The following is a 72,089-nucleotide window of genomic DNA, read 5'->3' on the forward strand; positions in this document are numbered from 1 at the left end:
CTCTTCACCCTCTTCCTACTCCCACCTGCAAGGCAAAAAACCTTGGGATCATCTTCGACTCCACACTCTCCTTCTCCCCTCACATCTCTGACGTCTCTAAGAAGTCACACTACCAGCTGCACCTCCTTAGAGGTATTCTTCCTTTCCTCTCCTTCCCCCAGAAGCTTGCTGTCTCCAGAACCCTGGTCCTCTCTAGGCTGGACTATTGTATCAGCCTCTATCTAAATCTGCCTGCCTCTACTCTCCGCCCTCTGCAACTTATCCAGAACAGGACTGCAAGACTTGTCCTTGGCCTCAAGCCCAGGATCGTATCTTTCCAGGACTGAAATCTCTGCACTGGCTCCCAGTGGCTGCGAGGATTAAGTTCAAAACCCTCTGCATTGTACACAAGGCCTTCTGGGGTCTGGGGCCGCAATACCTTCAACTCTCTCTTCCTAAATATCTTCCTTCTCGAGCTCTTCGCTCATCCTCCTCCAACTCCCTCAGGGTCAGTTGCTTTTCCAAGCAATGAGTTGGTGGCAGATCACTCTCTTCGGCAGGGGCCTCTCCCTGGAACAGCCTTCCTGCCTCCCTGAAACTCGAGGAGAACCATCTCCGGTTCCGGAAGCACCTCAAAACCTTCCTCTTTGCTTCTGCTTTCTCTCCCCCTCTCCCCTGCTGAATTCCTGACTGAAAATGCACTGGTTACCTAGCTACCCTTTCTGATCCCTGGCCCAGGCCCCATCAATTGCCCACCTGCACTGCCTCCCTGGCAACTCCTGCACCTGGGGACCGGTTGTCTGTATCCCTACAGTCCCCCTACCAGCACTTATGTCTGCACTTCCTTGCACTTGCCACCAGCTGGCAGTGTATTTATCTTATTTATTCCACTTTCCCATGTATTGCATTTTCCCCTCTCTCTTCCCGCGTGCACGTTTCCTTCCCCCCCCCTTCCCATGCACTTGCGCGATCTGAATGACACCTGGCCTGGTAGGATTGTTGTATGTCCTCCCTTTGTTCCCCCCCTTGCCTTGTCGCACCTTGAAACACTTGTGTATAGGCGTGTTATAAATGCCATTTCATATCATATCATATCGAGGCCTCTTCAAAGCATGGAATTCCTTCAGAAACGGGAGCAAAGGGTGTGCACAAGGATACAGGGTCTTAAACATTTTGCAGGTGGGACAGCAAAACGTAAATGGGATTAAATGGCTGGAGACTGAAGAAAAGATAGTGACTAGCCAAATGAGCACTACCTTGCTTGGTGGACACATACCCCAAACAGGTTGTCCAACTCCAGGCCTCGTGGGTCAGATCTTTGTCGGGTTCAAGAGAGCTCTCAATATTCATGAGATAAATTTGCACACAATGATTCTAAATGCTCATAATTATTAATGAGGGATATCCTGAAAACCAGTCAGGATCCCAGCCCTCGAGGTCCGGAGTTGAACAACCCTGGAAAGGTTTGGCATTGCAGAAGAGAATGTACCAGGTGCAAAGGAGACAATCAGGCAGTGGAGTCTGCATATAACAATATCCAGGGCATGACCTATGGCGAATTCAGGAGAAAGTCTTCATCATCATACCATCTACGCTGCTGTGGACAGATTCCATTACAGGCACAAGGAGAGTGGGACCCGTTTGTTGCAGTTGTCCAAGGGAGGCACACATCCAGTGGCAATAGGTTCATGTCAGAGCAATTAAGACAAACAGCAGCTGGACTTAAGTATCCTAAAGATTGTCCTTTAGGTAAGAATTTGTTGGACAAAGCAGAACACATGTGCAGAGACGTTTCAACATCCAGAGTCTAGTGTAGGAGGTCTGCACCATGTTCTTTGTGGGTCCAAAGTGGTCTAGACACCCAGAGTACATGGAGCCATCCTTGGACCGTCATATCCCAATGCTATGTCTTCACAAACTGCTGACCATTCAGGAAGGCAGGGTGCAGCATCACCCCCCGATTTGCTCAGTCTCAAAGTGTAGCTTCTGATGTCTATAAACCCTGTAGGCAATCTTGATTAAGACAGGCCGCAAATGTTGCTTATGCTTATGAAGAACTTGACCTGACTAATTGGACAGATTTCAAATCTTCCTTTCATGTCCTGGTTGCTTAAGCAAGTCATGGTGGAACTGCTGGAACATGGGCAATGCTTGAGTGCCACACAAGCCTGTTTCTGCCCTCTAGTCAGACACCTGGATAGCTAGGCCACCATTGCCCTCAGTCTTGTTCATCGTAAGTTTCATCAGACAGCTGCATTCTGTCAAATAGGGCATCTTCACATGAACCTCAGATCTAAAGGCAGCTAGCTTTCACCAAGTCTGCCACCATCAACACCACTCAAGTTCATACCACAGTAGCTCAAGTCCAGTGCTGCCTTCATGTTGAGGGGCCAGGTCACCCTTTCCACAGCTTTTCTTATGATGTAGATCATGTCAGCCTCACAACCAGCCCAAAAGAGATGATGACAGAAATGTTCCTGTCTCTATTCAAAGGTCTAGGGAAGCTGAAAGGGAAGCAAATTAAGCTGCATATCAATACTCTCGTCAAACCGATAGCGCATAATCACCAGGGAATACCCCTCAACATTCAGAAGCACGTGGAGAACGGAATACAGTCTCTATTAGACCAGGACATCATCAAACAGGCACCAGGACCCACACTCTGGGTGTCGCCCATAGTGCCTGTACCCAAAAAGGGAAATAATAAAAGCATTTGCATCTGCGTGGACATGAGAGCACCCAATGTTGCAATTGAAAGAGAGCGGCACATGGCACCCGGAATGACCAACATGATGCACCAGTTGCATGGGGCAAAAGTCTTTTCCAAATTGGATTTAATTAAAGGATATCACCAGCTCGAACTACATCCAGATCCTCGCTATATAACTCCTTTCTCCACGCACTTATGGCTTTTTAGATATAAACATGTCAGTGTTGGGGTATCCTCAGCTGCACAGATTTTCCAGAATGAGATACACCAGGTCATTAAACACATTCCCCATTGTCTGAACTACAGCGATGACATTCTGATCTTTGGAGCGACACAAGTGGCCAATGATGATACGCTGAGATGAGTGTGCATCGCACTCGAAGACGTAAACCTGACCCTAAATGCAGACACGTGCGAGCTAAGCAAATCAACACTCAAATTCTTTGGGCACACCTTTTCGCACAAGGTCTGCAACCCAATACGGACAAAGTGCAATTGCTGGTAGAAGCTCCCAGCACACCCCTCCATTTACTCACTGGCAAGGAACAAGAATTCACGTGGTCTGTTGACTGTGAAGAGACGCGTTTCAAGAAATTAAAAGACGTATCGCCTCCACCTCGTGCATGGCCTACTACGACCCAGAACTAGAAACTGAACTAACAGTTGACACCTTGAGGCAATTCTAGTGCAAATTAAACCAGCCGCATCACCCTCTTCTGCAAGACTTATAGTGGCCTGTGCAAGCCGCAGCCTAGCCCCAACCGAGTGTGCGTATTCGCAACCTGAGAAAGAGAGCTTTGCTGTTGTATGGGCTTGTGCGCACTATTATTTGTTCCTGTACGGTCGGCTGTTCACCATCATAACAGACCACCAAGCCTTCACGACCATATGTGGAAAGCCCACAGCCAAGATGCCACCTCGCATCGCGAGATGAGAACTCCGTTTACAGGAATATTCATTCACCATCATACATCGACTGAGAAAAGACAGCAACCTTGCTGATTTTCTGTCTAGGTATCCCCTATCCACCAAAGATGAGAGACAGTATACCAAGGCAATCAATATCTAAATTACATTGTGAGCAGTGCACTGCCAAAATCATTCACTTTACTGCAAATACTTGAGAGCATGAAGCAACAGTAAAAGACTGCGTAACGTCCAGAAAGTGGCCTCAGAGAAACAACCACAAAACAGAGGAAAGACAACTCTGGACATTCCATCTGATAAGGCACACTCCATCTGTCTGCCAGAAAGAACTACTATTCAGGGACGGCATTTGGGAGTCCCAGAGGTTGCAAATGTGACCTCTGGCGATTCCCTTGTGACCTCTGTGATCTTTTTGCGACCTCTGATTAAGGCCTTGCTGCATAATTATTTTTAAAATAATCAGGGGTCGCGAAAAGATTGCAGAGGTCATGGAGCTTGCATTGCGGGTTACCGTGCCAGTGCCTTCGACCTCTGATTATTTTAAAAAGAATTATGAGGCAAGTCACTGGGCTGAATCGTGCACGCAGCGACTTGCAAGGCAGGCTCCATGATGCCTGCCTGGGGGCTGGCGCGGCTCCACTAGTTGCTTTATGTCTTTTGTTCAAATTTATCTGTGGGACACACAGTCTGTACATCAGAAAATACAAAATAAAATGCCCATGGCAAGCCGCAAGCAGAACCCATTACCCGAGGCAATTTTGCATAAATGGAGCAAATTAAAATAGAAATGCAACTAGGCCAAACAATTCATATTTGCAACGACCAGTACAGAATATTTTTTTTAGCGCTGTGCATGTTAAAACTGTGTGCCCTGTCTGCGAGAGAAATATTTTTCCCAAAGCTTTCCTTAAAAATGCGCATGCATAACGCAACATGTGTTATTTATTTATTTCCGGGTTCCAGTCCCTACATGTCACTAAACATATTTCTAGAAGAGCCGGATTTTGTCCAGAACCGAATTCCTGTGTTGAAAATTGGCCGTGGGAGTTCAGCTCATTAAAGCCGTGGGAGACCTCTTCTCCATGGAGACAACTTTTGTTTCACTTTTATGGTGACGGGGCAGCATGTCAGCTGTCACGGCGAGAAGAGTTGCACTCCGGCACAAGGGGAGTTTATAGCCCTAGTAAAATATCAGCTGAGCTGCCACAAAGGGAACGACTGTGCAAATGGCGCAAATGGATGAACGGACCCTGATCGAGCTATACGAGAGCCGGGAGAGCTGGTGCATTGTCCAGGTGCACAGTAAGCAGTCCTGGCTCAGGGCGAGGAGGCATTTCCAGCAGAAGACTCCCACTGTCCTCGGTCAGCCTCCATCCTATGCCACGGACAGCCGGCTTTCCTGGGCTACATTGCACCCGCCCTCAAGGGAGAAGAGGCATTTTGCAAACTAGGGTAAGACTATTTATATTTGCAATTTCAACTTGTATTTCGAGTCATAGAAGCATATAGGCGTACAAGAGGGAGTTTCATAAAACAGCTTTAATGTCCATTTATCACATATTCATTCCTATAAGTAATACATGTGTAAATAATTCTACTTTTTAACATAATTGCATCGGAATAAGTTGAAAACATCAATATATGTTGACACATCATTATCATTTGGTCATGGACGTCTGCTTGCATTCACAGTAATTTGGTAATATGGGCCTATACACGCTCATCTTAATGATACATATGGCGATCCATTCTTGTATAAAGTGTATATCACATTATAGTGAGATCGTTACCATATTTTTCGTATTGTACAATGCCATGTGATGCCACTTCCTGTTTTGTCAATGGGTGAAAGGTCGTCTTCCATCGCTTCCCGTGATATCACTTCGGGGTGGGGTCAAATGACATCATTTCCTGTGATGTCACCTGGGGTCAAGGGTCGTGTGATGTCACTTCCGCTACCCCTGGCATTTTGGTTAAATTACATCCCTGCTACTATTAAAGAAGAACAGAATCATTATCCCTGTAAACCTACAGGATCAAGTAATCGACCTGGCACACACAGGACACTGACACTGTGGCATCTTATCTACAAAGAGGCAACTCAGGACAACGGTATGGTTCCCAGAGATGGATGCCAAAGTTGAACAGATGCTGGGGAAATGCATACCATGCAAATCGGTCACTCCACGCACTTTCCCCCGAACCACTCAAAATGACAACAATGCCCCAGCAAGTTTGGGAGGAGGTTGCCATAGACATGATTGGTCCACTCTCCAATGATAAATACGTCCTAGTAAGCATGGATGAGATGTCCAGGTTTCTGGAAATACACCTGATTCATTCCACGAGTACTTAGTCAGTCATTCCAGCGTTGGACAAAATGTTTGCAGACTATGGAATCCCCACCATTGTGAAGTTGGATAATTGACCCCCTTTCAGCTGGCATGATTTTGCAATGTTCGCTGAACATCTAGGATTCCAGCACTGCAAAATTACACCACTCTGGCGCCAAGCAAACGGAAGAGGAGACGTTCATGGCCAATCTGAAATGTGCTCTTCAAACCTGTTAGTCTGTAGACTACTCTGGGACTACAGGAATACACCACACAGCTCCATGGGTGTGTGCCCATCTGCTTTAATGTTTGGTTGAGTGGTGAGAATCACTCTCCCACACAACCCCAACCGCGAGATATCCGACAACAGTGAAGCCAGTGCCAAAGAAAAGGATCAGTAAAGCAAACACAAAAGGAAGGAATGTGCCGACCACAGAAGGAAGGCAAGGAACAGTGACTTTCAGATAGGAGATCAAGTATTAGTGTGCCAAGCACAAGGTCCCAAGGAAACACCAGCTTTCAACCCAGAGCCCATGATAGTGACCCATATCAATGTAACCATGGTAACAGCTGTGAGTCCCACAGGCACTGTCACAAGAAACTCCTAATTCTTCTGATCAATTGAAGGAGAGCTGACTCCTGGGAGAGAAGACTATCTTGGGAAAGAAGATTCAACTAACTTTGAGGACTCTTCTGATGAATACTCTGGGCCTCATTATAAGTTTGGCGGTAGCCTTGCCGGTAGAACCGGCAGGCTGCCGCCAAACTTGCGAAAAATTCTGGCACCGGTGAATGGGCAATTACTGGGTAATTATGGCCCTGCCGGACCTGGCAATTGCCCACTGCCCATTCGCGGACACCGGAATGGAATGCTCCCCATTCCCATTTCAGCCCTATAGGGCTCAATGGGAATGGAATGCTCCCCATTCCCATTTGATCCCTATAGGGCTCAAATGGGAATGGGGAGGTTGGATGCACCGGCGCCATTCAGAATGGTGCCGGTGCATCCGACATGCTCTGCTCGCGGGTGCCGGTAATGGCACCCGCGAGCAGAACTCGTAGTTTGCCGGTCTGGGAACTACGGTACCGGCAAGCTTACTGGTACTGTAGTTCCTGGACCGGCAAACTTGTAATGACCGCCTCTGAGTTTATGGACGGCGATGTGGACACAGATGGCAGTGAGGGTGATTGACCCAATGGCAGCACTCCCCACCCCTCTACGAAGTCTGTCAAGAAGGGTGATTCGCAAACCGTCAAGATGGATTGAAGAGATGGGTTAGTGTCCCAAGTTGCTTGTTAAGCAAGGGGGAGATGTAATGTCCCATTTCTATGCCCATCTGTTTTAGCATGTAAGGACAGGCATTCACCTGTCCCCTTTTAACTCAGGTTGTGGGTTGCAGCCCGCCATGTAAAGATAGAGGCAGGGTTACTGCCTGACCGCCAGCTCTGGTTTGGAGATTAAAGAGGGTTGTACCAAATCCCCCGGCTCCTGCGTTTTATTAATATCGCTTGTTTCATACGACATTCGTCGCTTCTGCGGACCTAACCGCACCGGAAACATATTTCTTTCTTCTGAGATTTTAGCTGCGTCTGTTAAGTCACTTATCTTTTAAAGCAGGTAATATTTGTTCTGCTGCCTCTGTACTTTTGTGAAGGCCATTTAATTTTGCTTTTATTGTGAGCGCTTTTCCTTTCTGAGCAGCGAACCGTCAAGTGTAAAATCCTGCCCGGGCCTAATCTAATAATTTTATCCTGCAGAAATCATTCTTGCCCTCATGTGTGACAGGGGAATTAGGGGACAGTAAGACACGCTGCTTTTGCGGACCCTCAAGCATATATATTACATTTCCACTTTTGCAAGCCTCATGATTTGCGAGGAAGCACACGGGCAAATGGAAAATCACAAAATAAAAATGTGCGTCACAACTCTCTGTAAACCCCCAGCTGGGCGTACCAGGACTCTCATGCCAGCACCTTGATTTTGTGTTTGGGGATGGCAGCTTGGTTCCGCAAGGCTGACATCTTTAAGTACTTCAGTGACATCCATCCAAGGAGTGTTCGAAAAAACAGCATAGGTAAAACACCCCCTGCTGGCAGGAGACCATTCGGACGCCTTGCCAACGCCAACCCCTCTGGTGGGACAGGCTGTGCCAGTCACTGCCACGAGAATTAGCCTTACATTTTTTATTCTGCAAGGCTGAAGTGCAGGTGCTGTGGTGGGCAATTATAAAAAGGAAGTTAGTATGTTTCATCCATGTATTACTTTTGTGTGTGTATTTTGGTAGGAAGTAACTATTCGCAAAGACTAAGGATAAATGCACTTTCTGCACCATTTACAAGGACAAGAGGGTCCGTTTAAATTGTGCAGAATGTATGCTATTTACACTTTGTCCTTGCGAATAGCATACATTCTGCACAATTTACACGACAAAGAGTGTACGTGTAAATTGTGCAGAAAGTATGTTTATTTCTCCTCCAAGTCACGAGATGAGGAGGCAGAGCGTTGCGTCCCTGTCACGTGACTTTTCAGCATATTACGTCCTAGGTCATCTCCTCATCTCAAGGGAAGGGAACTGTCAGGAGGAGAGTCATGCATTCTGTAAGCTGCTAATGTGAGGACAGAGGGCAAGAAAAAAACAGTGGCTGGGTCATATGGGCTAATTTAGAAGGGAATCTAATGATTCATGAAGGGGCAGTGGAATGGTAATGTAATGAAGAGGGGGGACTGCGGGCTAACAGGTGCCTAGAATGGGGACCCTAAAGGGGTTTGGTGGGGGACAACTGGGTGTGGATCTGGAGGGATGCATGAGGCACCCAGGTGTAGATCTGGTGGGAGGGATGGGGGATCTGGAGGTAGGGATGGGGCTTCTGGGTGTGGATCAGAATTAATATTGATATTGATATTTTATTTCTATTGCGCTCGTACACAAGTGTTTCAGAGCGCGACAAGGCAAGGGAGGAAAACAGGGGAGAACAAAACAGGGATCTTACTAGGCCCAGTGACATTGAGAACGCGCAAGTGCATGGGAGAGGGGTAGCGGAAAAGTGCATGGAAGGGGGAGAAGTGGAAAGTGCGAAGCAGAGGAGAAACAGATAAATAACAATAAATACATAATAAAGGCAACAAACAGTGGTAGTGCAGCCAGCAATTTGCAAGTGCTCGGTTTAAGGCAGCAGACAGGGTAGGTCCAATAAGTGCAGGAAGAAAAAGGGGGGGCTGTATGGGTACAGATACAGACCCCAGTGCAAGGGGTGGCCTGGAGGCAGTGCGGGAGGTTGGCGGGGTGAGCAGGTACCTGGGCCCGGAGGACAAAGGGTGGCAAGGTGCACGGTGTCAAGAGAGAACAGATCAGCAGGGGAGAGGGTGAGCGAAGGCAGGAGAAAAGAGGAAGGTCTTGAGGTGCTTCCGGAACCAGAGATGGTTCTCCTCAAGTTTTAGAGTGGCAGGGAGGCTGTTCCAGCGGGAGGTCCCAGCCGAAGACAGAGATCTAACCCCAGCTCGCTTCTTTGAAAAACTGGAGGAATGGGCCAATTGGGTGTGAATCGGAAGGGAGGGATAGGGCATCTGGGTGTATCTCTTGAAAGAGGGATGGGACACTTGCGTTTGGATTTGGAGTAAGGGATGGAGTATCTGGGTGTGGATCAGGAGGGAGGGATGGGGCATCTGGTTGTGGATCTGGAGGGTTGGTTGGGGCATCTGGGTGTCTATCTGGAGGTAGGGATGGGGCTACTGGGTGTGTATCAGACGGGAGGGATGGGGTATCTGAATGTGGATCTGGAAGGAGGCATTGGGCACCGGGGTGTGAATATTGAAGGGAGGGGTGGGGGCACCTTGGTATGGATTTGGAGGGTGGGATGTGGCACTTGGGTGTGGATCTGGAGGGAAGGATGGGGCACTGGGTGCTGATCTAGTGGGAGGGGTGGGGCATCTGGCTGTGGATTTGGAGGTAGGGATGGAACATCTGGGTGTGGATCTGGTGGAAGGGTTGGGGCATCTGGGTGTGGATCTGGTGGGAGGGATGGGGCATCTCAGTGTGGATCTGGAGGTAGGGATGGGACATTGGGTGTGGATCTGGTGGGAGGAATGGGGCATCTGGGTGGGGATCTGGAGCTAGGGATGGGACATCTTGGTGTGGATCTGGAGGGAGGGATGGGGCATCTGAGTGTTGTAATGCAGGCATGGTATCAACAGTAGACAAAGACACAATAGATTCAAGTTTCAAAAACCTTTATTTTGTAGTTTACTGGGGTTGGTGAAATTCCTAACTGGCCCTAACTCTAAAATGGGAGTAATCTCACCCATAGAATGATCAACAAAAGAGTCCAGGTCAGTCTAGTCAAAATAAAAAGGCCTATACTAAGAAAACCAAACATTGCCCTCCTTCTTAAATGACAAATGTTTAAAGGGAATACAAAAAGGGAAAAATAGTGTCTTAAAAGAAATGTCAGAATGGTTTAGGTAACAACTCCTTTCCCCATGTTCAGAAGCACAGGGTCTCGAGAGTTTCTTAAAAAGGATTGGTGAATGGCACAGTTCTATCAGACTTGCACACTCTGGCTTACTGGTACAATTCAACAATTCAGGCTTGTGCTTCAAGCTTTTGTCAGTCAAATCACTTATTTAGGCGTTGTCCGCCTTACCACAAGTACACAGTTCTTCTCTTGGCTTTCACTTTGCCACAATTCAACACAGGCTTCCCTCTGCCAGGCTCAAGCCTGCCTCTCTTTTCACATTCAACTCTTCACTTCATCACAGTTCAGCACAGGCCTCCCTCCACTGGGCTCAAGCTTGTCTTTCTCTTTGTGGGAGTTCCCTTCCCCATGTTCTGTCCTTCACACTTAACTTTCACTCTACCACAGTTCAGCACAGTCTTCCCTCCACCGGGCTTGAGCCTATCTTTCTCTTTTACTGTCGAAGACTTTAGAAACTGTAAGGATTTTACATAGATCTCTGCATGACCATTTCAACCTCCTTTCAAACAATTTGAAAATCAACAATCTTCACAACACCAATGCTCCTTAGTACTTGTAGTTTTACTCTGGCCCTCTTGGCATCTTTTAAAGTTGATGTCCTCTTTACTTTTGCACTCTTGGCAGTTTGAAAAGTTCATATAGATTGCTTTTCACTCAATCAACTCTCGTTCCGGGTCGCAGTTACTTTCTTGCCTTCGTTTCCTGCTTTCCATTATTCAGAACATTTCACAGAGTCTTTTAATTGTGCAATTCAACTTCGCAGGACCACTCTCTTACTTTGTATATTTTTCTCAGATTTCAATCATTGTGCGTATTATCGGCACACACGCAACCTTCAACTCGTATTGCATGCCTCTTTTGCTCTTAACACAAACCAGGCTTTTGTTTGCCTTTGATAATTCACTGGTCATGTTAATTGGGCTTCTATCTTCAATGCTTTACCTGGAGCAGTCGAGGCCGTCACCAACGCCTCCTCTGCTCCTCCCCAACTTTGTCGTTCACCAGCGAGGGTAGAAGGCAGCCAGGAAGCACTTTGCAGGTTTCTCTTTTCTGCTCACTTGTTTTCGGTCATGGCACGCTTATGGCTTCTCGAAAGGATGGAATTCTCGCCTGGCTCTCACTCGTTCTCCGCCGCAGCCGATCAGCCCCTTGGCCTTCCAACTTCCATAGCCTGGTTTACATTAGCCCCAAAAGAGCTGTTCCTTCTTGCACCCAGCCTCACTCAGAGTGTTCCTGTGCACCACCTTTTATCCTGACAGGGAGTGTTAACAAGAGGCAGGTGTATGTAATTCGTATTACGTGCCTGACTCTGCCTGATCTCATTAGAGGGACAGAGCCATTGCAAGTCAGTCTAGGTAATCCTCCTGGCCTTATTACTCATCTTCCTCGGCTCAGTATTGTTGTCAATGTGAAGTGGGGAGGAATTATGAGAGCTGTAGTTTCCCATAAAATAAGCAGGGATAGGGGTTTGATGGGTTAAGGAAAAAGGGGATCTCATGTCTCACCATCAGGTGCTTCACCCCCACTCACTAAGGACCCTCTACCCAGGTGATCCTCTCTCACTTGTCCACCCCCAATGGTCGGGATCCAGAAGCGATGGCCTTTCCCTGGCCACCTGAGTACGGGATCCCTGGGGACTAGGCTGTGAAACACCCTCTGGTTTTTCACAGTGTGAATCAGAAGGGAGGGATGGGCATCTGGGTATGGTTCTGGAGGAAGGGATGGGGCATCTGGGTGCAGATCTGCAGGGTGGAATGGGGCATCTGGGTGTGGATTAGAAGAGAGGGGTGGGACAACTGGGTGTGGATCTGGAGGGAGGGATGGGGCATCTGGGTGTGTATCTGGAGGTAGGGATGGAACTTCTGGGAGTGTATCAGAAGGGATCATGTGGCATCTGGGTGTAGATCTGGAGGGAGGGATGGGGCACCTGGTTGTGGATCTAGAGGGAGGGATGGGGCTCTGGGTGTGGATCTGGAGGGAGGGATGGGACATCAGGGTGTAGCTCTTGAGGGAATGAAGAAGGCACCTGGTTGTGGATCTAGAGGGAGGGATGGGGCTCTGGGTGTGGGTCAGGAGGGAGGGATGGGGATCTGAGTGTGTATCTGGTGGGAGGGGTGGGGACATCCAGGTGCCGATCTGGAACTGAGGGATGAGACATCCATGTGTGGATCAGAAGGGAGGGATGGTGCCGTTGGTGTGTGGCTCTGGAAGGACAGATGGGGCACTTGGGTTTGGAATTGGAGGGAGGGATGGGCACATGAGTGTGATCTGGAGGGAGGGAAGGGGCTCAGTGTGGGCCAGGAGGGAGGGATGGGGTATCTGGGTGTGGATCTGAAGGGAGGTGTGGGGGCATCCAGGTGTGAATCTGGAGGGAGGGAAGAGCGTACCTGGCTGTGGATCTAGAGGGAGGGATGGGGCACCTGGTTGTGGATCTAGAGGGAGGGATGGGGCTCTGGGTGTGGGTCAGGAGGGAGGGATGGGGGATCTGGGTGTGTATCTGATGGGAGAGGTGGGGGCATCCAGGTGGGGATCTGGAAGTGAGGGATGGGACATCCAGGTGTGGATCAGAAGGTGAGGGGGGGACCTTTGTGTGTGATCTGGAGGGAGGGATGGGGCTCAGTGTGGGCCAGGAGGGAGGGGTGGGGCATCTGGGTGTGTATCTGGAGGGAGGGATGGAGCATCTGTGTGTGGATCTGAAGGGAGGGGCTAGGGTATTTGGGTGTAGATCTAGAGGGAAGGATGTGGCATCTGGGTGTGGATCTAAAGGGACAGATGGGGGATTTGGGTGTTGGTCAGAAGGTAGGGATGGGTCATCTGGGTGTGTATCTGGAGGTAGGGATGGGGTATCTGGGTGTGGATCAGAAGGGAGGGATGGGGCATCTGGGTGTGGATCTGGTGGGAGGCATTGGGCACCTGGGTGTGACTATTGAAGAGAGGGATGGGGCACGTTGGTGTGGATCTGGAGGGAGAGATGGGGCATCTGGGTGTGGGTCTGCAGGGAGGGATGAGGCATCTGGGTTTGGCTCTGGAAGGAGCGATGGGGCACTTGAGTTTGGATTTGGTGTTAGGCATGGGACATCTGGGTGTGGATTTGGTGAGGGGATGGGACATCTGGGTGAGGATCTGGAGGTAGGGATGGGACATCTGGGTGCAGGTCTGGTGGGAGGGATGGGACATCTAGGTGCAGATATGGTGGAAGGGATGGGGCATCTGGGTGTGCTCTGGAGGTAGGGATGTAAGATCTGGGTGTGGATCTGGTGGGAGGGATGGGGCATCTGGGTGCGGATCAGGAGGGAAGGATTAAGCATCTTGGTGTGGATTTGGAGGGAGGAATGGGCATCTGGGTGTGGATCTGGAGGGAGTGATGAGGATATGGGTGTGGATCTGGAGGGAGGGATGGGCTTCTGGGTGTGGATCTGGAGGGAGTGATGGGTCTCTGGGTGTGGATCAGGAGGGGGTGAGGCATCTGGGTGTGGCTCTGGATGGATGGATGGGGATCTGAGTGTGTATCTGGTGGGAGGGGTGGGGACATCCAGGTGCCGATCTGGAACTGAGGGATGAGACATCCATGTGTGGATCAGAAGGGAGGGATGGTGCCGTTGGTGTGTGGCTCTGGAAGGACAGATGGGGCACTTGGGTTTGGAATTGGAGGGAGGGATGGGCACATGAGTTTGATCTGGAGGGAGGGATGGGGCTCAGTGTGGGCCAGGAGGGAGGGATGGGGTATCTGGGTGTGGATCTGAAGGGAGGTGTGGGGGCATCCAGGTGTGAATCTGGAGGGAGGGAAGAGCGTACCTGGCTGTGGATCTAGAGGGAGGGATGGGGCTCTGGGTGTGGGTCAGGAGGGAGGGATGGGGGATCTGGGTGTGTATCTGATGGGAGAGGTGGGGGCATCCAGGTGGGTATCTGGAAGTGAGGGATGGGACATCCAGGTGTGGATCAGAAGGGGGTGGGGACCTTTGTGTGTGATCTGGAGGGAGGGATGGGGCTCAGTGTGGGCCAGGAGGGAGGGGTGGGGCATCTGGGTGTGTATCTGGAGGGAGGGATGGAGCATCTGTGTGTGGATCTGAAGGGAGGGGCTAGGGTATTTGGGTGTAGATCTAGAGGGAAGGATGTGGCATCTGGGTGTGGATCTAAAGGGACAGATGGGGGATTTGGGTGTTGGTCAGAAGGTAGGGATGGGGCATCTGGGTGTGTATCTGGAGGTAGGGATGGGGTATCTGGGTGTGGATCAGAAGGGAGGGATGGGACATCTGGGTGTGGATCTGGTGGGAGGCATTGGGCACCTGGGTGTGACTATTGAGAGGGATGGGGCACCTTGGTGTGGATCTGGAGGGAGAGATGGGGCATCTGGGTGTGGGTCTGCAGGGAGGGATGAGGCATCTGGGTTTGGCTCTGGAAGGAGCGATGGGGCACTTGAGTTTGGATTTGGTGTTAGGCATGGGACATCTGGGTGTGGATTTGGTGAGGGGATGGGACATCTGGGTGCGGATCTGGAGGTAGGGATGGGACATCTGGGTGCAGGTCTGGTGGGAGGGATGGGACATCTAGGTGCAGATATGGTGGAAGGGATGGGGCATCTGGGTGTGCTCTGGAGGTAGGGATGTAAGATCTGGGTGTGGATCTGGTGGGAGGGATGGGGCATCTGGGTGCGGATCAGGAGGGAAGGATTAAGCATCTTGGTGTGGATTTGGAGGGAGGAATGGGCATCTGGGTGTGGATCTGGAGGGAGTGATGAGGCTATGGGTGTGGATCTGGAGGGAGGGATGGGCTTCTGGGTGTGGATCTGGAGGGAGTGATGGGTCTCTGGGTGTGGATCAGGAGGGGGTGGGGCATCTGGGTGTGGCTCTGGATGGATGGATGGGGCACTTGGGCTTGGATTTGGAGGGAGGGATGGGGCATATGAGTAATCTAGAGGGAGGGATGGGCACCTGGTTGTGGATCTGGAGGGAGGGATGGGGCATCTGGGTGTGGACCAGGACGGAGGGATGGGACATCTGGGTATGGTTCTGGAGGAAGGGATGGAGCATCTGGGTGCAGATCTGCAGAGTGGAATGGGGCATCTGGGTGTGGATTAAAAGGGAGGGTGGGACAACTGGGTGTGGATCTGGAGGGAGGGATGGGGGATCTGGGTGTGTATCTGGAGGTAGGGATGGGACATTTGGGAGTGTATCAGAAAGGATCATGGGGCATCGGGTGTAGATCTGGAGGGAGGGATGGGGCACTTGGTTGTGATCTAGAGGGAGGGATGCTGCTCTGGGTGTGGATCTGGAGGGAGGGATGGGACATCAGGGTGTAGCTCTGGAGCGAATGAAGAAGGCACCTGGTTGTGGATCTAGAGGGAGGGATGGGGCTCTGGGTGTGGGTCAGGAGAGAGGGATGGGGATCTGAGTGTGTATCTGGTGGGAGGGGTGGGGGCCTCCAGGTGCCAATCTGGAACTGAGGGATGAGACATCCATGTGTGGATCAGAAGGGAGGGATGGTGCCGTTTGTGTGTGGCTCTGGAAGGACAGATGGGGCACTTGGGTTTGGATTTGGAGGGAGGGATGGGCACATGAGTGTGATCTGGAGGGAGGGATGGGTCTCAGTGTGGGTCAGGAGGGAGGGATGGGGTATCTGGGTGTGGATCTGAAGGGAGGTGTGGGGGCATCCAGGTGTGAATCTGGAGGGAGGGAAGAGGGTACCTGGCTGTGGATCTAGAGGGAGGGATGGGGCACCTGGTTGTGGATCTAGAGGGAGGGATGGGGCTCTGGGTGTGGGTCAGGAGGGAGGGATGGGGGATCTGGGTGTGTATCTGATGGGAGAGGTGGGGGCATCCAGGTGGGGATCTGGAAGTGAGGGATGGGACATCCAGGTGTGGATCAGAAGGGGAGGGGGGGACCTTTGTGTGTGATCTGGAGGGAGGGATGGGGCTCAGTGTGGGCCAGGAGGGAGGGGTGGGGCATCTGGGTGTGTATCTCGAGGGAGGGATGGAGCATCTGTGTGTGGATCTGAAGGGAGGGGCTAGGGTATTTGGGTGTAGATCTAGAGGGAAGGATGTGGCATCTGGGTGTGGATCTAAAGGGACAGATGGGGGATTTGGGTGTTGGTCAGAAGGTAGGGATGGGGCATCTGGGTGTGTATCTGGAAGTAGGGATGGGGTATCTGGGTGTGGATCAGAAGGGAGGGATGGGGCATCTGGGTGTGGATCTGGTGGGAGGCATTGGGCACCTGGGTGTGACTATTGAAGAGAGGGATGGGGCACCTTGGTGTGGATCTGGAGGGAGAGATGGGGCATCTGGGTGTGGGTCTGCAGGGAGGGATGAGGCATCTGGGTTTGGCTCTGGAAGGAGCGATGGGGCACTTGAGTTTGGATTTGGTGTTAGGCATGGGACATCTGGGTGTGGATTTGGTGAGGGGATGGGACATCTGGGTGCGGATCTGGAGGTAGGGATGGGACATCTGGGTGCAGGTCTGGTGGGAGGGATGGGACATCTAGGTGCAGATATGGTGGAAGGGATGGGGCATCTGGGTGTGCTCTGGAGGTAGGGATGTAAGATCTGGGTGTGGATCTGGTGGGAGGGATGGGGCATCTGGGTGCGGATCAGGAGGGAAGGATTAAGCATCTTGGTGTGGATTTGGAGGGAGGAATGGGCATCTGGGTGTGGATCTGGAGGGAGTGATGAGGCTATGGGTGTGGATCTGGAGGGAGGGATGGGCTGGGTGTGGATCTGGAGGGAGTGATGGGTCTCTGGGTGTGGATCAGGAGGGGGTGAGGCATCTGGGTGTGGCTCTGGATGGATGGATGGGGATCTGAGTGTGTATCTGGTGGGAGGGGTGGGGACATCCAGGTGCCGATCTGGAACTGAGGGATGAGACATCCATGTGTGGATCAGAAGGGAGGGATGGTGCCGTTGGTGTGTGGCTCTGGAAGGACAGATGGGGCACTTGGGTTTGGAATTGGAGGGAGGGATGGGCACATGAGTTTGATCTGGAGGGAGGGATGGGGCTCAGTGTGGGCCAGGAGGGAGGGATGGGGTATCTGGGTGTGGATCTGAAGGGAGGTGTGGGGGCATCCAGGTGTGAATCTGGAGGGAGGGAAGAGCGTACCTGGCTGTGGATCTAGAGGGAGGGATGGGGCTCTGGGTGTGGGTCAGGAGGGAGGGATGGGGGATCTGGGTGTGTATCTGATGGGAGAGGTGGGGGCATCCAGGTGGGGATCTGGAAGTGAGGGATGGGACATCCAGGTGTGGATCAGAAGGGGGGGTGGGGACCTTTGTGTGTGATCTGGAGGGAGGGATGGGGCTCAGTGTGGGCCAGGAGGGAGGGGTGGGGCATCTGGGTGTGTATCTGGAGGGAGGGATGGAGCATCTGTGTGTGGATCTGAAGGGAGGGGCTAGGGTATTTGGGTGTAGATCTAGAGGGAAGGATGTGGCATCTGGGTGTGGATCTAAAGGGACAGATGGGGGATTTGGGTGTTGGTCAGAAGGTAGGGATGGGGCATCTGGGTGTGTATCTGGAGGTAGGGATGGGGTATCTGGGTGTGGATCAGAAGAGAGGGATGGGGCATCTGGGTGTGGATCTGGTGGGAGGCATTGGGCACCTGGGTGTGACTATTGAAGAGAGGGATGGGGCACCTTGGTGTGGATCTGGAGGGAGAGATGGGGCATCTGGGTGTGGGTCTGCAGGGAGGGATGAGGCATCTGGGTTTGGCTCTGGAAGGAGCGATGGGGCACTTGAGTTTGGATTTGGTGTTAGGCATGGGACATCTGGGTGTGGATTTGGTGAGGGGATGGGACATCTGGGTGCGGATCTGGAGGTTGGGATGGGACATCTGGGTGCAGGTCTGGTGGGAGGGATGGGACATCTAGGTGCAGATATGGTGGAAGGGATGGGGCATCTGGGTGTGCTCTGGAGGTAGGGATGTAAGATCTGGGTGTGGATCTGGTGGGAGGGATGGGGCATCTGGGTGCGGATCAGGAGGGAAGGATTAAGCATCTTGGTGTGGATTTGGAGGGAGGAATGGGCATCTGGGTGTGGATCTGGAGGGAGTGATGAGGCTATGGGTGTGGATCTGGAGGGAGGGATGGGCTTCTGGGTGTGGATCTGGAGGGAGTGATGGGTCTCTGGGTGTGGATCAGGAGGGGGTGAGGCATCTGGGTGTGGCTCTGGATGGATGGATGGGGCACTTGGGCTTGGATTTGGAGGGAGGGATGGGGCATATGAGTGATCTAGAGGGAGGGATGGGCACCTGGTTGTGGATCTGGAGGGAGGGATGGGGCATCTGGGTGTGGACCAGGACGGAGGGATGGGACATCTGGGTATGGTCCTGGAGGAAGGGATGGAGCATCTGGGTGCAGATCTGCAGAGTGGAATGGGGCATCTGGGTGTGGATTAAAAGGGAGGGTGGGACAACTGGGTGTGGATCTGGAGGGAGGGATGGGGGATCTGGGTGTGTATCTGGAGGTAGGGATGGGACTTTTGGGAGTGTATCAGAAAGGATCATGGGGCATCGGGTGTAGATCTGGAGGGAGGGATGGGGCACTTGGTTGTGATCTAGAGGGAGGGATGCTGCTCTGGGTGTGGATCTGGAGGGAGGGATGGGACATCAGGGTGTAGCTCTGGAGGGAATGAAGAAGGCACCTGGTTGTGGATCTAGAGGGAGGGATGGGGCTCTGGGTGTGGGTCAGGAGAGAGGGATGGGGATCTGAGTGTGTATCTGGTGGGAGGGGTGGGGGCCTCCAGGTGCCAATCTGGAACTGAGGGATGAGACATCCATGTGTGGATCAGAAGGGAGGGATGGTGCCGTTTGTGTGTGGCTCTGGAAGGACAGATGGGGCACTTGGGTTTGGATTTGGAGGCAGGGATGGGCACATGAGTGTGATCTGGAGGGAGGGATGGGGCTCAGTGTGGGTCAGGAGGGAGGGATGGGGTATCTGGGTGTGGATCTGAAGGGAGGTGTGGGGGCATCCAGGTGTGAATCTGGAGGGAGGGAAGAGGGTACCTGGCTGTGGATCTAGAGGGAGGGATGGGGCACCTGGTTGTGGATCTAGAGGGAGGGATGGGGCTCTGGGTGTGGGTCAGGGGGGAGGGATGGGGGATCTTGGTGTGTATCTGATGGGAGAGGTGGGGGCATCCAGGTGGGGATCTGGAAGTGAGGGATGAGACATCCAGGTGTGGATCAGAAGGGGGTGTGGGGACCTTTGTGTGTGATCTGGAGGGAGGGATCGGGCTCAGTGTGGGCCAGGAGGGAGGGATGGGGCATTTGGGTGTGTATCTGAAGGGAGGGATGGAACATCTGGGTGTGGATCTGAAGGGAGGGGCTAGAGTATTTGGGTGTAGATCTAGAGGGAAGGATGTGGCATCTGGGTGTGGATCTAAAGGGACGGATGGGGAATTTGGGTGTTGGTCAGAAGGTAGGGATGGGGCATCTGGGTGTCTATCTGGAGGTAGGGATGGGGTATCTGGGTGTGGATCAGGAGGGAGGGATGGGGCAACTGGGTGTGGATCTGGTGGGAGGCATTGGGCACCTGGGTGTGACTATTGAAAGAGGGATGGGGCACCTTGGTATGGATCTGGAGGGAGAGATGGGGCATCTGGGTGTGGGTCTGCAGGGAGGGATGAGGCATCTGGGTTTGGCTCTGGAAGGAGCAATGGGGCACCTGAGTTTGGATTTGGTGTTAGGGATGGGACATCTGGGTGCGGATTTGGTGAGGGGATGGGACATCTGGGTGCGGATCTGGAGGTAGGGATGGGACATCTGGGTGCAGGTCTGGTGGGAGGGATGGGACATCTAGGTGCAGATCTGGTGGAAGGGATGGGGCATCTGGGTGTGCTATGGAGGTAGGGATGTAACATCTGGGTGTGGATCTGGTGGAAGGGATGGGGCATCTGGGTGCGGATCAGGAAGGAAGGATTGGGCATCTTGGTGTGGATTTGGAGGGAGGAATGGGCATCTGGGTGTGGATCTGGAGGGAGTGATGGGGCTCTGGGTGTGAATCTGGAGGGAGGGATGGCCTTCTGGGTGTGGATCTGGAGGTAGGTGGGACTTCTGGGAGTGTATCAGAAAGGATCATGGGGCATCTGGGTGTAGATCTGGAGGGAGGGATGGGGCACTTGGTTGTGGATCTAGAGGGAGGGATGGGGCTCTGGGCGTGGTTCTTGAGGGAGGGATGGGACATCAGGGTGTAGCTCTGGAGGGAATGAAGAAGGCACCTGGTTGTGGATCTAGAGGGAGGGATGGGGCTCTGGGTTTGGGTCAGGAGAGAGGGATGGGGATCTGAGTGTGTATCTGGTGGGAGGTGTGGGGGCATCCAGGTGCCGATCTGGAACTGAGGGATGAGACATCCATGTGTGGATTAGAAGGGAGGGATGGTGCTGTTTGTGTGTGGCTCTGGAAGGACAGATGGGGCACTTGGGTTTGGATTTGGAGGGAGGGATGGGCACATGAGTGTGATCTGGAGGGAGGGATGGGGCTCAGTGTGGGCCAGGAGGGAGGGATGGGGTATCTGGGTGTGGATCTGAAGGGAGGTGTGGGGGCATCCAGGTGTGAATCTGGAGGGAGGGAAGAGGGTACCTGGCTGTGGATCTAGAGGGAGGGATGGGGCACCTGGTTGTGGATCTAGAGGGAGGGATGGGGCTCTGGGTGTGGGTCAGGAGGGAGGGATGGGGGATCTGGGTGTGTATCTGATGGGAGAGGTGGGGGCATCCAGGTGAGATCCTGAAGTGAGGGATGAGACATCCAGGTGTGGATCAGAAGGGGGGGTGGGGACCTTTGTATGTGATCTGGAGGGAGGGATGGGGCTCAGTGTGGGCCAGGAGGGAGGGATGGGGTATCTGGGTGTGGATCTGAAGGGAGGTGTGGGGGCATCCAGGTGTGAATCTGGAGGGAGGGAAGAGGGTACCTGGCTTTGGATCTAGAGGGAGGGATGGGGCACCTGGTTGTGGATCTAGAGGGAGGGATGGGGCTCTGGGTGTGGGTCAGGAGGGAGGGATGGGGGATCTGGGTGTGTATCTGATGGGAGAGGTGGGGGCATCCAGGTGGGGATCTGGAAGTGAGGGATGAGACATCCAGGTGTGGATCAGAAGGGGGGGGTGGGGACCTTTGTGTGTGATCTGGAGGGAGGGATGGGGATCAGTGTGGGCCAGGAGGGAGGGATGGGGCATCTGGGTGTGTATCTGGAGGGAGGGATGGAGCATCTGGGTGTGGATCTGAAGGGAGGGGCTAGAGTATTTGGGTGTAGATCTAGAGGGAAGGATGTGGCATCTGGGTGTGGATCTAAAGGGATGGATGGGGAATTTGGTTGTTGGTCAGAAGGTAGGGATGGGGCATCTGGGTGTCTATCTGGAGGTAGGGATGGGGTATCTGGGTGTGGATCAGAAGGGAGGGATGGGGCATCTGGGTGTGGATCTGATGGGAGGCATTGGGCACCTGGGTGTGACTATTGAAAGGGGGATGGGGCACCTTGGTATGGATCTGGAGGGAGAGATGGGGCATCTGGGTGTGGGTCTGCAGGGATGAGGCATCTGGGTTTGGCTCTGGAAGGAGCAATGGGGCACCTGAGTTTGGATTTGGTGTTAGGGATGGGACATCTGGGTACGGATTTGGTGAGGGGATGGGACATCTGGGTGCGGATCTGGAGGTAGGGATGGGACATCTGGGTGCAGGTCTGGTGGGAGGGATGGGACATCTAGGTGCAGATCTGGTGGAAGGGATGGGGCATCTGGGTGTGCTATGGAGGTAGGGATGTAACATCTGGGTGTGGATCTGGTGGAAGGGATGGGGCATCTGAGTGCGGATCAGGGGGGAAGGATTGGGCATCTTGGTGTGGATTTGGAGGGAGGAATGGGCATCTGGGTGTGGATCTGGAGGGAGTGATGGGGCTCTGGGTGTGGATCTGGAGGGAGGGATGGCCTTCTGGGCGTGGATCTGGAGGGAGTGATGGGTCTCTGGGTGTGGATCAGGAGGGGGTGGGGCATCTGGGTGTGGCTCTGGAGGGATGGATGGGGCACTTGGGCTTGGATTTGGAGGGAGGGATGGGGCATATGAGTGATCAGGAGGGAGGGATGGGGCATCTGGTGTGGATCAAAACGGAGGGATGGGGCATCTGGGTGTTGAACAGAAGGGACGGATGGGGTACCGGGGTGTGGATCTGGAGGGAAGCATCTGGGTGTAGATCTGGAGGGAGGGATGGGGCACCTTGGTATGGATCTGGAGGGTGGGATGGGACATCTGGGTGGTGTTCTGGAGGGAAAGAGGAAAGTACCTTGTTGTAGATCTAGAGGGAGGGATCCGTCATCTGGGTGTGGATCTGGCGGGAAGGATGGGGCACCTGCAGGGGGGTTGCTAGGGGGGGGGCTAAGAGGGCTATAGCCCATGATATTTTGGTTATATCCCCGGATAGAATCTCAGGAGCTACAGCCAAAAGACTAGCTAGCCCCGAGTCCCAACAGTGCCAACATCAGCATAGCCCCAGGACTTTTCCAGACCTAGAAACTCCCCTGGGCATCTGGAGGGTGGGATGGAACATCTTGGGGTGGTTCTTGAGGGAAGGAAGACTGCATCTGGGTGTGGATCTAGAGGGAGGGATGGGGCACCTGGTTGTGGATCTAGAGGGAGGGATGGGACTCTGGGTGTGGGTCAGGAGGGAGGGTTGGGGGATATGGGTGTGTATCTGATGGGAGGGTTGGGGGTATCGAGGTGTGGATCTGGAACTGAGGGATGGGGCACCTGGTTGTGGATCTAGAGGGAAGGATGGGGCACCTGGTTGTGGATCTAGAGGGAGGGATGGGACTCTGGGTGTGGGTCAGGAGGGAGGGTTGGGGGATATGGGTGTGTATCTGATGGGATGGTTGGGGGTATCGAGGTGTGGATCTGGAACTGAGGGATGGGACATCTGGGTGTGGATCAGAATGGAGGGGTGGGGCCTTTTGTGTGTGGCTCTGGAAGGATGGATGGGCACTTGGGTTTGGATTTGGAGGGAGGGACAGGCATATGAGTGTGATCTGGAGGGAGGGATGGGGCTCAGTGTGGGCCAGGAGGGAGGGATGGGGTATCTGAGTGTGGATCTGAAGGAAAGTGTGGGGGCATGTGGGTGTGGATCTGGAGGGAGGGAAGAATGTACCTGGGTGTGGATCTGGAGTGAGGGATGGGGCATGTGGGTGTGGATCTGGAGGGAGAGGTGGGACTTCTGTGTGTGGATCTGAAGGGAGGGATTGGGGATCTGGGTGTGGGTTAGGAGGGAGAGATGGGGATTTGGGTGTGGATCTGAAGGGAGGGGGTGGGGCATCTGGATGTGGTTCTGGAGGGACGGATGGGGCACTTGGTTTTGGATCGAAGGGTGGACATATGAGTGTGATCTGGAGGGAGAAAAGAGGGCACCTGTGTGTGGATCTGAAGGGAGAGATGGGGTATCTGGGTGTGGATCTGGAGTTAGTGATGGGCACCTGGGTGTTGTTCTGTAGGAGTGATAAGGCACTTGGGTGTGGATCTGGATGTAGGATTGTGGGCACCTGTGTGTGGATAATGAAGAGAGGGATGGGACACCTTGGTATTTATTTTATTTTATTTATGTTTGCATGTATTTTAGTGCACAAGCCCTGAGGTATCTAAGCGCTAGTTACAGAAAGTGCAGCGTACAGATCATCAAGTGCAAGATCAAGCGTGTAGGTTACAGCATAATGGTGGTGAAAGGCAGCACACTTTGGGGAGCCTCACCCCATGGTGCAGGGGCTACTTCAGGTGTGCAAACAGTGACGAGTGGTGCAGGTGCTACTTCGGGTGTGCAAATAGGCATGAGAGCACAATGTTAAAAGTCGAGCAGGTAGGAAACAGTGAAGTTACAAGTTTAGCACAATGCTAACAAGTCTATCAGGTAGGCATGTATAGCACAAGGCTAAAGTAAATCCGGTAGGTTACAGTGGAATTACCTGTGTTCTCAAGTGAGAAAAGAATAGCCCAAATGCAACTGGGTACAATCAATGATACAGAGGTAGAGTGTTTATGCCCTGGCTACTGGGTCCATCCTGGTGGCGTAGCAGGGACACAGCGGACTTAAGCGGGAGCAGTGGCTGAGCCGGGAAAGCCGCACCCAGGAGGCTGTGGGTTACACCAGGCTGGTGGTTGCAAGATAGATGGATAAAGAAACCGGCCTGATGAGGATGGGAAAAGATGAAGTGATGCTGCCTCACCAGTAAGTGCATGGGCAAGATTGTCGAGAGTTGTCCCCATGAGCAAGGTAGACCTTGCAGCAGGGTAGATACAGGGAGGTGAGCTAGCTGCCAGATGGTTTGTGTGGTTGTGGCTAGAGCCACGCAGGGCGCTAGCCACCGTCCATCCGCTCAAGAGGTAATGAGCAGACGGTACGGCAAAGCGCTAGCAAGGGGTGCGCTGGGTAAGGAAAGTATTGGGTACCGGGGTAGGCAGGAATGAGGCCAGAATGGGGTTAACAACAATAGCGGGTCAAATGCGACAAGGAGTGGGCGTGAAACAAACCAATGCGTCCGTTGAAAGCGGTGTGCACAGCTTACCTTATCCGCGCCATTATCCCAGGTGGCGGGTAGAGAGGGGACTATGAACAGACACATATGGACTTGCCTTGTGATTTGAAGGCTGGACATGTGTGACGCGGAACGGAGCATTACAACTCAGTGCAAAGCTGAGTTTCAGGGTCACAGTTGGGCTTACCTTGCCAACGTCGTTCATGGACTGGTACTTATATTAGTCATGCACAGCTGAGCACGAGTCATGATCCGGCGTGACAGAGATTTTGCCACTCTAAATGCGCTGACAGGCGCGGAGAGGCAGGAAGATAGGCCTTTCTCCCGTGCCTTGACCCTGGGCTGGCTTCACTTGCTGGCTCATCAGGGTCAGGCCAGGAAGTACGGGCCTCCTCCAATAATGATTCTCTGTTGCGGTGGGCATCAGCCAGTCCTGCAGGGTGATGCGAGTCGTAGATAGAGGGGCACAGAGGGGGCCAAAGACAATTGTAGGGGGGCACAGACAAAAGTAGGGGGAGAACATGTTCACTGCCCGTCTTAGGTAGGGGGGGCACAAGGGGGGGCACAGGGTTTCACAAGGGGGGCCCCGGCCCCCTCATTACCCCCCCATTACCCTCCCTAGCGACGCCACTGAATTAAGGAGACAATGGTAGCAGGTGCCCTCTTGGAAGGGAGCAAGTGCTCATTGATGGTAATGGAAAGGGAACCCATCGTGGGCTCATTGCGGTGGAGGGGCTCAACCAGGCCAAGTTTGGGAGTACCAGCGGGAGCACTCCTTCCAAGCAACTGCAGGTGTGGACAGGCAGGAAGATGTTCTTACCTCCGTGCCTTGATCCCAAGCCGGCCTTGCCTGCGGGACAGGCCAGGAAGTACAGCCCTCCTCCAATAACGATTCTCTGTAGCGGTGGACATCAGCTAATCCTGCTGGGTGCATAGTCGTAGATAAAGAGATAATGGTAGCAGGCGCCATCTTGGAAGGGAGCAAGTTCTCCCTGGTGTTACTGGAAGGGGAACCCATTGTGGGCTCAGCGTGGTGGAGGGGCTTAACAAGGCCAGTTGTAGAGGGTAACAGGCAGCACTCCTTCCAAGCAACTGCAGGCACAGACAGGGTCTGGAGGGAGGGATGGGGCATCTGCGTGTGGGTCTGGACTCCAGACTCTGGAGGGAGGATAGGGCACTTGGGTTTGGATCTGCAGGGAGAAATGGGGCATCTGGGTGTGGATCTCGGGGGAAGATGGGGCCCTGAATGTGGATCAGGAGAGAAGGATGGGACTCTGGATGTGGATCAAGAGGGGAGGATGGGACCCTGGGTGTGGATCAGGAGGAAGGAATGGAGCATCCCGGTGTGGGTCTGGATGGAGTGGTGGGGCATCTGGGTGTGGAACTGGAGGGATAGGATGTCTAGGTGTAGCTCTGGAGGGTGGGATGGGGCACTTTCCTTTGGTTCTGGAGGGAGGGATGAGGCATCTGAGTGTGGATCTGGAGGAAGGCATGAGGCATCTGGGTGTGGAACTGGAGGGAGGGAAGAGGGCACCTTGGTTTGGATCTTGAGGGAGTGATGGAGCATCCTTGTGTGGATCTGGAGGGAGTGATCGGGTCACCTGGGTGTGGATCTGGAGGGAGGGATGGGGGCACCTTGGATTGGATCTGCAATCAGGAATGGGGCACATGGGTGTGGATCTGGAGGGAGGGATGGGGCATCATGTGTGGAGGTTGAAGGGAGGGATGGGGGAAACATGGGTGTGGAACTGAAGGGAGGGGCGTGGCATCTGGATATAGGTTGAAGAGAGGGGTGGGGCTCCTGCACGTGGATCTAGAGGGAGGGATGGGACATCTGGGTATGGATTTGGAGGGAGGAATGGGTCTCTAGGTGTGGATCAGGAGGGAGGGATGGGGGGGTCTGGGTGTGGAACTGGAGGGGGCGTGGAGGCACTTGTGTGTGGGTCTAGAGGGAGAGATGTGGCTTGTTGGTCTGGAGGGAGGGGTGGGGCATGTTGGTCTAAGTGAAGGTTTGGGGCACCTCAGTGTGAATAGAGGGATTGAGGAATGAAGGGCTGGGACATGTGCATGTGGAGGGTGGGCTGAGGGTATGTGGTTCTGGTGGGAGGGATGGAAGCATCTGGTTTGAATGGAGAGATGGGACATATAGGTCTGGAGGGAGGGATGGGGCATGCAGATCTGGTGGGAAGTAGGGGGCATGTCGATGTGGGTCTGGACCGAGGGATGGAGGCATGGAGGTTGTGGGGCATCTGCATGTGAATGGGGGACTGTGGCATGTGGGTCAAGAAGGAGGATTGTGGCATGTGGGTCTGGAGGGAGGATTGCAGCATGTGGGTCTGAACAGAGATCTTGAGCTGGATGTGAGTTGGGCGTGAGGGATGGGGCATCTGGCTGTGATTGGAGGGATGGGTGCATAGGGTTGTCTCGGGGCATCTGCACGTGAATGGGGGACTGTGGCATGTGGTTCTGAAAGGCGGACTGTGGCACGTGTGTCTGAATGGAGGGCTGTGGGCATGTGGCTCTGAAGGGTGGGCTGGAGCAACAGGATGTGAGTCAGGAGTGAGTGATGGGAATCTGGGTTTGAACGGATGTATGGGCATGTAGTTCTTGAGGGAGGGGTGGAGGCATCTGCTGTGAATGGAGAAATGGGGCATAGGGCTGCCTGGGGGCATCTGCCTGTTTATGGTGACCTGGAGGGCTGGGGCTTGTGGGTACGGAGGGAGGGATGAGGCGTGTGGGTCCGGAGGGACAGATGGTGGCATGTGGGTCTGGAGGGTGGGATGGGGCATCTCTGTATGAATGGAGGGATGGAGCATGTGAGGTCTGGAGGGAGGGGTTGGGGCATGTGGGTCTGGGGAAGGGCACTCACCCTTAGCCATTGCCTAGTGATTTTTCACTCCTGATGAGTAAGCAAATGTGTGCTGTGTGTATGCATAGACTTGAGGCAACAAGTGACTTATGTCTGGCTAGTAGCTTGCACCTTGAAATGTTGCCCTTGAATGGGGGCAGGTGGGTCTGGAGGGAAGTGTGGTGGCATGTTGGAATTGAGGGACGGGTGGGACATGCGTGTCAATGGAGGGATGAAGGAATGTGGGTCTGAAGGGAGGGTTGGGAGCATGTCTATAGGAGGGGGCGCAAAGGGATTCCAAGGGATGGGAGGGGGAATCTGAGTGTAGGTCTGGAACGAGGGATGGGGCAGCCATCTGGCTGTGGGCCTGGGCCTGGTGGCAGGGCGGATGGGTCATCACAATGTGGGCCTGGAGGCAGGGCAGATAAGGATATTGAGGCAGGGCGGATGTCGCCATCTGGGTGTGGGTCTGGAGGGAGGGATAGCATCCCCCCTCCAGTATGGGGTACTGTATGTGGCTCTAATGGGAGGGTTAGGGTGACTGGGTGTGGGTTGGTCAGGATGGCGGATGGGCCCATCTGGGTATGGTTCTTGAGAGAGGCCAACAGCCCTTGGCCGAAGGCCACTCAGAGCTCTCCACACAACACTGTCTTGGCGTCAAGAATAGCACCTTCAAAGACACGACAGGGTTTATTACATGCCATTGGGGTTGGAGCCAGTTTTAATAGCCAGCGCCTTGCACCAGTCCTCTCAGGGACGTCATTTAGGGGTCACCAGAGGTCGCAACTGCGACCTCTGAGGTCTCCCTTGCGACCTCTGTGGTCTCCCGTGCGACCTCTAAAAAAAAAAAAAGAGAAACATAAGAACAGGAGTGCCACAAGTCTAACACTTTCAGCACTGTCCCTAAATAAGAAAGAATAGGAATACCAAATAATGTGTCTTTCTGGAATTCTATACAATAATTGCTGGACTCATTAAATGTTAATTTCAGGCACACTTCAGGGGGTGAGTCACTGATTTAGTCTGTTCTTAAACGCCTCACTCAGCCTTTCATCCTTCTGAGGTCCATAAATGAGTACCAACACAGGTTGGGTGATATTGGGTGTATATTTTTTCTATATAAAGCACTTAAGCGCTGATGTGCTATATAATAATACATCATTATCATTTGGTCATGGACGTCTGCTTGCATACACAGTAATTTGGTAATATGGGCCTATACACACTGATCTTAATGATACATATGGCGATCCATTCTTGTATGAAATGTACATCACATAGTGATATCGTAACTATATTTCTGTAGTGTACAATGCTATGTGATGCCACTTCCTGTTTTGTCAACCAGTGAAATGTCATGTTCCATCGCTACCCGCGATATCACTTTGGGGCGGGGTCAAATTACATCACTTCCTGTGATGTCATCAGGGGGTCAAAGGTCATGTGATGTCACTTCCGCGACCCCTGGCATTTTGGTGAAATGACGTCCCTGAGTCCTCTATCTCATTACAGCTCAAAGGGCCCAAGGCATCAATGTCCTCGTCCCGTAGCTCAGGGATCATCCTGCCCGCTTCATGCAAATGCTTCAACGTCCAACAAATACAATTGGCAGCGTGGTTAGATTGAATACCAACCCTGGCACTAACACTGAGCACTGTGTGTTGCAGATTGGTAGTAAGTGCAAGAATATTATGGTCCCTATACTCTATTGGAACATCACTTAAATCCTCAACCATCGGGAAGCAATTGTTGTTCCCAAAGAAATAGTCTAGAGTAGCCTGGTTATTGTTCCGGGCCCATGTATAATTGCCCGGGTTGTCACCCTTATTTCTATCGTTCAACATGTGTTATTCCTACCGACTCATGAAGGGAACTCAAAGGCTCCCTTTGGGATTACTTTTCCCTTGCACCATCACACTCTTATTCATGATGTTGCAATAGGTGGCACACAACGTGCCATCAACACATCTAGCATTCAAGCCCCCCCAAGCGGATGAGCTGCTCAGCATTGTTCCCTTCACACGATAGCAAGGTTTCTTCGATTTTAGAATGGATTTTGTCCAGTAATTTAGTACTTGGAGGGGCATATAAGTTTAAAATCCACATTCTACACTCGTTGCCACCCTCCTCCTGCTAAATCTCTACTATCAGAAAGTTCTCTTCGGCAGTGGATGTTACTACTTGGCAGGAGTTGAAGTGGTGCCTAACACTAGTTATAATTCCCCCAAAGGGCATTCCCTTAGGGCAGTGGTCTTCAAACTTTTTTGGCCAGGGCCCCCCTGAGCAAAATTTGGGCAGGTCGGGACCCCCCAGAAATGCCAAATGGACAGTATATATTGCGTGCCGTCACCTGCTCCCATCAAAGTCGCTGGGCTCCCTCATCCCACTCCTACCCAGTCGCTGGTCTCTCCCCACCCCATCACACACCTAGGGCTCTCCCCACTCTACTCCCATCACTATCCCATGGTTCCCGCCCATTGTGCTCCCACCATAGTCCCTCGGTTCCCCCATCCCGTTCCCAACACAGTCTGAGGGCCAGTGGCGGCTGGTGAATCTTTTTTAAGTGGAGGGGCATTAAGGGGAGGTTCGGGGGGGTTTCCCCCCTGTGAATTTTTTTTTAAATAATAGGTTAAAATGTTGCATTGTAGAGCATACTTTTAACAAAAAATGGGTAAATAGCCAAACAGTTTGCAATTGTTGCTGGGAGTCCAGGGGGCAGGCATTGATATTTTATTTCTATCGCGCTCGTACACAAGTGTTTCAGAGCGTGACAAGGCAAGGGAGGGGAACAGAGGAGAATAAAACAGCGATCTTACTAGGCCCAGTGACATTGAGAACGCGCAAGTGTGAGGGGAAAAGTGCATGGAAGGGGGGAGAAGTGGAAAGTGCGAAGCAGAGGAGAAACAGATAAATAACAATAAATAAATAATAAAGGCAACAAACAGTGGTAGTGCAGCCAGCAATTTGCAAGTGCTACGTTTAAGGCAGCAGACAGGGTATGTCTGATAAGTGCAGGAAGAAAGATGGTTCTCCTCAAGTTTTAGAGTGGCAGGGCGCTGTTCCAGAGGGAGGCCCCAGCCGAAGACGGAGATCTACCCCCAGCTCATTTCTTTGATAAACGACTGACCCTGAGGGAGTTGGAGGTAGAGGAGTGAAGAGCTCGAGAGGGGAGGTATTTGCGGAGGAATAGCTGAAGGTATTTTGGACCGATTATGTGTATATGCAAGGCGCTGCACATTCATACAGCAATCACTCTATCATTCACATGAGCATCCATCACCATACACTCACTCATAACACATCCATACACATGTTTAAATAAAAACAATGAACATAAACGTACCTTCTGCATTGGCCTGTGTGTGGGTGCTGCTCCAGCTGCTCTGTCCGTATGTGCGAGGAGGCGCAGGAGCTCCCCCTCGGACATACAGACATGCAGTGCCCCAGCCAGCATTTCCAATGAGCTATGCAATGCTGGCGAAGCAAAACGCCCCAGCACTTGCATGGCTCAGTGAGCATGTGCGGCTGGGGAACTAAACTGAACTGTCAAAGGGAAACAGTGTTTCCCTTTGACAGTTCAGCCAGCCCAGGAGCACTCCATTAGCTGGATAAAGCAGCTGAGGGAGTGCTCACTGTTTCACTGGGCTGGCTCCTTAGCTCCTCCATAATGGGTGAGGGGCCACTATGCAGTTAGTAATGTTGACCATTGTTGCTGAATATATCACAATTTACTTACATTTTAACACAAAGCACCCCTTTGGGTACTATTGAAACAGTGGGCTTCATAACTACTCTGGCGGTAGCTGTGCTGGTAAAACCGGCACGGCTGCCACTGGAGTTGCATCCGGGTCTGGCACCCTCGAATGGGCAATTACTAGGTCATGCCGAGTTAGGCGGACATGATAATTGCCCTTTCGAAGGTGCCGGTAGATCCCCATTCCCATTTGAGCCCCATATGGCTCAAATGGGAAGGGGGAGCTCGGATGCACCGGCACCGTTAATAACGGTGCCGGTGCATCCGACGAGCTGAGGTCAGACCTGGCGGGGGCTGTCAAGCACCCACGAGCACAACTCTTACTATGGCGGAACGGTAGCAACGGTGCCGGTAGCTTACCAGCACCGTTGTTACTGGTCCGCCATAGTAGTAATGAGGCCCAGTCTGTGACTAAAGGAATGAATATCCATTTACAACTGTGGGCCACTTTTTCATTGTTGCCTGAGACAGTTTCATGCTTCAGCCCGCCCATGTGGGCCACCCCTGCCCATTTCTTCCAATCTAAAAAAATAAAAAAAAATAAAATAAAAATAAAAAAAAAAAATCTTTTTTCATGCTGAGCTCTCAGGGCCCCCCTGGGATGCACCCGCGGACCCCTAGGGGGTCGCGACCCACAGTTTGAATACCACTGCCTTAGGGCCTTTCTTGCCTAAGGTATGGTAAATATGGTAGCCCTCAACCTGAAGGGATCAATCTAACCAGGTCTCCTGTAGAAGAAAGACATCAAAGTTTGACAATATCAATAGAGCCCACTGTGACAGGCGGAGGGGCCCAGGTGATGCCTTCATAACCAGAGTACTCGTCGACATAAGCCTGTCTGGGGATCTGCAAATGGTGGGTGTTCCCCACCCATCGTAGCCCGTCTGAACAGGCATAGTCATTATTGCATGCTGCCAAGTTGGCCGAACCCAGTGACTGGCTGATGGCTGGAAGTTCATGACAGACTGTGAGTTTCAGACCCAAATTAATCAAGACATCGACATTAGCACACAATAAAGACACCACAGTGGGAGAAGCAAAACGAATCAAAGCCCAATTAGTGGAACTACTCCACTTAGGGAGCTCGATTTGCAGCATGTCGTCAGAGGTAATGGTGGATAGCCAGGGTGCCGAGGCCCATAGCCGGAGGAGAGATGATCTATTTAAGAATGGGATGTTGTCGGTGGTATAAATCTCTGCAAGCTTTACAGAAGAGCCGAGCCTCAGTTGACCCATGACCCTGTTACCAGTAGCCATTCTATAAGGCCCAGGCTCCATTGTGGCATTTGGTAGTACTGGAAGTGAGGCCCTTTGATGTGTTGCCGCCAAGGGTCAGGGGCCCGTAACGTGATGGGAAGATTTTACAACCGACGCCCAATCTGTAGGCACCCCCCAAATCACCACCCAATGGGGCCTGTAGACCAGATGGTCTAGGTCTAGCATAGGGTGGCTTCAATGCCCTTTCACAGATCCTACCAGTCATTTTACCCCAAAACCTACCAGTACCCATAGGACTTGGAGGCAGGGGGCAGCAGGCCTGGGGTGTGTCCACTTATCCATTGGACCATGGAGGGACAAGGTACGCCTAGAGCCATCACCCAGTACCCTAGAGACCATTTTAGGGGCCTTGATTGTAATAGAAGCTACAAGGCAAGGAACCAATGCCAGAATTGGACTAATGGGAGGAGTTAAGGACTGACAAGGAAATAACCGATCTCAGAGAAGCATTCAAGGTCACATAGGGAAGAAAAATGTTAGAAACAGCACCATGCCCCGTGGGTATAAAACAGACTTCAGTCAGGGTTCTGGACCCGGAGGAGGGGAATGCATGTGCGAAGTATCCCTTGATACAAGTGGAACATGCTGAGGAGAGTGACCCAGAGGAGCCTGCTGACTGGAAGAAAACACTACCAGAGAGGAGATCCCAGAAGCAAGCTTCCTGGAAGAAGGTGGCCCAAAGTTGTAGGCTTTGGAAGAAGAGGATTCAGGAGGAGACAGACTTGTCTTCTGTTTCTCCCTTGATACAAAGGGAAAACCAAGGAACCACTGTCCAGGAACGCCAGTTGACTATGCGAGGGCAGCAGAAACCGAGAGAGGCTGGAAAGAGAGGAGTGTCTAATGCTTGGAAGCCCTGGAAAAAGGTTGTCCAGAGGGGCACTAAAACACCTCTAAACTCCCGAGTGGAGCCGAGGAGCCAAAGCCTGAGGCTTTCCACCAGAGGCCCCCGAGGAAAGCTACAATGACCTCGGCCATGGCAGAAAGACAAGTACTGTATTGGCTGCCTGAAGGGGACCCAGAATTTGGGTGGGAGAAAAACTTAGCCCATTCCAAGTTGCATGTGAAACCCAAGATCTGGGAAGAGACCTTTTGTGAATTCTCAGACTGTGAGTTCCTAGTTCCTGAACCTCCCAAGAGGAACAATCTGGTTTTGTTGCAGTAGAATAGGGACAGACTTTAAAGAGTAGTTCATGACCTATTTGATTTGTGCCAAAGCATTGGATTTTAGGTTATTAGCTTAGAGAAACTAGAAGGCTACTACTTATAAAAGTAAGGGTTGATACTTTTCTATTTTCTATTTAACACTTTGGGGCTTTCTTTATTAGAAGTAGGTATCCCTGATAGGGAAATGACTTATTAAAATAGGTTTGGACTTTTATATTTTTACACAAGAGGACCATCAGGAGAACTGAGAGATCACAACTCAGTGTATTACATCATGAAAAAGTATTATTCCAAGTCACTCCTTAGTTGTAGAGGGTCCCCTCGAACCTGTTAGGCATTTATCAAACCATAACCAATTTGTAAATGAAATAATACTGTTTGAAACACTTTTTGAACATGATGTGTATCATTGTCCTATGCTCCTCACAGGAGGCTGTCTTGTCCTATTCATACAACACCCTGCTCCTGTATGGATCAAAATAAGTGTTTGGAGGGCGTGATAAGGCCAGTAGGCTGGCATTGAGAAGAGCAGATGGAACCCCTCTCAGCCCAGGAGAGCGGGGGAGTCTTATCAGGGAGAAAGCCAGAGCCAGTCCTACCCCTGAGGTGGATGTTGGTTGTTGCGGGCGTGCCAGCTCCTAACCCAATGACAGTGTGATATATCGCAGTACCCAATTGTCTCACACCATCCAATAGGACTCAGCAGGTTAAGATTGCACCAAACTACTCTAGTTACATATCAGTCACTTGTGGGGTTTCGCAGGGCTCAGCCTTGTCCCCATTTCTGTTTAATATATTTATCCAAACGCTCATGGGGATATTTTTTGCAATGTAAGTTAAACTACCACATGTATGCAGAGGATGCACAGATGTACGTGCATGTAAACAACGACCCTGACTCCCTCCAGTCCATTACGTATGAAACTGGATGCAGGCAAATAAATTACAACTAAATCCCTCTAAAACTGAGGTTATCCTTTTGGGTCCTAAAAACATCCTCGGCACCCAATCCCAGCTGCCTCCTTGCCCTTTGCTGTTTGATCTCCTGACATCTTTTGCCAACCAGGTAAGGAACCTGGGGTGAATCTAGCAATCAAATCTTGTCTTCGACCATCCTTTAGGGGAAACCACCGAGACCATCTATTTTCACCTTAGTTTACTAGGAACTATTTTTCCTTTCATCCCAGAACCAGACCGACCCATAGTGGTGGGTTCTTTGATTAATTTTTAAGTTGGACTATTGCAACTCCATTTTGTCCGGGAACTCACACGTCCACAAAAAACACAAAATGCTGCTGTGATGCTCCCTTTTCAGGTCCCAAAGGTTTTCATCAGTTTCTCCATATCAGCGGAATTTGCATTGGTTAACAGTACAGCGAAGAATCACTTTCAAGACTCTTTTTCTTGTTTTCAAGTGCCTTAATAATTCCTTACTGTCCATCTCACACCTTGCGATTCTCTGATCAATATCACCTAGAGGTTCCTGCCTCCCACTTCGTACACAGAGGGGACGGGCACTTTTCAGTTCTGGGCTCTCTGCTATAGAACTCGCTACCCACCAAACTCAGACAGGCAAATTCTTGCCTGGCATTTAGAAAAAGCCTGAAACCCCACCTTTCTCGGTAACTTTTAAGAATCCATGCTTGTGTGGTACTTAGATTATCTTATGTATACAGCCCAGATGCATTGTAGTCTGCCCGGTTCTTCTGTAAGCAAAGTTATGCACTTGACAAATAACTCAACACAACCATAACAGGACGGAGTATAACCAAGCACCCAAAGGGTAGCAGTAGCCCATAATTAAGCTGAGCTTCCCAGATGGAGCCACTGCGCGAGAGTGAGAGATTAAATGGGTTCACAGAGCTTGAAGGACCACGAAGCGAGCATTGGTCTGGCCCAGGACACCGGCAGGGACCCAGCCTGAAAAGTAATCCAAACCCATGACCACGAAAGACATGGACAGGGGGCAGATACCCTACACAAAGACATAACAACTTGGGAGAATGGCTGCTGAGGCACACAGGACATGAACCTACTGAAGATATCTAGTCAATTCGTCTAAACCCATTCCATCTAATACCATTTCATCAAAATTTTTCCATCTAAAAAATGTCCATCTAATGCATGTTTTTGGGGCGTAAAGGGTTAATTTTTGTTCAGGTGTATTTTAAATGGTAATAAACAGGGGTTTGAGCGGGTGACCCCCCCAAAAAAAGAAAAAAAAATGCATTAGATGGAAATTTTTTAGATGGAAAAATGTCGATGGATTGGCATTAGATGAAATGGTTTTAGATGAAATGACCATAAACCAAACCTGAACAGGATGAAAACTGAGCCACCATTGCTGGAGTTTGACAAACCTGTTCAAAGAAAAGGGTGTGGGTTTAGCCCGTTATTTGAAACCTATATTCCTGTAACACCACCCAGGAGGGGAGTACAGGGCCGGATTGGTTGGGCAAAGACCCAATGGGAGCAGGAGGCGGAACGTAAGTGGATTGTTTAGGTGAGGTCAGAGAAGGTGAAGGAAGAGACCAGCAGGAGGAAAGAGCGGCGCAGTAGGGAGGTGATTTCTGGAGAAATTATTATTTCCTAGCCCTTTTAGGCCTCCCTGAATGGCATTCGGGAGACGTTCCATTCTCCTGCACATGCATTCAGGAACCAAGATGCTCTCTGCTTCTGAGAGCTAACTGGTTCCTGTTGCTGCTGTGCGGCTAGAGCTGGAGAGTTTCTGTAAAGATTTAGTTGGGATCGAGACAACATGTAAGAAAGGTGTGTTTTTATGTATGTATATATGCATTTCTATCTAAGTGAGCAAGTTAGTGTCTGTTGAATGTGTGCGTGCATGTGTGTGTGTGTGTGCCAGAGACTGAGATTGTGTGTGAGGAAGGGAAAGGGTCTGCCTGTCTTCCCCATGCACAACCAGCCTCTGATTGTACTTGGAAGTGAGGGAGGTCTAGCAAATGTGGCCTTTCTGCACGCTTTCTGGTGCTTTGCCAGTCTGAACTCCCTCCCTTCGAATCCCATACGAGTCAGTGGAGTTCAACGTGACTCCTCCTGAGAGACTCCTTTTAGGAGAATTCCAAAGGACCGTCTTCAGCAGTCTTTTATGATTCTTCAGGCTGAGGTATCTGGCAGACTTAAAGAAGTGCCTGTTCTCTTACTCAGGCCTGACTTGGAGGGTTTGCAAAAACATAAGCCACTGTCGCCTTTACTGGTTATGGGGCGGGTTTAGCCTCCCCTTCCCCAAGATACGTTTTTTTGAAAGGTGCTTAGCTGCTTCTTGACCACACAACTCTCCCTCTCTGGAGCCAACTCAAGCCAACAGACACCCACTGCTCCTTCAAAAACCTTTCCCACTGATTCACTGGAAGAAAACATCACAATCATGATCTCCACCCATTGGAGAATGTAAGCATTCAGGTCAGTGTATTCAACCACTCTACAAGGCTTCTGACAGCTTTAAAACAGATGGATTTAGCTTGTACAACTATTGTTGGAAAATAATGTTGTACAACAGGTTTTGGTGGATTATAGGGTAGCATGACCATTTTTATGTTAAACATTTTGTGACCTCAATGGAGTGAATGCAGAATACCCACTCCATTCAAATGTTTACAACACATTTATTAATTGGTTCCTCACATTTTGAAAGTAATTTAATAATTAGATAAGTCTGATTTACTGTTCTAAGCAATCGTTGTTTGATAAACAAGAATTGCATATCACAAACACCTCTAGGTAAATTATCCATGAAAAAGCCTTAATAATGAAATGGAAAAAAAAATCAATTCTTTTTGCGTAGTTATTTTAACAAAGCATTACTAGAGAAATATATTAGAATTTCAACAAATATAAATAGTGTACAGGTTCTCTACTTGGGATTCTGAGCTCATCACAAAGTAGTCGGAATGCAGCTCCAAGTGGCACCATCTATCTCTGTGAAAGATTATTTATAAGAGTTATTTTATTTTAAACGTAGTGTTGCTGTGGTGTAACATAAAGGATACAATGGCTCCTCATACTGAATGTTGCTCTCTGACATCTTCCATTCCACTAATAAAATAAGATGAAATGTTACAATAATCAGAAGTGGCCAAAGAAGCATTAGCATATTGAGATGTGGCTGCTTCATGGAATTACGTTACAAATTTCTGATGCAATATTCCATGAGAATTTCAGCACACCTGGTGAAAGCTCTGATGCTGTTCTGCAAAGTAAAACAAACCTAATGACATGTCTGTACTAACAAGGAGGAGTCATGTGTTTCTGAAATACATTTCACCTAGCCTATGAAACTGCCCATCACTATCATACTTTAAAAGCACTTTAGACTCTCATTTGACTACTTGTATAATGCCTCTCTAGATACTTAAGAATGTGCACTATTGACCCATCATCCTGGAAAATTGCAAAAAGAAACAATACTATTTTTGAGTACTAGGAGTACTGCTGATGATCTCTCTTCTAAGACCATCTCTGGCCTGTTTCCACGGTATCCTGGTAAACAACAGAGAATGTTCACTGCTTTCCCTTTGTCCTTGTAAATTTGAGCAAAACTACATTATTTAACAGGACAATGGGCAATGCTGACAAGCTCCCGTCTAACACGATCTCTAAATTGCTTTTATTGTGCCCTGGAAAAGAGTCGAAAATGTGCGTTATTTAGCTTTCATCCTGGCAAATAGTACACATTTTGAACTCTTTACCCTTTGTCCTTGCAAATAGTAGACATTTTACATTATTTACCCTTTGTCCTTGCAAATATAACTTCTGCGCTAGTTACCCTTCATCCTATTGTCTTTGCAAATAGTTGAACTTCTGCACTTTTACCCTTCATCCCATCCTCCTTGCAAATAGTAGACATATTGCACCGTTTACCCTTCGTCCTGGCAAATAGCAAGTAGAACTTCTGCAATATTTACCCTACTTCCCATCGTCCTTAAAAGTAGTAGAAATTCTGCACTATTTACCCTTTGTCCCATCGTCTTTGCAAATAGTAGAAATTCTGCACTATTCACCCTTGGTCCTTGACGCTAATAGGAATTCTGCACTATTTAATCGTGGTCTCCTGTCACGTGAGCCAAGGATGAAAATAGAGTTTGGACTTGGAGTCCCAGAACACGATAGTGAGTGCTCACACTCCCATATATTCTCAGAGACAAGGATACTTTGCAAGGCCAAGTTCAAAGACAATATTCATGACAGCAGGCATGGGTGATGAGAGATGCTGAGCTAATTGGGTGGGGAGGTAGTGTCATGCCCCATCTCCTTGTACCTGGGTCCGGGTTTACGTGCTGCTAAGTGAACTGAATGTTCCAGACTGGCACAAGCATGCCAACCAATTGTAGTGGTCCATATAATGAAGGACCTTCTAGCTTGAAAACCAATGAGAAACTATGTATCTAATGTTTCTGAAGATTACATGTTTTAGAGGTAGGCATATGTTGTCCACCTGACAGTGGGCAGCCAATTACAATCCTAGTTCCTATAGATAATATACTTAGATGTTCCCCTGAAGCCAATCTCAATCCCTAGGAGGTTTTTTATTATTTGCCACATAGTATGATGTCACCTTGATGTATTTTTGATATATAATCTTTGTTTTGTGAAAAGAACGCTGAGAGAAATCGAGCGTACATCCGTAGATGTCCGTTGTAACTCCCTTTTTAGATAATTGTTATTAAAACAGTACTTTGCCATCTTCTTGAGTTGGTTTGGTTATTTGGGCTCACAGTTATTCTGTGTGATCCGATCCATTATATACACGTTCCTAAAAGGCCCTAAACTCATGTGGTAGAGGTGTGGATGGTTCAAAAAATCCGAACTAGTTCTGCTCCAGATTTTCAGATGATCCACCGTCCTCTGCCATTACCTGGAAGATGGCAGAGCTTCCTGTGGAGAGTGGCCAAATAGAAATAAACTTGCAAAAATAACCGAGACGTGGGCAGGTCCCCTTTGAAGAAATCCCTGCCCGGTTTCCACGGGCGCTCTGCGAACGGATGGTGAAGTGGTCGAATTCGAGGAGAAGTATATACCGAAGGCCTCAAGTCGATTAACAAATGGTGAGTAGACTAAGGGGAGTGGCAAATAAGGGGACGGGATTGTAATTATTTTGAGTAAAAGGAAATAATTGTAGAGATAAGAGATACTGCCCAGAATTCCTAATTCAAGGGAGTTTGAAGAAGACATTTTAAACTCTAGTGGGAGTAAGGTGAAATATAAAACGCGTAGTCAGGAATACGTAAGGTAATGTCTCAAACCCTGTACAGGATAAAAAGTAAAGGCGGGGGAATAAGTGATCACAGTGTTTTATAATGTGTAAATGTCTGACTAGTCTAAATGTTGTTTGTTGAATAATATCGGGGAGCAATAAAAATTGTGAAAGAGTTGAGAAGGTAACAGTAATTAAAAGATAGTGTAGCAAGAACGATTGGCGCCAATCAAAATAATAGATAGGTCATTGAAACAAGAGGATTGAGCAGCAATTGATGGTACTTGCTCATATTTGTTGTTTTAAAAAAATGTTGAAAAGTGGTGATTTAAGCCGATGTAAAAGCTTTTATTTTAACGGTCTGGTAAGTATTGAAGTAAGACTTGTCATCATGGGGGATACTCCTTTAAAGCACCTATACAAGACATTGCCAAAACATATGCCCAAGCTCAAACAGTACATTGCAGAATGGGTAAAAGGCACTATCTCCACTGAAACTGCCAGGAGTGCTTGTGCTTTGCATCCCTGCAGCCCTTTGACCCATTCTTCTCCTGCAAACGACTATCCATATACTAGTAGCTGGTGTCTCTTGCAGTATTCAGACACTTACCTATCCCTCTGCCTCTGATCTTAAGGCATTGCAATCCCCTTTGTGTTACTGTTCTTGCTCTTCCTTTTTTGGGCCTTCCATTATATATTGTATCAGGTCATCTGCACCTCAGCAATCCTCTCTCATTGTCTGTGTTTTCATGTAACTGTCCTCATGTGGGAATAAACTTCTGTGTCATCCATTGTAATGTAGCCTGCTTCCTCTGGAACCACAACAGAAGGCCTGGAAATGCTTGTAGCCTGGGAAGTCAGAGAGCACATGTGGTAGCCCTCCTCTGAAGCCTGGCCAGGTGCTGGTACTATTTATTGTTAGTAGTGTGGGCCAAGTTGGTCATACGAGCACTAATGTCTTTAAAATTGGTAATGACGCTCCATTGGCACTGTTTCATCTCTTTCGTGATACTAGCAAGGTGTTGTGTCATTACTTCAGTAACTACAGGGACATATTCCATTTGACATATACTTGTTCAGGTGCATAATGCATGTATAATGTACATTGTTGCTTTTCGTAATACTAGGAGGGTAAATTAGTAGAGACAGCAGAATGCAAAACAAACATAACTACCATTTTATTTCATTTTTTTTTCAGCACTGCAGTTCCACGTGTTGCAAGTACACACCCATTACCTTGTGTGTACTTTGAACCTTGGTACCTTGCAAATCCTACACCACTGTGCATCATCAACATCAATTGCTATTTTATCATTATTTATTTATTTCTCTCTTTAATGAACAACGGGTGGCCCTCGCCACCACGACCATCGGGGTGGTCACTTTAGATGCACTCAATACCTTTGGTGGGACCCAACAGCCAATTAGTAGTTGTTTTGTTATATCACCATCTTTTATATTTTGAAAAGTTGTAACAGCTGCCAGCTGCACCCAAAATTCATCCTCTTCTGAACCCCAAAAATCCTCCTCTTGGCCCTGCCCCCTTTGTCAACTGCCTGGACAGCATGTATATTTTTGTCTCCAATTCCAGGAACCTTTCATCAGATGCTGGGTAGTAGGTAAATCAGTGCATGGGGACATCATTATTATGGAGGGACACGAGGTTAGGGGAGCACGCAATCAGAGGCCTTTTCTCGTGCCCCAACTTCATGACATTTGGGTGTCAGGCTGGGTCCCACAGGCCCTCTTGGTGAATGGGCCTTCAGTCCCTGCTCGTGGGCTCGGGTGTGGCGTCATTCGATACACATTCCTCCCTCTGGTAATTGTTTCAATATCCCTTTGCGCCTGAAACACAAAGAAATTTGGGTGAATTTCTCAAAGTCTATATACAATTTTCTTATTATTACTTCCTACCATTGCCTTAATACTTGCTACTAATACTCCTTTCTTTTATTTATCTACTTCGACCATTTAATTCATATTTCACATGCTCAGAAACCAATTCACCTCTGCCTTTAATGTCATTCATATGTTATTGCTCTCTTAATTTCATTGGAGGATTAACTGTCCCAGTTTCCGTTAACCGCATCAGAGAGACAAAGAACAAAACAGAAACAACAGTAACAGAACCCCTTTCCAGTTTTTGCCACTTCTGCTTCTTCTTCTGGGTTTATTAATGAGCTGAATTTATTTATATCTTATAGAGACCAAATGGGTACAAAAAGTCATACTAAAGTAATGGGCAGAATGGCACTTCCCTGTGAATGAGCTCTCTTTTCTCCCTCTGCACGTGGGGCTTTGGCCTTGCTGCTGTGCAATTCATCCGTGTAACGGGCTGGTACTTTCTGCACTCTGGGCCAATGCAATGGGGATATTTTTCATGTGAAGTGCAAGAGTCTTTCCCTGTGGTTTCCAACAATGCTGAACCTTTCCTTTTTCTGTGGATGCGTTGGCAGGGCTGCATGGACTGTCTTGGTTTCCTCTTGTCCACCTTCTTTATGCTGTGTTGGGTTGTGACCATTGCCTTTTCTTGCTGAGTTGTCCCTGTAAAACATAACTTTTTTTTTGTTACCTCCCTAACCTTTACCTACACTAACAAACCTACCCATGATGTTGAAAGAAGCGCATGTATATACGTGTGCATGCAGGTGTGACATATGTGTACACAAGTTTGCCTACCATCTCTAGCATATACATTTCTATCCCTTCTCCAAAACCACTACCAATGCATCTCGTCATAAAACATACATTTCATAACAAAAAACAATTGCAATGTGTTTATATTTCCTACATCTGATAAAAAAAGGATGCCATTGTTTTTGTTAATGGCCACCTTCTAAGTGCCATACTTTACCCGTGCCTCTTGCCCTATACAAAACATGCTCCTCATTCACAACCCCTCTAGCCCTCTTTCACTTTCTACCTGTTACTCACCTGTGCATCCTTCTCATTCCATGGAGACCAATAGAGGACCTCCAATACTCGTTTCACCTCCCCTAGTACGTACCTGTCACCCCCATTCACCTCCCCTTCACTTCCACAAGTACCTACCTCCTCATGTGTTGCTCCTTCCAGTTACATTAATATGCTACACCAATGAGGCCATATGAAAGAGTGACATTCCTTAACTTTATGACACACCTAGTGTCTGTCAATCATATGCAAAATATTGTGTTTCTTACTCTTGTATGTTGCTTCCTTGCTGGCAGATGTCCCCTTCTGCACATTGTGCCTCTCCTTGGAGACCCTAATTCCTAGCCCTTCAGTGTTCAGTCAGGTGTCTTAATTCCACTACTCAATCTGTTATTATGTTCATGTTGCAGGATTTGTGTCTGGTATTGTGTAGGGTGGGGGGGCTTATGCACTGTGGGTGTTGCCCCTCTCCCTCTCGTGGTCAAAAAGAGGGGAAAAACAGTCAAAGCCCCCCATTCAGACAACCCTCTAGTTTGACATATTTTGTGCACTACGCCATTTCTTTACAAACCTCCAGCTGTACCTCCTTTTACTCTTTTTTTCCCTCTTATTGATATTGATATTTTATTTCCATTGCGCTCGTACACAAGTGTTTCAGAGCGCGACAAGGCAAGGGAGGGGAACAGGGGAGAACAAAACAGCGATCCTACTACGCCCAGTGACATTGAGAACGCGCAAGTGCATGAGAGAGGGGGAGGGGAAAGGTGCATGGAAGGGGGAGAAGTGGAAAGTGCGAAGCAGAGGAGAAACAGATAAATAACAATAAATAAATAAAAAAGTCAACAAACAGTGGTAGTGCAGCCAGCAATTTGCAAGGGCTAGGTTTAAGGCAGCAGGCAGGGTAGGTCTGATGAGTGCAGGAAGAAAATGAGGGGCTGTATGGTACAGATACAGACCCCAGTGCAAAGGGTGGCTCGGTGGCAGTGCGGGAGGGTAGCACGGTGAGCAGGTACCTGGGCCCAGAGGACAGAGGGCGGCCAGGTGCATGGTGCCAAGAGAGACCAGATCAGCAGGGGAGAGGGGGGAACGAAGTCAGAAGAAAAGAGGAAGGTCTTGAGGTGCTTCAGGAACCGGAGATGGTTCTCCTCAAGTTTTAGAGTGGCAGGGAGGCTGTTCCAGAGGGAGGCCCCAACTGAAGACAGAGATCTACTTCCAGCTCGTTTCTTTGAAAAATGACTGACCCTGAGGGAGTTGGAGGTAGAGGAGCGAAGAGCTTGAGAGGGGAGGTATTTGCAGAGGGATAGCTGAAGGTATTTTGGAACCAGGCCCCAGGAAGCCTTGTGGATAATGCAGAGGGTTTTGAATTTAATCCTTGCATCCACTGGGAGCCAATGGAGAGGTTTCAGGGCTGGAGAGATATGATCCCAGGGCTTGAGGCCAAGGACAAGTCTCGCAGTCCTTTTCTGGATTAGTTGCAGAGGGCGGAGGGTAGAGGCAGGTAGATTTAGAAAGAGGCTGTTACAATAGTCCAACCTAGAGAGAACCAGAGGTTGGGATACCATGAGCTTCTGGGGGAAGGAGAGGAAAGGCAGAGTACCTCTGAGGAGGTGCAGTAGGAAATTTGACTTTTTAGATACCTCAGAGATGTGGGCGGAGAAGGAAAAGGTGGAGTCAAAGATGACCCCGAGGTTCTTAGCCTTGCAGGTGGGGGTAGGAGGAGGGCCAAGCGAGGCCGGCCAAAGAGTGAGGGGTAAGGATGGTGAAGGTGTGCCGATGAGGAGGATCTCCGTCTTGCTAGCATTCAGACAAAGATCATTGGCGCACACCAATCTTGAATGGCAGTTAGGCAATCAGAGATGAGAGAAGGGGTGGCAGAGGGCAGCCTGAAAATGAGTGAGTGTCATTATTGTAGCACTGGAAATTTGAGCAGAAAGTGGCAATGCAGTGGACGAGAGTTGACAGGTATAGGTTGAAAAGCCAAGGTGAAGGGTTAGACCCCTGGGGAACACCACAGGTAGAGAGGAAGTTAGAGGGTCGATCTGAGCGGAAAGAAGCCAGCCAGGCCAGAGCCTGATCAGTGATACCCAGGTTTTCACGGACACGGTTGAGCAGGATGGTATGGTTGACCGTGTCAAAGGCAGAAGAGAGATCGAGGAGGCTGAGGACAGAGGGAATGTTAGAGTAATGGTTGGAGAGCAGATCTTCACAGATGTTCAGGAGAGCAGTTTCCGTGCTTCTGGCAGCTCTGAAGCCAGACTGGTGGTCATGGAGTCAGCCAACAGAATTGGAATGAAGGTCAAGCTGAGAGATGGCCAACTTTTCCAGAAGTTTGCCCAGAAGGGGAGTACTGTAAATTGGGCTATAGTTAGCTGGACAAGAAGGATCCGCTGTGGGTTTCTTGAGAAGAGGATGCACAAAGGAGTGCTTCAGAGGGAAGGGGAAGGTTCACGAAGCAAAGGAGTGGTTGCAAAAATCAGAAAGGGCGAAGCGAGGGTGTCAATGTGGTCCTTGATGGTTTTAGAGGAACAGGGATGAAACTGTTTTGACTAGGCTTTCATAGATCGGACTTGTCTAGCGACCTCGTCACGGGAGAAAAGAGGAAAGGATGGAAAGGATGGTCGGGGTGGCTAAAGGAGCGTCAGCAAGCACAGATGGAGAGGAGAGAGGATGGGTGTGGGAGGATAGGGTGGACAAGATGTCCTGTTTTTTTTAAATAAAGTGAGAGGCAAGGGCATTGCAAAGAGCCTGGGAGGCAAAAGGAGGGGTATAGACTGCAGCAGGGTTGGCCAGCTCCTTGCAGATTTTAAAGAGTTCAGCCGAGTTGTTCGATGCCGCAGAGACACAAGCTTGAATGTGGACTCTCTTCTTGGTGAGGACAGAGAGTCGGTATTGCCTTTGTAGCAGGCGACAGGCCAGTTTGTCAGAGAATGAACAGGAAGTCCTCCATTTCCTCTCAGCCAACCTACACTTACATTTAAGTGTAGCTAGGTCAGAGTCATACCAGGAATTGCACTTGGCTCAAATGGATCCTCATGACAGGGGCAAGAGCATCAAGCGTATCAGAAATTGAAGAGTAGAGCAGAGACAGGGCTGTGTCAGGATGTGAGACAGCCAAAGGTGGAGGGAGGGGAGAGAAGGTGGCAGCAAAAGCCTCAACTGACACACGCTTCATGGGCCGGATGTCCGAGAAGGTAGGTGGCAGTGTTGGGGTAGGCTTGGCTTGGGGGGAAGAGAGGCAGAGATGAGAGGAGATGAGGATTTGATCGCTCCAGGAGAGAGGAGTGGTCAGAGGGTTGGAGAGGGGGCGGTCAGAGGAGATCAAGACATCGAGTGTGTGCCCTGCAGAGTGAGCCGGACCAGAGGGGAGGATGGACAGGGAGAGGAAGTCGCAGAGGTCATGGACGAGTAAGGGGAGTCTAAATGTATATTGAGGTCACCGAGGAGGAGAAGTTGAGTGGGAGAGGCCAGGAGGGAGGAGGAGAGGTCCGCCCACTCAGAGAGAAATGAGGTGATTTGACCAGGAGGCCGGTAGATGGTAACCACAGTAAGAGAATGGGTAGGCGAGAGAGAAAGCCTACAGACAAGGCATTCAAAAGAGGAGTAGGTCTGAGTTGGAATGATAGAGGCAGGTATCCACTCAGGAAAGATCAGGGCTACCCCCCCACACTGGAACGGGAGGATCTGGGTGCTGAAAGGATCTTGTAGCCATCAGCGAGGAGAGTGTTAAATCTCATGACAGAGCTGGCCGTGAACCATGTCTCATTGAGACCAAGGACATCAAGGTCTAATTCTTCAAGGAGGTGGCAGATGTCAGAGGAGTGTTTTACAGCAGAGCGAGAGTTGAGAGTGGCAATATGAAGAAGGCTGCCAGCCTTAAAGACCTTCCGGGGAGGGGTATAGATCAGAGGTACGCCCTGCGGAGGAGAAAGAGCCCTAGAAGGGGCAGAGGAGGAGGAGAGAGAGGGCAGTTGGCCAAGGGGGAGAGGAGGGGACAGCAGGAGATGAGAGGAAATTGATGAGGCGAGGGAAGCACCTATCAAAGTGGAGGAGATTGGCCTGAGGGCCTTGGACCATGACAGTGCCATTTAGGTAGACATTAATGATGACTTTAGAGGAGTCGAAGGAAGCCATGAGAACTTCCCAGCAAGTGCCATCATTAATGGGAGAGGAGGAGATAGGGCAGAGCACAGAGACCATATGAGGAGTCCATAGATCTGGCGAAGGAAAGACAAAGAGGATGTCGGTGAGGGTCTGTCTGGCGGAAGCATTGGAGTAGGTGTCGGCGATAGTAAGACCAGGGTTAGAGGTCAAGATATCCTTTTTGAACTTCTTCCTACCAGATTTAGTGAGAAGGGAAGGATAGTCAATGGAGAAGCAGTTGGAAAAGATAGGAGAAACAGAAAGCGCCATTGGGGTGGAAGCGAGGAGAGGATGGAGATACTGAGGGGGTCACTGGGCTGGCAAGTTACGGAGAAGCAACAGTATACCAGCAAAATACAGAGAATTTCGTAATGGGCAGCAAGATTTCACTTTTTAGCACAAAGCAAAAACAGCAAGATTTGACTTTTCATCTTGGAATCACATGTTAGCAAAGGGTTTTAGGAAGCACTGCGCATCATGATGACAACATGGGAATAACAAGCAGAAAGAACAGTGAGAGTCAAAGGCGGTAAGGAGGGAACTAACCCATAGTTCTGGAAGAGGCAATGTCAAGGCAGTCTGGATTTCTTAGAGGAGTGAGGTGGCAGCATCATTGTGGTTAAGGTGCAGGGAGGACCCCAATTAGCGTTCCGGAAGCAGACAGGGAGCAGACAGGAGCCTTAGAAGTGGGCCTTTGCTGAGAGAGCCGGCTGAAGCCTGCCGGTCCCTGATTGGATGGAAGAAAACGCTCAGCAACCAATGGGAGTGCAGCACAGGTAGAGGTGGTTCAGCACAGCCTGCCTACACAACAAAAAAAACCACGGCAGCCATCTTGGAAGGGCCAAAAAATAGTCAAATAAGCAGGCAATAGTGGGAAAAAACTTGTGCTTTCAAAATAGCAAGGCAGCTCAAAACGTGGCAGCACAATGAAAATGCCAAATAAAACAGTCCTTTCCAACAATTTTATGCAAATTTCAATTTTTTTCTTTTTCTTCTCTTTTTTTCCAATTTCGATTTTTTATCTTCAAGTTCCTCCATCTGCCAGTAACCCTTCTTATATTGCTCCTACCCGCATTTCTCTCTTCAATGTGTGACCATTTTGCATGCTACCAGCTCCTAATATGCTTAGTACAAATGCCAAATCTTTCTTGTCTCCATTGTCCATTTTTAATTGGTACATAAAATGTATATTAAATTCCCATTAATTTGATATAAACACTCCGCCAGCTAAATCTTGGGCATAATGTTCATGTAGATATGCATTGTATTTTGAAGGGTCTGCCATCCCTCCTCTTGGATCCTACCAATTTTGTTATGTCCCTCCCCTGCTCTTGCATGCTTCAAAAATGTGTCTTAATCTTACGCGCTCGCTCTCTCTCTCTCCGGTTCCATGTGTTAATATCCCCACAAAAATATCGCCATATAAAAATATCGCCATATTTTTGCGGCCATATTAAGGCATGCAACCTGCGGGATGCACCCCGCAACCCCTGTATTATTTTAAAAGGAGCAGGGGTCACCTGGGCAACCCCCGCTCCTAATATTATACCCACCAAAAATATCGCCTGTGGCTGTTCCCGACAACCATATATACAGCGATATTTTTGGTGGGGATAATATTACCTGATACCCTCTCTCCCACAAGCTCCTCACCTTTCCTGTGGTTATTTTTTGCACAACTAAACTATGTGCATCTATATTCAGTGCTTCTTCTGCTAATGAAGGGACTCGTGAAGGTGAAATTATGTAAAAAATGTGGGGGCTTTAATGCATTATAATGCAGTGCTCAAAGGCAATGTGCATTGAATGTAGGAACTGAGGTAGGAACATCTGGCAATGCCTGGCATTGCCAATTGCCAATGCCTGGCAATGTGCATTGAAGGTAGGAATTGAGGTAGGAACACTAAGGTAAGAACGCCTCTACCGCTACTCATCCCCATCAGACATTACGTTTGACCGTCTCCCAGTGTAGGCTCCAACTGGCCTTGGTCGATCATCCTCTTAATTGGCCCCCAGGCTGGAGCTGTGCTCCAGATCTTTGCCGTGGAAAGTTATGACCCCCACTCTCCAGTGCCTTGTGTTACGGCAGGCTGCTACCAGCCTGAAGTAGGACCACCTCTCCCCCTTCTCAGAGCCCCCTCGCTCTTCGTTCACATGCCCTGTGAAAGCAGCAAATCCTGTCTCTAACCACCCCCACCACTGCAGTCTTAATCCCCAGTGACCACATAGTGACAGTAATAGCACTTGGGTTAGTAATCTGGACACTACTGTTTTCTGTCTACAACTTTCACCCACACGCCTGGGCAACCTGCATGTCCATCTACCCACTCCTTCCCTCGCAACATCCACCACCATCCCCGACTTGCCAGCATTCTCACCTCAATCAGCGACTGTGGAACCAGTGGGGCCACATCTCTCCTCCTCCTCCCTGTCTGCTCCAATCGGACTGCTCCGCTGTACTCCAAACTGCCCTGCTGTGCTCTGGACCACACTGGACCCTACAGGACCCCACCAGACTCTACAGGACCCCACCGGACTACTCTCTTCTATTGACCCTCTCTCAGACTGTACACATTGGTCTGTTCTACTAAGCTCCAGTCCCCGCAGCTGTGCACCCCTCCAATCACTACTCCTCCTATCCCCTCCCTCTCTGTCTGTGCTCTTTGGATTGCTCTACTGATTACCAGACTGATCTACTGGGCACCTGACCCCACTGGCGAGCTCTTCCATTCCACCTTCACCACCAAGAGGTCTGCCCTGCTGGATCTCTAATCTGACATCTCCTACCTTCTGGCTGTGCACATTGGACTGCTCTACTGCACCTCTGTGCCCACTCCCGTTGAATCCTCCAACTATCCTCATTCTGTCCACACTCCCCCCTCTTGCATACTCTCCATAAAGGTTTCTCTGCCACTCGCCAACGACCTCACAGCCCGCACCTCCTCACTTCTTTCTCCCACCCAAGCTTCCAACTTGCCATCCCTGCATCAACATCCAGCACTCCCCCCAGGCCTTCTCCCCTCTCGCTTCACCTGGAATGTGCTACTCATACTACCATTACCCCCCAACCTCTCTCCCCACACCCTACCCCCCTTACCTGCCCATCCTCAAAACCCTCTGCCTCATCACCATTACCATCTCCACACTCAACCTTTCCTCTCCTCCCCACCCCTGATTGTCCCAACCCCCATTTACCCCTACCCACCGCCCCAATCTCATCTATCCTCCAACCGTTGAAACCTCTAGTGTTATCGACATCGCCCTTTGGAACGCGCGATCTTGCTGTAATAAAACTGCTGTTGTTCTGGACATGTTTCTACGGCTAAACCTGCATTTCTTGTGCATAACAGAAACCTGGATCCCCCCCCTATAATTACACTGTACCTGCTTCACTCACTTCCTCCTCCTCTTCCTTTACTCATGTCCCCCGCCTTTCTGGCTGAGGCAGTTGCATCGGTCTACTCTTTCACCCCAAATGCCTATAGACCCCCTCTCCAACACCTCTCCCTGTCTTCCCCTCTTTTGAATATTTGTATAAAATCTTCTCCTCCCCCCACTCCATTTACTTTCTCATCATTTACCGTCCTCCTGGTCCCCTCTCTTCCTTCTATGAGGAAATTGACCACCTCCTCACCCTCAACTCCCCCACCCCCACACCCCTAATAGTACTTGGCAACTTTAACCTCCATCGCTCCTCCCACCAATCCTCCCCCCTCTTATCAATATTCTTCTCCTACCTTCTTACCCCCTCCCTACCTCACCTACCCACTCTTCTGGCTCCACTCTTGACCTCATCTTCATCTCTTCTTTCTCCCCCTCCTCAGTCTCCATCCTTCTTACCTACCTATCTGACCATACTCTACTCTCCCTCTCCCTCCTTCCCCTCCTCTCTCGTCCTGCTCCCCCCTCTTCCTCTATTTCTTTCTCCTGACACGGCCTCCATAACTTCAATCCCTCTCACTTCTACATCAGCTGCACCTCCTCCCTCCCCCCTCTCTCCCACTTCTCATCTCTCTCAGCAGACAATGCTCTATCTACTCTATCCTCCTCCCCCTCTTCCAGTCTTGACCTACTACACCCTCTTACCCCCTTCTGCCCATCCTGTGAACCCTCCCAACCTTAGCTCTCCTCACATCTTCTATCCATGCGCCGCTTGCTCCAACAACTTGAAAGACGCTAGCTCAAACACTGTTCACCAGCCAACCAATCTTCCTACTTCTCTTACGACTTCCTCTACGATGCATGCATCAACTCAGCCAAACAATCCTACTTCTCCTCCACTCTCACTTCTCACACCCCGCTGCATCTTCCAAACCTTATCTCACCTTCTCTCTCCTCCTACCCCTGACCACTCAGTTGCCTCTCCTCTCTCATGCTCTGACTTTGCTGACTTCTTCTCCTCGAAAATACTCACCTTACACCAGAACCTTCTAAGCTCCCCCTCCCTGTCTCCCCCTTCCCCATCTCCCACTTCCCCTCCCTTCTACTTGTTTAACTTCACTCCTGTTTCTCACTCGGATGTCTCCTTCCTCCTATCCAAAACGAACCCTACTGCTGCCCCCTCTGACCCCATCCCCACCCCCCTGATTCCCAAAGTTTACCCCCGCCTCATTTCTTACCTCACCTCATACTTCAACATCTGTCTCACAACCGCTAAATTTCCTTCAGCCTTCAAACACGCTACGATTATCCCTATCCTGAAAAAACCCTCCGCTAACCCCCTGTTGGCTTCCAACTTTCATCCAATCTCCCTTTTACCCTTCCTCTCTAAACTCCAGGAACGCCTTGTCTACTCTCAACTCTCCACATTCATCTACAATCTCTCTCAATCCCCCCCACACCCAGTCTGGGTTTCGTTCCAAGCACTCAACTGAAACTGCCCTTACTTCCGTTCTTAACTCACTCCTCATAGCTTGCTACTCCAAACACTCCTTCATTCTTATCCTCCTAGACCTCTCAGCCACCTTTGACGCCATTGATCATGCTTTACTCCTAGACACTCTTTCCTCCTTTGGTCTCAAAGGCTCTGTCCTTAACTGGTTCTCCTCCTACCTAGCCAATTGCTCCTTCGCTGTCTCATGGGGCAGCCGCACCTCCCCTACCCACTCCCTTGACTTCGATGTTTCCCAAGGTTCTGTACTTGGTCCTTTTCTCTTCTCATTATATACCTCCTTCCTAGCCCCCATCATCTCTTCCTTCTGTATCTCCCACCACTTCTACATCGATGACACCCAACTCTTCCTCTCCTTGTCTTCCTTCACTCCAGACATCCATCTCAAACTCTTCACCTGTCTCACTGCTATCAAATCTTGGATGTCCTCCCACTTTCTCACCCTAAATACTGACAAAATTAAAGTTCTGTTCCTTCCTGCCAACACACTCCCGCCCCCCCTCCTTTCATCCTCTTTCCCCCTGCTCAACTTCCTATCTCTGCCTCTACCCGCAACCTTGGCCTCTGCTTCGACTCAAACCTCTCCTTTTCTCACCACATCTCTCTCACTTACCGTGCCTGTAGATTCCATCGCTATAATGTTCACAAAATTCGATCTTCCCTCACCTTTCACGCCACCAAACTCCTAATTTCCTCCCTTGTTTTTTATCGTCCCTTCTATTGCTCAGCTCTTCTTTTTGGCCTCCCTGCCTCAAATTTTGCCCCCCTTAAATCCCTATACCATTCTGCTATCCGTACACTCTGTTCCCTCTCTCCTCTTGACTCCATCTCCCCTTCTCTCTACTCTCTTGGCTGTCTCTCTCTTCACTCCCAACTCAAATTCAACTTACTCTGTCTCGTCTTCAAATCTCTTCATGACCTAGCCCCTCCTTACCTATCCTCCCTCCTCTCTTTCTACTCCCCCTCTCGCCATCTCCGCTCTGCTGATCAATTCCTACTCACTGTCCCAACTGCACCAATGCGCCCATTCCAGCTTCCGCTCCTTCCAGCTCCTTGCCCCTCTCCACTGGAACTCTCTTCCTCTAACTATCTGTTCTATCTCCTCATACTCATCTTTCCGCTCCTCCCTAAAATCCCACCTACTCCCACCACCCTCCTCACCACCATCTACTACTCCTCTTGTCTATAGCCTACTCAGGTTGTACTCTAAACCCCCCCCCCCGCCTTTACCACTCCCTACCACCTCTAACTTACTTTTCCCACCCAGGTTGTTCTCCAATGAACTCAGCAAATTGTTCTATATATTGTTCTTGGTTTCTTGGCTCATGATATGTATTGTACTGCTTCTTATGTATTCTTGTTGTTTCATGTAAAGCGCTTTGGCTTAAAGCGCTACATAAAATGTAATAAAGACAAATCAAATACAATGCTTAAACAAATGTCTGCCACAGTCAAAATCCCAAACATAAGATCTATTGTGGGCTTTGAAAAAACGAAAAGCGGCCTGTGTGATTGAATGAATTGTCTGCTGGGGTCGATCTTATTTGTGTGTGTGAAGGTGAGAGTCCACCAAAAAGGCTGTTAAACTCTACAATGGGAGTCAGTAATGGACACACCCCAGCAGGGAATGAGACCAAGACCAAGTGCGGGTGAGATATAAAAGGCTTTATCTAAATCGATATTGGGCATTGAGGACTCTGCAAACTCTGAGAGCGCTCTGCCAGACAATAGAAAGACATTCATATGTATTACAAAAATACGTCATAGATGAGGTAAGCTATAGGGGGCACATAGTCATGGGGATTGGGTGGTGAAGACTAGCTACTATGTATACTGTACGTGCGGTGCTCCATGATTGGCGGAGATCCATGTGGTGGCATCGTGGAGTGCTTGGGTCAGCTGGGCTCATCGGGGTGGAGTATCAGGTTACGAGCTGTCCGCGTAGATACATTGTGGCTGCACTAACATTTTTGCCCTTGTGGCATACACATCCATTACTAACTTCTATTTCAATCTATCATATAAATCCTACAACTCATTAATCTAATACCATAAAAGAGACAGAGAGAAACAGTATACGACTCTGGGCTTCCTTAATACATCATCATCAAATCGCTGTTAACAGAAGGCCTAGTATCATGAGTCCAGGTGTCTTATCAGGGGGCACAGGTTAGGGTACCTTTATCTTTCTACTCTGTTAGATGTAGTAAGAGACATTTTTACGGTATTTTAGTAGAAGAGTGAATAACTGTCTCCATGACCAGTCGAGGTTAGGGTGAACTGAAATACCATTGGGTCAGAGGGGCACATAGCTCGCACATCAAGAGGCGGCGGGATGTGGGGCCGTGTTGCTCATAATTCTTCTTAAACAGGGCTTGGCGGTACACAGTGATTTTATGGTGGCATCGGGTGTCAGGGGGCATGGGGGAAGGTAAATACTCGGTGCGGGTCCAGCAGGAATGCAGGGAGGTGTAGCTGTATTATTCTAACATCAGTAAACCAAGGACCTTCAATCCCCAGCCGGGCCTTGGAGGGAGGAGGGTGGGAGTTGAATACATGGCTCGCTTGGAGAAGGGGGAGATGGCCTTGTAACTTTTCGAGTGTCTACATTATCAAGGGACACGCACATTATAAAGATGGAAAACTGGGGTATACCAGTACAATTGCATGTCTACATATTTGCATGCATCTATAGATATATCAGTGATCATGTGAGTCTATGAGCATTATTTGTATTATACGTCTTTGTGGTTCATGAGTACTGTGGTCACAGAATCAATAAAAAGCTTTTGCGAACATTACACCATTCACAGTTCTTCATCTTGTTGCGGGGGCACATGGGGAAAGCTAGCATTGAACGTGAGGTAGAACCAGGTTGGCGTATACGTCAACATCAGTGACAGGTTACAACGTAATACTTATGATCAGACTGATGTACATACTCAAGGGTTAAAACAATTGCTTCAAACGACATTTCATTGACAAAAGGTGGTGCTTAGTGCTTTAGATGGCTCTTATATGTTGCAACACTTAATTACCTATGTGTACATGTGCGTGTTTCATGGAAAATCATATTGTACATGGGGATGTTGTACATTGCTTTTTAAATATTCCACAGTAACAATCACCTTTGGTCAGTGATGACAGAATATACATGTGTTTGATAACTTTATATGTAGGTATTCTGGGATGGGCAAGGGTCGTCCCATTTTAATATGAACAATCAACATTATGGATTTTGAGACTCTTTCATCTTCCTCGCAAATGGCTTAGCAGCATGGATAAAACTGGGTGGCACATGGGCTTAACATTCGTGTCTGACACTTCAAACGGGAAACAGGGTTGGGGGTTATTCACAACATATATTATAAATGTGGGGTTCTGCAGGGAATCAAGGCATGTTTAGACAGCTTTGTTTTTTCTCAGACCCCAGCTTAAGATCCAGTCACTGCCAGGTCAATGATGTACTGCAGAAGGTGAATGATACAGTGTTTGTTCTATTACTTGTTCGCGCCTAGTTGCTCGTGGGAACAGGCCTTTAGCGGAGCAGCCATGGGGAAGAGGCTGGGGAGAGTGCGGGCCCGCTGTGCACGGTCAAGTGGGAGAGAGCTGCTGCTCTGCAGGCTGCTTGTTCCACAGAGGCCTAAGTTGATGTTCTCAAAACGGAGTCTAGGTGTATCACAAAATGGAGTCTGTATCATGCTACAAGGTAAGCCGTGCAGTCTCATGCGTCGGCCTGCAGCCATCCCGCATCCCGGGCCCAGGCGCATAGATGGCTGCCAGCGAGTCATAAGCCCCACGTAGGTGAGGATTGTAGGGGGAGGGGGGTCCTAAAGACCTTTCCTCCCATACATTCCTTCCTTTTGTTACTTAAGTAACCAATATTGTAACTCCCCCAACCTTCCTTGTTCCTTCTCATCAGCTACTGCTTCATCCAAAGCTGGCGTCCCCTCTATTGCCATCCAGGCCCTACATACTCCCCGGAGAATCTGTCCTGCTCTGGCATATTCATCAGGGGTGCAGGTCATATATATACATCTCCCATCCCCCTCCAAATCCACCTATACCTCTTTATACCATCTGAGTTCCAGGGGCTCCCTTATTGTGGTGTGATACAATCTGTCCACTATGTCCCTGTCATAGTACAATGCTACCATTCTATATTTGGGTTCAGGTCCCTCACCTGTTTGTACTTGTGCCTCCTGTGTCATCTGCGCCGCTCCTCTAGTATTGCCCATTATCACCATCATCATTGTACCATTAGGAGCTGCGTTTGCGCAGTACCAAATACCTAGCTGCCACACACAAAAAATCAGGAGCAAAAACATGATGATGGGTATCAGCATTTTAATAGTCATTCTGAGCCAGGAGGGTACCCATGAAAAAATGTCATCAAACCATGAGCTCGGATCCACACCTCCTTCCTTCTTCATCCACTCGCCCAGGTTGTGCACTGCTGTGATAACATGAGACAGTGTTCCATTGTCCGTGTCCACAGAAGGCACGAACGTGCAACATGTGCTCCCGATTTTTCGGCAAACACCTCCATCCATCGCCATTAACAGGTCTAGGACATATCTGTTCTGCATTGTCACTAGCCGCAGGGCCCTTAGCTCCACCTTGATCATGTTGAACCCCTCTTCAGTGTCGTTGGCCAGTTGGATCAGCTCCCAGCGCGTTATTTCAAGCCATTTTGTGTTGGCTCGCACTTGGATACTGGGAACAAGGAAAGAGAAGAATGTTTCAGCGGAGTTGAACAGCCGAACCTGTCTGGAATTTGCACCAAAAGTTCTGTGGATACTTTTGATATGTAGTTGGATGACCTCTGTTTCCTGGATACCAGGCTTTGCATGTTGTCCGCGGATAGGGCATACATTGGCGTCTCATCTGTTGGTTGTGTGTCTTCTGGAACTTGGACGGCTTCCAGTCCCTTTCCTCCTTTGATATGACTCTCCGGAACCACCATCAGGGCGGAGTGCAGTGTTGCCAAAGAACACGTGCCCCTCCAGGATTGTGGAAGGTGCAAGTATGCCTGTTTACCGCAGACCCAGTAAGTGTCCATCAGGATGGCTGTCCCTTTCTTCATATCTGGAATGATGAGCGTTATGTTACAGTTCTTGTTTGTGCCCATGTTATTCTTTCCTTCACAGAGGAAGCACAGTTCGTATGTAATTTCTTTTTGCAGTTTGAAGGGTTTTTCCAGGGCTGTGACCCAGGTGAGCTTTACGATGTGTTCAGCCCATACTGGAGCGCATGTTTTCTCGACCCATTGCAATTTTTCTGCTGCCAACCCTCGTAGTGCTTCTACTGTGCATGTCACGTGTTCCTCTTTCCATTTGTTGTCCGAAATCAGTCTTCCTTTAATTACCAGAAACGGTTCATTCAAGCATATCACTCCTTTAGTAGCACGTTTTTTCGATATGCAGCATTTCAAAAGAGACTGTGTGTGCCTGGAAGGTGTTCTTTATTCTACATAGGGTGAGATGAAGGAGACACTGGGCATCTGCAAGAGGCAGCTCTTGTGGCAGGACAGTACCTTTGGGGTACCTGAGGCATGGGGTATTAGAGAACATACATAGCAGCTCTCATTGGTGGTTTGTTTGGCAGTAGAACTCATGTCTGCATACCATTTGTTTGACTGGTGCGGGTGTCTGGGATCTTCTATCGTGTCTAGCCTCAGCCTGGATTATTCATTGTATTTTCTCCTCCCAATCTCCCTCCTTCTCCGAATTGCTTCTGGGGTGTACTTTCTCAATTTCTAATGCATGTCGTATTGGAGGTGTCTCCCCCCGCACCCTCCTTTCCCTACTCGTCATACAGGGCAAGAAATCTCTCTGTCATTTCCTCATTACCTTCCTTTATACCTGTGGGGGATTCATACCCTATAGATGTTTCAAATGTAGGTGTGACAGTGGTGGTGGTGACATCATATAACCAGAATAAAAAAAAACAGAAGCGTTTCAATCATTCAACTCATAAACACTATATTCAGAGGCATTGTGCAGGGAAATAGGATGTGGGGTTACTCGCTTATTGTCTGTATTATTTAAGTGTTGTGTACCATGGTGGGTGTCATGCCCCCATATGAGCTGGAAGCCGTCCCATATAAGTTAGGTCCCTTCTTGCCCTTGTGTAACACTATCGTAAGCTTTTCACATGTCTGTATCCAGTATCTCAGGCCTTTTACTTTGACTGCAGTTGGTGTGCAATACGCTACCTCGTATGGGCCATGAAATCTTGGAGCATTCCACCTATAAACAAAACTCCTCACATCTCCCCTGGCATTAGCTGGCCTGTTGGGCTGTCTACTGCAGGTGTTATTATCTCACTGGATACTTCCCATGAAAACGGTGGTGCTAGCTGCCTTGCTATCATACGGGTGGCTTTTGTGAGTTTTGTCAAGTATTCGTTGAATTCTTTCCCTAGCACTGTAGCACTTCTGTGGGCGTCTGAATGTCTGTGGAGTGGAGAATTTGCAGTATGCATGCGCCTTCCTGTCACAATTTCATGGGGGGACAAGTGGTGGTCCTTGCTGGTCCTTGCTGGGTTGATTTCTCAACTCAAACAAGGCCAGAGGCAAACAGTACACCCAATTTTTCTTGTGTGTGAAACATAAGTTCGACAACCTCCCCTTAAGGAGGCCGTTGATCTTCTCAACCACGCCATTACTTTGCAGGTGATACATAGTGCACAGTTTATGTTTTATTCCTAGCAGGGCAGTAACCTCCTTGAACAGGTCATTGACAAAATGTGTGCCATTGTCGGAGAGAATTACATCACAAATTCCCCAGCGCGGAAACAGACCACCACTATCATATAGCGTGACCCATTGCACTTTTCTCCCATGTCTGCATAATCAATATGCAGCTCTCTAAAGGGGCCTGTTGGTTTGGGCAATGTCCCTCGCAATGTTCTCAACGTCATTCCTGAATTATATATTTGACATGTTGTACACTCCATTGCAAGTTTTGAGAGCTGTTCCTGTAACCCTGGGATGAACCAATGTTCTTGTATTTCTGCAGCAATGTGCTGTTTTGCATTGTGAGCTGGGAAGTGAAGCTGTTGGAACGCTATATCTAGTAGTTTGCGGGGCATCACTACTTTACCTGTATTGTTCTGGCGCCAAAGGAGGTCTGTGGATGATTGACTGCACCCTCTTTTTCCCATAACTCCTTTTCCTCATCTAACACCCCGTCTTGTAGTTCTATTTGGGATATTGGCATTGAGTTATACCCGTCTGGGCAATCCTCTTCCACGCTTTTTTGTATCAAGCACTCACCTGTTCTCCGTTTTGTTAAGTACGATGCTTCATTCGCAGCAGCGTCTGCTGCCGCGTTCTCCAAAGAGATGACGTCAGTATTGTTTGTATGGGCCTGGCATTTCACTATGGCTACAATTGTAGGTTGTCACTATCAATTATTTAAGTAATTCCGCGTGTTGCACAGTGGACCCATCTGCTCTGTGAAATCCTCTTCTCCTCCATCTAGCAAATCCATTGTGTACTGTAGTAGTCATATAGGCTGAGTCTGTATTTTTTGACAGCACAAGCCTTGGCTGCATGTAATGCTTCGATGAGTGCTACTAGCTCTGCTGCCTGTTCTGAGTAATGGGCCGTAATCGTTGCTGGATGAGTACTTCATATTCACCTTCCTCTAATCTCACAACAGCTATTCCCACATGTTTTTCTCCTGTTTCCGAATTTATTGATGCTGACCCGTCTATGAAGTATATTTATCCTTCAGCCAGTGGATTTTCACTTACTGTGGGCGTATCCCCATCCTCTCCTCTGTATGTTGCACAATCATGTGTTTGCATGTCTTACATTGGGCATGTTTCTGTGATGAATGTTGCAGGGTTGATTGTTTTGCATCTCCCTATGTGTATTTTGGCGCTGGACAGAATAACTTCATATGCTGTGGCTCTCTGAGTTGTCAATGTGCTTTTTGATCTTTCTAATATGGCAAATCGTGACTGTTCCAGCTGGGGCTGCGAGAGATTGCTCGCAAGCGAAGTGTCCTTGCATCACCGCATCCAGTGTTCCACTGTAATAGGACAATGGTTTGTGCCCCAGAGATGTTTTTTGTGTCAAGACCGCCGTCATGAGTGTCCCGTTGCAATGTGAAAATAAGTAAAACTCGCGTTCGTAGTCTGGGTTTGCGAGTACTGGTGCTGTTGAAATTAGCTCCTTAAGTGTTGTGAAGGCCTCATGTATCTCTGCTGTCCATTGTATTTCTGTGTTTTCTCTTTGTGCTTCCTTGAGTCCCTGCAGTAATGGCTTTGTATATCCTGCATATTCTGATATTCAGGCTCGGCAGTAGTTACACATGCTGAGGAATTTCTCCATCTCTTTCACTGTTTTTGGTTTGCTTACTGCCTTGATGGCAGCTACCCTTTCTGGTATGATTCTTTTGCCATCCTTTGAGATCAGTTGTCCCAAATACAACACTTCTTTCTGACAGTATTGTAATTTCTCTTTGTCTACTTTGTAACCTTTGTGGGCCAACAATGTCAAAAGTGTAATAGAAACCTTCCTGCACTCGTCCTAATTTTTTCCACAAATCAGTCATCCACGTACTGAATAATTGTGCTTTTTGTGACATTTCCTAGATCTTGGTGTGAAATTCTGTTGAATATACTTGGGCTTTCACAGTATCCTTGGGGTAACCTACAATGTTCGTATCTCTTTCCTCCCAACGTGAATGCTGTCAACTATCAGGATTCTTCATCTAGTGGTAATGAGAAGAATGCGTTCTTCAAGTCCACCACTGTGAAACAAGATGCATCTTTCGGTATACTGCACAGAATTGATGCAGGGTTAGGGACTAATGGGAATTTCTTCTGTATGACTTCAGTCAGTGGGCGTAGGTCCTGGATCATCCTCCAAGCCCCTCCCTTTGCTTTCTTGATGGGGTAGATGCAAGTATTGCATGGCGAATTTTATGGCACTATTATTCCCTGTGCTAACAGTGCGGTAATTGTTTCTTTTATCCCTTCCTCTGCTTCCCGGGACAGGGGGTACTGCTTTATTCTGGGCAATAATGCTCCATGTTTGAGTTTTATCTTAACTGGTGTCACCTCATGCAACAGTCCCACATCATGTGGGCTGGTGGTCCACAGGTCATCCGGCACTGATTGCATGTCATTGTCAAAAAATGAAGGTGGCGCTCTTACCACTGCCATCAGTTGCACTGGTACCTGCCTTGTCTGTATTATGGTATCACAGGGGATTGCTATTTCCATTATAATTTCCCCATCGCTGTCTGAATCTGTGAAGAGGTCTTTGTCTGATAAACCTCGCAATGCAATGTTAGCATTGATGCACAATACTGTGCGCCACTGGCAGCCATGTATGTCCATTCCAATTACCGCTATCCTTTGTGCTGATACCTGTACTGCATGCAAATCTAATGACATCACTGTTCCTGGCACTATCTCTGGACGTGCTACAGGGCGAAAAACAAACTCTGTAGGCACCCTCCATTCCTGGCGCTTCAACTCTGGGACCACTCGTGCCAGTGTTTTCAACCCCTCAATAAACATATCTGGGTCCACCGATATGCCGCGTATTTCTGGCGCTGTTGCTCGTGTGTGCACTACCAACATGACTCGCAATGGGCAGATTCCCGGGGTCGAGCAAACTATTCCCCTTTTGGTAAAAGAAATAGTCATGTTGAGTTTTATGAGGAGGTCCCTCCCCAGCAGGTTGATTGGAGATTCTTCATAGTACAGTAGGGAAGCTCGTACTGTTTTGCCCCCCACTGTTACATCCAAACCTTCTGTGTAAGGAACTTTGACCACCGCCCCAGAGAAGCCCTGTGTCTCCAATTTACGATTAGATAGCGAAAACCTGCCTTCTTGTGGGCATGACTTTTCAGCTCCTGAATCTACCATAAAAATGAATTGTTTGTTCCCTATCTCCGCCCTCACCAATGGTTCCTCTGCTGCATCGAGGGTCGTTGATAGTACTGGACACGCAAGTGCTCTCTGTGGGCTGTCCTATGCTGGATGCCTCGTGGTACCCCCATGGTGGAAAACATTTCCCGATACCACGGCCACCCCGCCAAAGGGTTCAGGTGCACCATTTGCATTTGTGGCAAAAGGGTTGCCCTGTGTGTGTGTCATGTGCTCTTGGCATTGTGGGTGTTGCTGAATATTGTGCATTTGCGCCCTATGTTCCTCTGGGCACCTCTGATCTTTTATTTATTTATTATCTTATTTTAGCATTTGTAGAGCGCACCACAGCCCACAGGCAACGAGGCGCTATAAGGAGTTTTTAAGAAGGCTTGCTTGAGGGTTACAGAAAGCGGCCCCAAAGGTCTGTTTAAATACATTTGCTTATGCACATTTGCATGGTTACATATGATACAGATTGATTGTTACAGTTGGTTACTAATCTTGTCTAGGTATATAGTCTCCTATACATGGTGAATACAGTAATACCTAGAGTGACCAGCTCTTTAGATGAAGAGCTTGGTTTTTAAGGCCTTGCGGAAGGCCGTGTGTGAGTCGATTGACCTCATCTGAGCTGGGAGGTTGTTCCAAAGTGTAGCTGCCATAGTGGGGAAGCTGGTGCCTCCTGCACACACTCTCCGTGTTTGTGGAACAGTGATGCGGTTGGCATAGGCTGCCCTTGAGGGTCTGGAGACAGTTTGTCTAGTTATCCTCTGTGTCAGATAGGGAGGTGCTTGATCGTGAAGGCACTTGTGTTTAAGTGCCAGAGTTTTTAAGATCACCCTTTCCTTGATGGGGAGCCAGTGTACCTCCCTCCTGATCCCCGAAATGTGTTCCTTGCGCGAGGTGCCTGTGGCAGCCCTTAAGGCATTATTTTGGGCAATCTGGAGTTTGGCAAGTTTTTTTTGGAAGGTTCCAATGAACAGGGCATTGCAGTAGTCGAGTCTGCAGCCGATGATGGCTCTGGCAATTGAGATGCAGTTTTGCCGTGATAAGAAGGGCCTGATGGCATTGATGAGTTTGGAGTGATATGCTGCCGATGAGGCAATGGCATTTACCTGTCTGTCCATGGTGAGGCTGGGCTCGAGGTACACCCCCAGTGTTTTGATTGTTTGAGAGACTCTGATGGGGATATTGTCCACTGTGAAGGAAAGGTATTTAGTATCAGGTTTGCCCAGAGTGGATGGGGAGCCGACAAGCAGGAGTTCAGTCTTGTCGCTGTTTAAACAGAGCCAGTTCTCAGCCATCCATGATTGACTTGTGGCGTAGATGCTGTTGAGTGTGTCCAGGTCCTTGGTGTAGTCACCTGACAGGGGGGATGAGAACCTGTGTGTCATCTGCATAGTTTGTATATGAGATGCCCAAGAAGTCAAGTATCCTGAAAAGAGGTCTCGTGAAGAGGTTGTAGAGGGTGGGGGCTGTGCAGGAGCCCTGTGGGACTCTGCATTTGATGGGGCTTGGTGTTGCGTTGGCGGAGTCTGAGAAGACCTTCATTACCCTCTCCTGAAGGAACAAGGAGATCCATTCACACGCTTTGGTTGAGAAGTGTGCTGAGGTTGTCAGATGGTGGCATAACGTTTTATGCTCGACCAGATCGAAGGACGCAGAGAGGTCTAGGAGCAGGAGGAGAGCTGGTTTGCCCGCGTCTCTTAGATCATCTATTTGATTTTTTAGGTCAAGTAGTGCCGTCTCGGTGCCGTGTTGCGGTCGGAAGCCAGACTAGCAAAGCCCAAGGAGGTGGTTGTCTTCAATACATTTTTGAACCTGCAGGTAGGCTGCTTTATCCAGAATCTTTAACAGAAAGGGGACGGTAGTAATGGGGCGGTAGTTCCCTGGGATAGATGGGTCGAGAGAGTTTTTTTTTAGGGATGTTGGTACATGAGACGTTTGAAATGATGTGTTGATGAAGGCTGTAATAATGGGAGCCAGAGCAGGCGCACAGTCTCTGATGATGTGGGAGGGGCATGTATCTCCCTTGCAATTGGATGGCTTAATGGATTTCATGAGTTCAATGACCTCAAATTCAGTCATGTTAGAGATTGCGAATTTCGGTATATGACTGGGCGCGTTTGGCGGTAGGGCCGGAGGAGCCGATGTATGCTCAAGAAGAGCGGATAGTGCTTCTTGGTGGGCTAGAATTTTTGAGTGTAAGGTATCTAGTTTATGCAGCATGGCTGCTTGAATTTGGTTGCACCAAGTCTCATCCTTGGTAATGGTGGATGGTGGATGGACGGTGATTCTAGTTCCCTGAATATGGCGAAGATTTCCTTAGAGTCAGAGTTGGCGTTGCTGATCCTAGTGTTGTAGGAGTTTGCCTTAGCCTGTGTGGTGGCAATTTTGTAGTCTTTGGATAGAGATTTGAAGGCAGTTTTCTTAGACTCGGAGGGGTCCTTTTTCCATGTGGCCAGTAACGCCCTTTTCTTAGTGCAGAGATCAGCAAGTTCTTGTTTTTTTTGCCGTGAGGGGTGCAATGGCATCTACCGCTGTGGTTGTCACTTGGCTGAATGTGTTAGCTAGGACGGTGGGATCATTAGGGAATGGGGGTTGCAATGCTGGGATGAGCAAATGCGGGAGGAGAGAGTCCTTTGTTAGTTTTTTTGAGCTCCTTGAGAGCCCTGTAGGAAGAAGGATGGAGGGTCTTGTGGGTCCTGGTGAGGTGTCGATGTGAAAATTGATGCAGAAATGGTCAGACCAGGGGATGGGAGATATGGTGTGGACGAGAATGGGGCAGTTATGTTGTGTCACCCGATCTAGGGTACGTCCTTTGATGTGTGTAGGTTTGGTGATAGCTTGGTCAAAGCCTAGGTTAGCTAGCGCCTTTTGTAGGGATTGGGCGTTGAGGTCCTTGGTGTCGTCGAGCCCCATGTTCATGTCACCCAGCAGTATTACCTTGGAGGTTTTTTTCAGGTTGTCTGAGATTGAGTGGATGAGGGCATCTTGGAAGTCATTAGAGGGACCTGGGGGGCGATACACTAGATGGAATGCAATTGTAGGATTGTGGGAGTTTTTAAGTTTGATAGGTAGGTAGTCTGAGTTGAGGCCTATTTCTGCCTGGGTTCTTCTAATGTCAAGAGAGTCTTTGGCTATGATGGCCACGCCTCCGCCCCTCTGTCCTGTCCTATCTTGTCTGTAGATGGTATAGCTGTCAGGGATGGCCAGTGAGAGGGCAGGTCCAGAGGTGTCTTGAAGCCAAGTCTCGCAGATGAAGAGCAGGTCAAGCTTTTCCCTAGTGATAAGGTCATGTACATCGAGCATGTGTGCAGGGATGGATCTTGCTGTCCTCTTCCTCCTCCACTGCCCATTGGCAGCCCATATGGGCTTCCTGGGTGGGGGTTGCCATACTGCTGTTCATTTTGATAAGTATTCATTGGTCTGCTCCTACACTCCTGTGAAAAATGCCCTCACCTCCCGCAATTCCAACAATTCCCTTGTCCCTCCCCCCTTGGACCTGGACCTCCGTACCCGCCATTACCTCTGTACCCCGGACCACCACCTCTGTTCCCTCTGTACCCACCTCTTCCTCCCCGGGCGCTCCACGCTTACCACTGCAGTCCTCCGTACTGCTCCTGTCTGTTCCACTGTTGTTGCCCATTTCCCGCCCAATTGGCTACCATTCTCCCTTGTATTGTTACTGGCCCCTCCTCCTCCTCTGCTTCTCTATCTGTGGGGAGTGCAGCTACAGCTGCTGCGACCTTCACCAGTTTTGTTTGTATTCATTTTGCCTCGTCTGCCAACCTTTTCTGTGTTATCTCCTTCTCCCTTTCCTTGATCCTTTTGCACTGGTGAACTATTATGCTTTGTATTTCAGGCCAGCCTTTTGCTTCAATCGCTGCTATTTCGTCAAGCGCTTTCTGAACTTCTTTTTGGAGCCCTCTCTTTATTATAAAGTAAAACAAAGATGTTGATTGATCCCAGGCCGTACACGTTTCCCCTCTCCACATCTCCTGCACCCGTAAAATGAAACCCATAGCATCTTCCCCCTCATTCATTGTACATTGCATTACTGACTGCAAATCTGGTGTATCTGGGAAGGTGTCTCTCAAGGCATCCCAGATTCTCACGCGTACTGTATTGAAAGAGGCGCCATCATGCCAGTCACAATTTAATGTTATTCCTGGGAATCCAGCCTTTGCCCAGACCCTGTCAGCTTGATCACCCACTGCGGATACCAACAAACTCTTAACATCACCAACAGCTAATGGAACCCCTGCTGTGTGCTTCTCAAATGCATATATCCATTTACTTGCTCCTCCCGACAGCGGGGGCAACAATTTGAAATAGTTGGCCTTATCCATCTGAGCCCAGGGTATATAATTTGGCCTCCCTCCTCCTCTGTGTATTAAGGGCAGCTGTAACCTACTCTTTGTTCCTTTCCCAATACTCACCTTTGATCTTTTATTCCCCAATGCTTCCATTCTTCCCACTCTACTTAGTCTCCTATTCCATTCTTCCTCCATAGCCCTCCCCTGAGGTGTTTCATCTAACCTCACTGGCACCCCTCCTGCCGCGAACCCAAGTCTTCTTCCTTCTAACTCATCTTCCTCTATGTCACACCACAACTCCTCCACCCCTCCAGTGGCCATTCCTTCTCCCCCTGTATTTCCCTCAGGCGTGTAGCTCTATTATTCTGGTCGGCTCTTCCTGTATTCGGAATACTATGTCCCCCTTTTTCCACCCTTCTTCTATGGACCGGTCAGCTGTCTGCACCCTCTGTGTTTGCTCGATCCTAGACATGCCTGATCCACTTTGTTCACATATATCTCGTAGCCTAGACATTTCATTTCAGGCCATTGATAGTCAGGAATCTAAGTCTTCTGTGAATTTTTCGATATCTATTATCGGGTTAGTCACCTGTCTGCTTGTTCTTGGGCACTCATATGGTGGGGGTGCAGTGGGTTGTGGTGCAATTACGGGAGTAGGTGTAGACACATACACTGGGTCACTGTATCCCTCAGCGGGCACTGGTTTATTCAAAAGGGGATACAATCGTGTTACCTCTACTGGCCCTTCCTTCTCTTCACCCTTCTTTTCACTTCCTTCTGTTGCCAGGGCAGCGGTAGTCTGTTCTTGTGCTATTCCCTTTCTTTTAATTGGGGGCACTTCTTCAAACAGCCTCCACAAGTCTAAAATATCCCTTCTATTCTGCAATTGTTTTCCTTTGTACTTCACAAACAAGCATGTGGCCACCATGCCCAGCACGCTTTTGTCAAATGATCCTTCTGCAGGCCATACCTAGGGTAGCCCTTCCCCTTTTAATTCTGTGACCCATTGGTCATGATATTTAGTTGTGTTCCGCATAACCTTGTAAATTCTGGCAAATATGGGCCAGGGGTGTTTCCGCCCCCATGCTGCTCCTCCATCTCTCACCCTACTGTGTCACCCTGTTTTACTCGGTGTACTTTATGTGCACACTCCTAGTGATGACAGTTCTCAAACACTAATGTATCTCTGTTATAACCTGTGTACTAAATCTCAAAAGGTCACACTTACAATGACCACTTTTCACCAAAGCCTGATAAAACCAATTTATCACTTTGTCACAACATTGTAGTCACAAAAGGGGCATAACATATTCAATACATGACGTCAATTTGACAAATGTTTTACTTACAACATATAACATATACCTCCCTTTCCTTCCTTCGCTGTTCTTTATTCGAAGGATCCTTTTTACTCTAACCTGTTACACCCTCTAAAGCTTAAGTTGTCGGAATATCCCCTCATAGTTTTTAGAAAAGATGAGAAAGAAAAAAGCGTTTTCTAAATTATACTCCGAGTCTTCTACTCATCTGAGACTCTTACTTATATTTTCCTTTGTTTCACTTATTCCCAGTACTAGTCAAGTTAGCACTATGCGGCGCCGCCTTCTACCCCTTTGCAGAACTAGGTTCCCGTCTTCCTTTTTCACCGTCTAATCTCCTTAATTTATCCTAATGGCCATATGCAACAGAAAGAGAAAAGTATTAAAGCACCAATTAGTTTACCCTTGAAAGAGCCCCCTTTTTAACTTAACTTGACCTTGTATACTCTTATCTATATCTGACTCCTTTTAATGTCGCTCGCACTTAATACTCACGTGCCCGTCTTGATCCGTGACCCTCCGGACCCGGTTCGTCCAAGCGGCGCTGCCCCACGCTCAATGGCCGCCCCGGCTCCGGCGATCGGTACTGTGGGTTTTTTGAAGTGGGACCCGTACCCTCTCGCCATACTGCGTGCGCACGTCTAAGCGTACCAGTTGCCGTAGGCGGGTAGCTCCCTTGAGGGGGCGCACCGTGCGTCTCTGCTGTGGCCGGGGACATCTCGTGCCAAAAAGGGACAAAAAGAATGCTATCGCATCGGGGTCACCACTTGAAGGTGAGAGTCCCCCAAAAAGGCTGTTAAACTCTACAATGGGAGTCAGTAATGGACACACCCCAGCAGGGAATGAGACCAAGACCAGGTTCGGGTGAGATATAAAAAGCTTTATCTAAATCAATATATGGCATGCAGAGGACTCTGCAAACTCCGAGAGCGCTCTGCCAGACACTAGAAAGACATTCATATTTATTACAACAATACGCCATGGATGAGGTAAGCTATAGGGGGCACATAATCATGGGTATTGGGTGGTGAAGACTAGCTACTATGTATACTGTAGGTGAGGTGCTCCATGATTGGCGGAGATCCATTACTAACTTCTATTTCAATCTATCATATAAATCCTACAACTCATTAATCTAATACCATAAAAGAGACAGAGAGAAACAGTATACGACTCTGGGCTTCCTTAATACATCATCATAAAATCGCTGTTAACAGAAGGCCCAGTATCATGAGTCCAGGTTTCTTATCAGGGGGCGCGGGTTAGGGTACCTTTAGCATTCGGCTCTGTTAGATGTAGTAAGAGACATTTTTACGGTATGTTAGTACAATAGTGAATAACTGTCTCCATAGCCAGTCGAGGTTAGGGTGAACTGAAATACCATTGGGTCAGAGGGGCACATAGCTGGAACATCAAGAGGCGGCGGGATGTGGGGCCGTGTTGTTCATGATTCTTCTTAACCAGGGCATGGCGGTACACAATGATTTTATGGTGGCATCGGGTGTCAGGGGGTATGGGGGAAGGTAAATACTTGGTGCGGGTCCAGCAGGAATGCAGGGAGGTGTAGCTGTATTATTTCTACATCAGTAAACCAATGGCCTTCAAGCCCCAGTTGGGCCTCGGAGGAAGGAGGGTGGGAGTTGAAAACGCAGCTCTCTAGGAGAAGGGGGAGATGGCCTTGTAACTTTTCGCGTGTCTACATTATCAAGGAGCAGGCACATCATCATAAAGATGGAAAACTGGGGTATGCCAGTACAATTGAATGTCTACATATTTGCATGCATCTATAGATATATCAGTGATCATGTGAGTCTATGAGCATTATTTGTATTATACGTCTTTGTGGTTCATGAGTACTGTGTTCACAGAATCAATAAAAAGCTTTTGCTAACATCACACCATTCACAGTTCTTCATCTTGTTGCGGGGGCACATGGGGAAAGCTAGCATAGAACGTGAGGTAGAACCAGGTTGATGTATACGTCAACATCAGTGACAGGTTACAACGTAATACTTATGATCAGACTGATGTACATACACAAGGGTTAAAACAATTGCTTCAAGCGACATTTCATTGACAAAAGGTGGTGCTTAATACTTTAGATGGCTTGTATATGTTGCAACACTTAATTACCTACGTGTACACGTGCGGGTGTCATGGAAAATCATATCGTACATGGGGATGTTGTACATTGCTTTTTAAATATTGCACAGCAACAATCACCTTTGGTCAGTGTCGACAGATTCAAATATACATATGTTTGATAACTTTATATATAGGTATTCTGGGATGGGCAAGGGTTGTCCCATTTTAATATGAACAATCAACATTATGGATTTTGAGACTATTTCATCTTCCTCGCAAATGGCTCAGCAGCATGGCTAAAACTGGGTGGCACATGGGCTTAACATTCGTGTCTGACACTTCAAACGGGGAACAGGGTTGGGGGTTATTCACAACATATATTATAGATGTGGGGGTCTGCGGGGAATCAAGGTATGTTTGATAGAGACAGCTTTGTTTTTTCTCAGACCCCAGTTTAAGGTCCGGTCACCGCCATGTCAATGATGTACTGCGGAAGGTGAATGATACAGTGTTTGGTCTGTTACTTGTTCCCGCCTAGTTGTGAGAACAGGCCTTCAGCGGAGCCGCCATGGGGAGGAGGCTGGGGGGAGTGCGTGCTCGCTGTGCGCAGTCAAGTGGGGGAGAGCTGCCGCTCTGCAAGCTGCTTGTTCCACAGAGGCCTAAATTGATGTAGTCAAAACGGAGTCTAGGTGTATCACAAAATGGAGTCTGTATCATGCTACAAGGTGAGCCGTGCAGTCTCGTGTGTCGGCCTGCAACCATCCCGCATCCCTGGCCCAGGTGCATAGATGGCTGCCGGCGAGTCATAAGCCCCACGTAAGTGAGGAGTGTAGGGGGAGAGGAGTCCTAAAAACCTTTCCTCCCATACATGTGTTTGCAATGAAAGGGAATAAACCGTAGTTTGAGAAAATGTGTTAATAATGTGATAATTGTGGTGTACATACAATTTTTAACCCACATAAGCATATAGAAATGTGACCCAATCATCAAATCAAAAAGGTGTCTGTACCCCAATACAATCTTAAACACAAACCCATTATTCTCACATGCCAATTAAAGATACCCTAATAACACATTACTTGGCAAAATCAAGTAATATACTCTATTTTCAGTGGTCTCCCCTGATTGAAAACCACTCAATCTGAAATTCCTTTTACTGCGGTCATCAATCCAGCGGCCCCAAAAATGACCTCCACTGTTAAAAAACAACATCATTATCCAAATATTTCATGAACACTTTAATAAAGGTAGTCAGTCCAATGAGTTCTGACTCTAGGATAATATTTAGATACAGTTGGGGCTGAGCCCCAGCCCACTTAATGCCCCTCATTAATAATACATTTTTAAAAACATGTAATCACAACTATCGCAATACTCGCTCCACTAGAAATGTCAGTCAAAAAATAACTTTGCTTACCATGCACAACATTCTGCTTCATCTTGATATAGATAAAAATTGCAAGTCCTAAGAATCTGGGCCTCATACACGGAAGGCGGTAAACCAAGGTGCTGTCCATGCCGGTAAATTACCGGTACCGCCATGGAGGAAAGGGGAATTACCGCCCTATTCCAAGGTTGGCAGGGCGGTAATTCCCCCTTCCTTCATTGCCCTTCCCCATTCCCATTTTTGCCCCATAGGGCATAATGGGAATGGGGAAGGTGCTAATTACGGTACCGCAAATTGCGGTACCATAATTAGCACGCTGGTCCCTTTGCGGGTTCATTTTTTAACGCCTGCTAAAAGCAGGCATTAAAGTACCAACCCGCAAAGGGATCTCGTAATAAGGCGGTAAGGGTTAACGGTCACCGGTACCCTTACCGGTGACCGTTAACCCTTACCGCCTACCATGTAAGGAGGCCCTTTGTCTTATTCAACAATCTGCACTTGTCATATATATATATATATAGCCTTAACCACTCTTATATATTCTAGTCCATATCTCCATATCTCATGCTTCTCTTCCTATGTCCAAATGCCAGTGTGTATTGCTTCTCCAATATCTTTGCTACTCCAAAACATTGCTTCTCAGGAGGTTGGCCCAATATAACTATCTTCAATTCCCTACAAGAATGATCAATACCTTGTTCTTTTGTTACTTACTTTTATATTATGTTAGTCCAAAACACATGTTGTAAAATCCAGCCGCATGCACACTCACTCACTGCAGGCTTGCTTGAATGTCCCCCTTCCCTGTTCCCCTGTGTCTCCATGAGCACGGTCTGCATTCTGCAGAAATGTGGCTTACTACCAGCCATTTACAAACACTCTTTTTTCTACTTAAGGTGTGTGGGGGTTTTCCCTCCTGCATCTGGACACTGTTAAGGCACAAAGAACACATACATTAGACGCACAGCCAAACCACGAACAATACC

This window comes from Ambystoma mexicanum, chromosome 13 (genome assembly GCF_040938575.1).
Source record: "Ambystoma mexicanum isolate Mex_15411 chromosome 13, UKY_AmexF1_1, whole genome shotgun sequence".
Taxonomy (NCBI): domain Eukaryota; kingdom Metazoa; phylum Chordata; class Amphibia; order Caudata; family Ambystomatidae; genus Ambystoma; species Ambystoma mexicanum.